Source organism: Antrostomus carolinensis, unplaced genomic scaffold (genome assembly GCF_000700745.2).
Source record: "Antrostomus carolinensis isolate BGI_N321 unplaced genomic scaffold, ASM70074v2 scaffold53005, whole genome shotgun sequence".
In the NCBI taxonomy this organism is placed as follows: domain Eukaryota; kingdom Metazoa; phylum Chordata; class Aves; order Caprimulgiformes; family Caprimulgidae; genus Antrostomus; species Antrostomus carolinensis.
The window spans coordinates 1-50,519 of NW_010318081.1; the positions used below are offsets into that span (position 1 = coordinate 1).

General features: G+C 39.8%; 1 protein-coding gene across 1 annotated transcript; it reads left to right on the forward strand.

Annotated features, from left to right (window-relative positions):
- Positions 1 to 16,322: 16,322 nt before the first annotated feature.
- Positions 16,323 to 21,801, forward strand: LOC104525578 (cytoplasmic dynein 1 intermediate chain 1-like; the record flags this gene model as incomplete). The annotated part of the gene is made up of 3 exons (XM_010168774.1): positions 16,323 to 16,430; positions 18,883 to 18,997; positions 21,711 to 21,801. Coding segments are annotated over exons 1-3 (314 nt in total), but the record flags the coding sequence as incomplete, so codon positions are not given.
- Positions 21,802 to 50,519: the final 28,718 nt, after the last annotated feature.

A 50,519-nucleotide genomic window follows, 5' to 3' on the forward strand; every position in this document is an offset into this window, starting at 1 on the left:
GGGGAGGGCTGCGGTGAGCCCCGCCGGCCTCAGCGGCACCTGCTTCGGTCCCTGAGGCTCCTCCCGGCACCGGCACCGGCACCGGCACGGCCCCTTCGCCGTCCTGCTCCGCCGCAGGGGGCGGCCGCGGGTCCCCGGCTCGTGTCTCTTCGCTTAAAGCGAAGGGGGTGGGAAAAAGTTTCCCTTTTTTAATTCTTTGCACAGCGTGAGCGGCAGCGGGTTTACCTAAGTCCGTGACGACAGCAGACGGAGAATTAGACCTTTTCCCGTTCCTAAGGTAATTCCCTAAAAGGCTGAGAGAAGGAGCGAGTCAGTGAGAGGCTCTTTTCACGAGTAGTCCATTGAAATGCATTTTCAAAAGGATGTTGTTACGGTCACATCGCCCCAGGAATCCCCCTGGGTCAGCAGAGATCATAAGGCCCCTAGATATTTCCTAGACAAAGCCCCTGTTTTACTGGCTGGAACAAAGTATGTTTTTCTGTCAATATTGGCATTGATGGAAACTACAAATTTCAACTGTGAATATGTATAAAATAAGGATTGTCAGCAGACCAAGCAATCTAACCTGCTATTATAGGAGGGGATGAGATGGAAGGACCTGACATGAAGTTGGCACGTGGCTTTGGCACTTGCACCTGGTAATTTATCCTGACATACAGGGTTTTGTCAGCTCTTCGCTTCTGCATGAGGACATTAAATTACCTCTGAAATGGCTCTAAATATCGTGAAGCACAGTACTACAAAACCTGTTTCAGAATGGAAATTCAGATCCCTGGGCTGTCTGTCTCCTGATAGAGGGTATTATCAGAGCCACCAAGGAATTTTATTTCTGTTACTACCAGTGTGCTATGTTGAAATGCCTCATTTGTTCTTGATAAGTTAATGGGAAGAAGTTATATGTTTTATTTTCTGATTCTCTTAAGTTCCTCTTTTTACTTTCTTCTCATTTGAGAGGACATCTCTAGTAACAGTATCTACACTTAGTGAAGGTGGATAAAATTCCTTCTATAATTTCTGTGTAGCATTTCTCAGCAAGAATGAGTTTCTTCAACACAAACCTGGGGGCTGCACCCCTGGGAGTGCTCACTCTGATAACCATCCTCTGCTTCATTTTGTTTTCCCCAAACCAGCCATTTATAGTCCATGAAAATACAAAATGTGTTGCACCTTCTGCACCTTCTTCTCTGTGCATAGAGTTTTTTGAGGACTGGGACTTGCTGTCTTCTTCCTTGAAAGACTTCTGCAGGCCAGGTATGTGGAGGTCCAAGGGATTGTTTAGAGTTGGAGTAGCTAGATTTCTCCTAGTTGTAAACACCTCTGCCTCAAATTAGGCTACCCTAAAAATGCATTAACTGCCGTGCTGCCTCATCCACAGTTTAAGAGAGGAATCTTTAAAGGAGCAGCAATAAACCACACCCTATGCATGCAGTGATTACTGAGAATTTAGAAAGTTCACTACTCAAAGAATAGTCAGGCAAATACTCGTTTGATCTTAAATTAAGAAACTGACCTTCCAGGTCTTTCTATAGGAGGAAGGGCAGTGAGCTGCCCTCCTTTGTGATGCCTTTCAGTGGCTGGTTTTGTTTTTTTTTTCATTATTGAAATGGATTTGTTTGTTTTCCAGTTTGTGTTTTTCCAGCTTCAGGTTCCTGGTTCCTGTTACGTCTTTTGTAGATAAAAGCCTTACTTTAGCAGCTGTCTTCAGTGTAGGTACTCTAAGTGATGTGGCAAGAACTTACCTGCATTATTTTCAAATAAATTAATAGATCAAGTCTCTCGGTCTCCTTTTCTTTTGTAAGACAGGTTTCAAGAGTCATTCCATGTCGCCATCAGTTTTCCAATCTGCAAGAAGACAGAGAGGAAATACTAGATAGAGCTGGACACAGTGGTTTGTGGTAGAGGTCTCATCATTGCAGGATACTGGACAGTGAGGTGAAATGGGTTGGGAGGGAAAAAGGTAAGGGAGCAAAATAGAAAACCATGAGAGTATAGAAAGGCACTGCTGTTTTTCAAAGGTTCACCAACTCCTGTGATATCTTGCAGCTCCTCAAACTTGACTTCTTCTCCCAGAGTTTTAAAATATGTTAATGGTCTTGAGACTACTCAAGCTTATTAACTAGTGCTATGCCTCAAGTGCCCTATTGAGCTCCTTTGGCTTGGTTTGATCAACAGCAGAAGTAGTGATTAGGGATCTTTCAGAGTCACTGATGCCTAGTGCCAAACGAAGCTGCTACTTGGAAGTGGTGATAGGATGTCAACAGAAGGATCCTCCCTGTCCTGCCCACGGGCTTTAATCTTCGAGGAAGTTAGAGCTGACGCTGAAATCCTCACTGAGGTACATGGGGAAATTAATATCTGCAAAAGTATGGTCTCAGGCTTTCTGCGGCTGTAGCCAGGCATCATGACCTCAGTGCCATACTCATCTGATATTTTCATATTTTTATTTTAAAAACATTAAATGAAACAAACTATAATGACTGTAGATGTAGTCTGCATGTAAAAGGAACATTTTCCGGCAGGAATACTGATGGAATATGCTGGCAAAGTGCCCTTAGTACAGATGCATCTTGTATTAGTAAAACTGTGCTTTTGCCAGTGCAGCTTATTTTAGTTCCTCTGAGCAACAGAAATTATACAGGTGAATATACATTTATGTGTCCATAAGGGGGCTTGCTTTTCAGATGAGGGATTGTATGGTCTTACACTCAGCTGACCTATATAAGGAGGCAGAAATGGTAATGCAGGAATGATACTGCTTTAAAAAAAACAGAAAATTTGGAAAATCTGAAAAAAAGAGTCTGAAAAGCTGCAGTTGCAGCCTGAGACCCTGGCTCAGTCTGAGTCTCGGATAGACACAATATGTCCCTTTTGCTCCTTGGTAATTCTCCATCTAAAACCGTGCTAGCTCTTTTTAGTCAGACATGACACTGGGAGCTGTTCACTTGGCCATCTGCAGGCACTCAAAATAAGGCAATGTACATGAGCTTGCTCCTCCAGTACTGTTCATTTTAGGTGGCATCATCTTGCCAACTCTTCTGGGAAATGGCTACTTCGAGGCAGATGGCAGAAGCTGCAGGAAGCTGTGAAGCAGACTGACATGGGAGCCGCTAGATCCCATCGACACAAGACACCTCTGGTCACCTGTGAGAGCTGTGGTGTCCTGACTCTTCCTGAGCTTAACACTATACCCCCTCTTTTTTTCCACTGTGCTTCTTCAGCACTTTTTTTTTTCCCCCCTTTTGAGGCAAAAGCATTCTGGTGAGCGTCTGGGAGTGCACTGCCACAGCAGAAGACACAGAGCAGGAATGACAGTTCTGTAAGTGTTTTGTGAGCAGCACACCATAACTCTGTGCTGAAGTTTAAAGGGCAGAGGACTCAGCCCTATCACTGCTGACAGTAAGAGGAATTTGTCTGTGATTTCTCTGGTGGTGAATCTAGCCTCTAGAGTGATGGCAGGAGTCACCTCTGTACATTGTTTGAAAGCCAAGAGACATCTCCAGACTGTTGAAGCCAATGAGAGTCCTTGCATTGACTTAACAGACTTTGGATGAGGTCCTGTGTAACTGCTGCTTTGACCTGTGTTACTTGATGAGTAATCACTGCTCAGATGACTCTTGTGATTCTTGGCTGTTAATCATAGCGTAAAAGTACGTTTTATCCTATTTTCATATTTAACACTTCTCCCATGCATGTGGATCAACTTGCCTGACCTGGAGAGACAGGTTACATCAACCTGAGGAGCAAACCTCCCTGGAGCAGTGCATTTCCACCCTCTGTATTCCTCAGGTGCTGGCTGACTGTCCCTGCTTGGCATAATCAATGAGTAATTCAGCAGAGGAAGGGGGCTCATTTACTGCCCCCAGAAAACAATCTTCCGGGGAATGACAGAGGGAATCTTTTAAGGACATAGTTTTTTGTTCCTAATTATATCTCCTCCTCTTCTCATTTCTTTTCCTTCTTGCTGTCATTCTCTGAGGCTTATCCTTTCCTCTGTTCCTCAGTACAAGTCTTAATGCCCTTTTCCCTCCTCACTGTCTTCCCTTCCCTTTTGTCTTCTGTCCCTGGGATGGAACTGGTTTTACTTCCTTGTTCTTTTCTCCTGTCTGCAGGGTGGTACAAGTAATTCCAAATCCTGCCCCTCAGTTACTCATTTTTCACTTCACTCCAGCTGAAAGACATGGTATGTTTTGTGTTCAAACAAAAGGGAGTTATAATAAGGCAAAGATACAAAACTGCCTAGTATGATTGCATATAAATAAGTATAATGGAGGATATATTGTTTATCTATCTGTATCAATATCTCCAAGCCTTTTCTAATGCTTGATTCTAATATTTTCAGGATGAATTTGACAGAAAAAGCTATTTTTCCCCAAACTATGCTATTTTAGTATTGGAAGTTTTCATATTGAAAATTAATCACCGTAGATCCTAGACTACATGCAGGGAAAATATGGATCTCTCTTGCTTTAAACTGTTCAGCCCTTCCATTCGATATCCATTAACACAGATCTTAGCTTTTAAAGTGCATAGACAGCAGTATTAAATCCATACTATTCAAGGCATGCCCTTGTTTCATGTTTTGCACATTAGGCCACCACTGTTAGGATCAGAGTGGTTATCAGGTCACTTGGTAACTGGGGCAAAGACGTTTCAAATGATTGCTATTGTATGTTTTCAGAAATTAAAATATTTAACAAAACAGGGTGACAGCAAAAAACAAAACAAAACAGACTGCTACCTAATATGGTTCCTTGTATTTAAACCTGTCTGTCCTGGTTTAAGGACTGTTCCACTGACTAAGCATTTAAAATAATTTCTTCTCTGATTCTCATAGCAAAGTGGCTATGCTTCATAATACATATTTGTCTTCTATTTAAGTCATATAAAAGAATCACCGTTTTCATTAATCACACTATTGAAAGTTGTATGACATTGGGTTTTTTGGTCAAGTTTTTTTCTAGTTACATTTTGAACAGTTGCCGAACCAGAAGGTGGTTTGTATCATAATCCTAAAGGATTTCAGATCTCAATTTGCCCCTAAATTAATTTTTACTTTCTTTGTCCTTTTTTAGCTCTGATTGCTCACAGAGTTTTGTTGCACACAAATAGCAGTTTGTTATAGACTGTCAACTTCTGCCAGTCTTCATTGCCTAGAAACACAAATTATTTCTGCAAAAAACAGAGAAAGGATAGTTCATGTTATATATATGTAGGGTTGTAAGCTGTGTGGAGCATTTTACAATGAATGGCTTAAAAATCTATAACCTTTTAGAATAAAACAAGAAATTTGGCCTAAATCTTAGCCCCTAGTGTGCACTTAGCTATTTGTGTACGTAATCTGCTGCATTTGGCAAAACCTGTGAATGTTGTATTCCTGCATTTCACTATCTCCATGGTAGTAATAATAACACAAAAAAATTGTGCTGATGTGCTAGGAGCGTATTGTACTGGAGACAAAAAAACCCAGTGATGCCTTTCTCTGTTTCTACTGAAAGAGCCTTTGGGAAAACTGTCCCATTATTTCCCACAATGTTTTATTTTTCACAGAAAGTTGATTAATAGCAACAAAACACAGGAACACCTAGTTTCTCAGTCTTTATGGGCCTCTTCAAATTATTAAAAATGCCCTGTGTAAATTCAAAACTATTTTTTTCTGATAATTATAAATTATAGAGCTTTAGGTTTTTTCTCATGTGTTTAAAGCATAGAACTCAAAAGGTGACAGTAAATTACATTCTCTGGAAGGGGCTAAGATTGAAAAAAAAGATGTTGCAACCTTACTACTAATGTTCACACCTTTTACAGCAGCTCTTCCTTTATGTACGTAACACTTACTGGTTTTTATTGTTTGCTTATCAATAAATCAGAAGACAGGGAAGTAAAAAACTATAGACAGCAACATTGACATGCAAACATGAGAGTCTTTTCAAACAAAATTATAATATAAGGCAATATTAATATTAGTCAATACCAGTATTGATTTTGAAGTCTTAAAATTAAGATCATGCCTCCTGTGTTGATTCAGTAAGCTTTTAATTAAAGTTCTTAAAGTTTAATTACAAGTTCTCAAGAAAGTTTCTGGTGTCACTAAACTAAGTGATGAATTATGCGTAAGTATAATTAAAGTCAGTGGCCTCCCATTTTTTGTATTGTTTTTCTTAAAAAACTGTATATATCTATAAAGCAATAAGACTGCTGTGCTTTCTCATATCACATAATGTCAATTTTTGCTTAAGGGCTAACTCCCACTTACTCCTCGATTCTACTTGGTTCTCTGTTACGATATTGCAATGATTTGTAGACTTTTTAAACTACATTCCCCTCTTGATCCTCAAGACTTATTTGAACAAAAAAGCCCATATATTTTACAGTTTAATGTGGCTGGAAACCAGACATGGACCATTTTGATTGCCTTGTGGACCACCAGTGGTCCTATATTTTGAGAACCACTAGTAAAAGTTGATTTATTTTTCCAAAAATATCTATAGCATTAGGTTCCTCATTTGAGAGACCTGGTGGCTTCTGACTGGTGTCCTGGTCTCAAATTCTGAAGCAGAGGTCCTGGCACAGTGAGTCATGCACTGAGGCGTACTTCTGGAGGAGTCCTGCAGTACACTCCAGAGATGCAATTGCCCCATCGTTTAGGCTGGGGACTTCTTTGCTTCTGCTCTCAGTCAGCCCATTTACCAAGTTTCTTCTCTGTGGAAGCCAGAGCACTTGAAAGGTACGTGTGTGCATGGGAGAGAAGAGTTCATGGGCAGTCAGCCTTGCCTTGCTAGGAGGCTGTGCTAAGGTGCAGAGCATGCCCGCATCTGAACCTGGGACAGGTACTTGAATTTCCCAAACTTGAAGTTCTTGTGGTGGCTGGGAAGCTCAGATAAATCTAGACTGACAAAATGTTGTAGAAACAGAAACCCAAATTGCAGTCCTCAAAAATCTCTGGTTGGCTGTCACCTAGCTCCTGAAGCACATGAAATCTCTAAAAACTTCCTTTTTCACTTCAGAGTTCTGCTTCTGGATGTGTTCTTACCCTTGAACCCCCAGACTCAACAGCCTGCGTGTCCGCTGTCTCTCTCTCCTAGGCTGCTTCATCTAGTTTGTGTTTCATGAGCCCATCTGTCAGACGGTGCTCCATGCCGAGCTGCAGCCGACGGCATGTGCTCCCTTTTATAGTACACCCTGGTTTTAAGGGGAGCCACCTAAGGTAAAGGAGTCTAGGGTAATTTTTGCCTTCGCTTAATGAGATTTTTGCCTTCATCTGTGCTCTTAACCAGCAAGCTATCCTGCGGTGGGCACCCTCCCAGTCTTTCCCATTGAAGCTGCCCCACATAAGTCTAAAGTATTAAAATTCTATGGGCACGACACAGCATGTGGGAAAAAGAGAAGGGACTCTTCAGCACCTTGCTTTGCGCACTCAGCCAGAAAGAGGAGTCCTGGACTCCAAATACTAAATACAGCATTGTATGTTAAACTAAACAGTCATTGCGTGTAATATAAACTAACCCTGAAACAAAGACTAGAACTCAGGGGCCTCAGTTAGGGACTAATGTTCGCTCTCTTGCATCTGCTTCTTCTGGTCCAGTGAATCTTTGCAGAGAATAAATTAATAGAAAATAGCTTCAATGACTAAGATGCCATCTCCAATCCTCTGGTCTTTCTCACGCATTAACCAGCAGTCACCCTAAGGAGGTGGGTTTCAGTCCTCTCAAGACAAAAAACCTCCAGAGCCCCCAAAATCAAAACCAAAACACACACAAACCCCCTCCCCCCACCCCAACATGTTTCTTTCATTTGGCTGGAATACTTCAAGCACAGAGAAGATAAATGGAAGGCAGAGACTTCTTGTTTCTCAGTCCTCTCTCATATTCAAGTTCTTTGCAGTTCTTTAGATGTCCTTTAAATTATGCTGTTACACATCTGCATTTATCATCTTGCATTTTTTCTTGGCATATCTTTTTCCACTTATGTGGATCAGCAGGGATGATTGGCTAAGGCTAGCTCTGATTGTTCAGGTTGCTTTGTCAGTACAGCCAAGGGAGCCTGGGAAGTACAAGGGGAATGATAGTGTGTTTCTTCCACTTTGCTTCCTTAAAATTAGGAGATCTCATATGAGAGACTCTGCATATTTCTTACAGCCAGGCTCTTTCTGGCTTTCTAAATTTTTAGGTGGCTTGATGTACAATGTGTAATATTTTTAGCCTAATTACATCCTTACAAACATCAGCTGCAAAGCAAACATTTTGTTTTTAAGAAAGAAATGATGTCTGGGTAAGTCTTCCAGCAAAACCTGTATGTTGGCAGCATAGCTTGTTCTTTGATGTCTGTCTGGCAGTTGTCATAACTGGGTTAAGAAGCAGATGCTAGAGCATGCATTTTTCATGTTTGGGGAAATGGCTTTAAGTGTTGGTTTGCTGGCCATATGCCACTAGGGTTATCTGAGGAGGGTAAAGGGTAGAAAAGTCAGAGGGGCTGTTTTACCCCCCCATAAGGATTGGAAGCATGTGTTTTAATGTCTGAAATGTTTGCAAGATGAAGAAAATTAGTCTTTGTTCCACTTCAGGATTGACTAGGAGACATCTTGAAGTGAAATTCTATGTTAGGTCTTAGTAAGTCATTAAGTATACTGCTGGGAGGCACTTTGGTACTGTTATGATGAACCAGATGCTTTGTATAGGTTTTGTAGAAATGGTGATATCAATGATAGCAGCAGATAGCATTGAAATCTGAGCTTTATATAAGAAGTACATACAAAAGAAATTGAAATCAGAAATATGAAATATAGAGCTCTTTTTTTTTTCTAGGTAAGTGACCTGCAGCTTGAGAATTAGATTCTGTTATCTCTCTCACATTATCCATCTCTAAAATCTTATCAACTCATAGCTTGCATTTGATTGTCTTTGAATGTCAGAAAACTCTTTTAAACTATCCTGCTGGGTCCTGATGAGTCCTCTCTGAAGCAAGGTGGGAAATTCACAGAATATAACATAGAGCAACTAGTAAGACTGGTTAATGTGTGGGGAACGTAGAGTCACAAAGATTCAGAACTGTGTTAAGTCCATTCCCAGCCGTATGCAGAGCCACACACGGAGCCCTATGTTGTACTGCAGCCAAACAGTAAAAGATAGCGGAAACAGAAGCTGATAGAGAGGGAACTGACCAAGAATACCTAGAAATCTTGTCTTCTACAAGACCAAAATGTTGTCAAGTGTGCAATTCGTTGTTTTGTTAAAAACATCCACTCTTCATAACTGTGGAATGATTGCTGAGTTAGATCCTGAGGAAATACAAATCAGTATTGGCTGCTTCATTGAGGATCATCTCCCAGCACCACATTGGAGACTGTGCAGTCAAAACTGTGCTCATTAATGCTTATTGAGGGAAAATACAAGATACTTGAAAAGAGCTATATAAAATCAGTTTTCTTTGAGGTGATACATGCAGGCAGTACTGTGAACCTCAATATAAAGGGAGGATATTTGGTGGGCAATGGGCAGCAGCTTTGCTAGAGAGACCTAATAGTATGTAGTATTTAAATTCATTCTAATCTTAGCTGGAATGTCATATGTTTCTTCCTTATCTCCAGCAAGTTGTTGCCAGCAGCTTGTTCTCTTCAACCTTGATGGTTCTTCCATGAACCTATGCTTGTTGGAATTGAAAAGGTCATGGTAAATTTAAGAGGATAAAGGAGCATGAGAGAATGGGATGATGAGAAGGTGATGCTTCATTGACTCTACGCCTGGTGCCAGAAGAATAGGCAATAGTAGAGCTTTGCTCATGCGCTGCTTTGTAGATACCCTGTAATTCTGCTGTAACTGAGTTCATTTTGTAGAAGGGCCATTATGGAAGAACAAGAGTGAAAAGATTAAATAGTAATAGATTGTAAGGGATGTATAATTGAGCAGTTGTGGGTACATATCTTACACCCTGTCGGCCTCAGAATAAATAGGCTAGAGCTGCACCAACCTGTTGCATAGCAACCAGGAGGAAGCACAGAACCAAATCTCTGGATGCTGTGATTTGTAAACCTTTACAGAACAAAGTACAAGACCTTTGCCCATCTGCTAGGAAAATATTCAGAAGCTGAAAGATAGAAATGGTGCATTCCTTGAAATCTAACACTTAACAACCATTTTTATTTATAGATAAACACACAGATGCAGTGTAAAAACCCTGGCTGCTTTGCCTCAAGGTTATGTGGAGAAAAATACTTAGTCTCTCCAATTTTATTTTATGTTTCCTTGAATTCATCACACAGGAGATTCCTTAAAATACTGCAAATGCTAAGTTTTTGCAGCTGCAAATATTTTCCTTTTGTTGTGATTTTGTAAACATTGTTATGCCTATTTCGGAGAAGTGTTTATGATATTCGACTGAAGTCAAGTACAAATTCTGATGCATGATGAAAGGAGGTACTCATATGTTTACTTAAAAATTGTTGTCAAGAAGATGGTTCTAGCCCCTCTTGCCCATTTGAAGTGTGTTTCAAACGTTATTTTCAAATGAATACCATGGATTAGAATGCATTTATGCTAGGGTAACAGCTCCCTCTGGTTTCTTGCACACAAAGATGTTTGTCTGCTTAGTACAATTTCGTACTTTGCATGCACACTTTACACTTGTAAAAGTCATAGGTAGATCCCATGGGAATTTTTTCTGTTGAAAATATGTGTAATATTCCTAACTGTAGGAAATGTGTTTATTTGTACAAAATAGAGACAAATACAGTACATAATTTTTTCCATTAGGAAAAAATATATAATAGTTTCCATATATAATAGTTTCAATAGTAATAGTACTCTCACTGTATAAACTCATTCTTTAAACCAAAAATCACTGAGTAATTTATTTTATTGTGCAATTTCCTTTGCCTTTCAAGCTAGAGACATTTTGCAGTTTTGGACTCAAGAGTAACTGCCTCTTTTTGAAGGCATATGAATAATACATGTACAGCATCTACAAGTACTAGATCCTGCCTATTTATTTTAGAAAAGTATATTAATGAATCAATTATTTATAATTAGTTGTATAGGATGACTAATGCCATATGTAACAGTATTTAATGAACCCCTTTGGTAATTGCAATGGAGATAATAATGAAAAAGACAACATAGGAAGTCACAAAACAGGAAAGACTGAGGCTCGTGAAGTGGTGAATATAGGTAGTTCTATTCTAGTGCAGCCTGCTGCATGTAAAAATCCCCCAAACACCAAAAAGCAGTAAAATCTGTAGACTTTTTTATCTCCTACCAGATTTGGAAACTTAGGTTTCTTTTTAGATGAGCTCAGTGATATCACACAGACAAGCTGCTATTCAAGGAGATATAAGGAACAGGGTTTAGGAGGAAGGCGATGTTCTATCTTATTTTCTTTTTCTGCTTATAGAAAGTGTGCACTGTCATCCTTTTCTTTGTCTTTGTTTTTATTTTATTCATTATACACTGGGCACTTCACGCTTATTTTTTCTCGTATTTAATCCAAGCTATGTACATGTGTTGCCACTCTTTGTACTTCTGTAACTCTTTGTACCTCTCTTTGTACCTCTGTAATGTGGTTTTATTACTCTAGCAACTATCAATTTATTGATTCTGCAATTGTAGTAAACCTTTTTAGATGCCCGTGACTATTTCTGCTGTTAAGTGCTCATATAAATAGCTAAAAGAAATCTGCTCAAATATTGTGATACTGATCATTGATAAAAATCATAGAATCATAGAAGACCTTGGAGAAGAATCATAAAGACCTTGTAGCTTGTTATAAAACTGTAATAAGTTTGTTGGCTTATACCTATAAAAGTTCTTGCATGGCTTTTAGTCCAGTCAAGGGTAAAACGTTGTTGTTTGCATCTTCCACGCTTATGTGCTTACCACTGCCACAAATTAAATGGCTGTGAGATGTCACTACTTGTGTGATAAGCTTAGTGGGGTAGTTCTGCATATGTTCTGTGTGGCAGAGAAGTTTGTGCAAACTCCATTATTATTTTAAGATTAATGTAAATGGTCTTTCAAAGATCTTGTTTCATATACTGACAAGCTGAAAGGAACTGCCAGGAGCATATTAAGGACAGGATTCTTCTCACACAGTCTGAGACATTTACAATGGAGATTTCTAGAACTTAACTTATCACCTGGGACCCTTTATCACCACTGGAGAGGAACTGGTGGCTTTGGGACACACCTAACTACTTTTAGACGTCTGCTTTAGGAAAAGTGGAATCACATCCTAGGGTACCCATACTCTTGATTTTACCTGCATTGATGGGGCAGCGAAGCTGGTGAAGGGGCTGGAGAACAAGCCTAATGAGGAGCAGCTGAGGGAACTGGGGTTGTTTAGCCAGGAGAAAAGGAGGCTGAGGGGAGACCTTATCACTGTCTACCACTATTTGAAAGGAGGTTGTAGCGAGGCAGGTGTAACTAGTGACAGAACAAGAGGAAATGGCCTCAAGTTGTGCCAAGGGAGGTTCAGACTGGATATCAGGAAAAATTTTTTTCACTGAAAGGGTTATCAGGTGCTTGAACGGGCTGCCTGGGGAAGTGGTTGAGTCACCATCCCTGGAGGTATTTAAAAGGGGTAGATGAGGTAATCAGAGATACGGTTTGGTAGTGGACAAGTACGGTTGGACTCAATGATCTCAAAGGTCTTTTCCAACCAAACGATTCTATGATTCTAAGGATAGCTCTCCATCTTCACTGTGAGCATCCAGATTTAGTGAGGTAAGCCCAGTAGATGGTGAAGTCCCAGGAAGCAGTCCTCAGAAGCCTCAGCACTGAATTTGTAGGTGCCTGTGTGACTGTCATTCTGGTGGGTCTGGTGACCCTTTGATGTTTAAGTGGAATTGGCTGTATTTCCAAGCCTAAAAGAGGACTCTGGGGCATATTTAATGCGTCTGGGGAAGACTGACATCTTGAAATACAGCAGTCTGTTTCATTATAAGTCATGTCAAGAGGAGCAGGCTCCTTTCTCCAGTAGCTCCAAGAAAGGAAAATTTCCTCAGAGTATTAGGGGTGTGAGTGAGTGCTGTCTGTGCAAGGTGGTTCACATCCACGTATCCTGCTACATCGCAATAACTAAGGTCTTCTGGAGTGGGAGGACTCTTTTTTCTTTTAGAACTGTGTCACTTGACAGTAAACTGGGCCAAACAGAATAAAAACTGATCTAAGATTATGCATCTCCCTTGAAGAGGAGAGGCCTAGGCTGCTGCCCTGCAGTGAGAACTATTTCTACATTTGATGCAGTGTTCAGTGTGTTTGTTCCTACGAATTCCTTCTCCCAGATAGGTGATTTAAATACAAGCTGTGCTCCTTACTGTTTCCCTCTGACCAATGCCTTCTCCCAGGCTGGAGAAGATTAGGTCATACATAAGCCTTGGGCTGTCATTCTGCACCACAGAGAACGTTAAAAGTAAATCATTTTTACTGTTTGCCTTTATCTCTCTTGGCGTGGCATGCCTTTTGGTACTCAGAATGGCAATTATTAGAGATTTGTTCTCAGTAGTGAAGAGGGAATGTTAACTCCATGGTTAATGCCAGGGAGAGTGATGTGCACGCTTGCCTCATTGCTCACTGCTGACTTGCTGACTATCTGAGAAAGGGTATGTGGTTACATACCCTTGGTGTTTGTGCTAAAATTGTCACTAACCAGTTTGAAGGTTGGTAAACTGTTTGGGGGGCTAAGGCATGATTTTATTATGTGCAGGATGAAAGTAACTCGAGATTAATTTCTTTCTATATCTCAGGTCTGGCAACATTCCTTGAAGGAAATTTAATACATCGTCTTTGTTGTATTTAAGATCTGTTTTTTAAAAATAGGGCAAAGTTATAATAGGATTTGATCGCCCTGACTGGAGCATTGTAAAGAAGGGGCCAGGCACTAAACCATGGATGCTCAAATCAGGGAAAAAGCTAGTTAGCTTCCTTGATATTAAGGGACTGAATTTTTATAAAGCTGTTCATTGATATCTGACAAACAGCTTGAAAGGGATGCCAAACCTTCAGGGTTTCTGTCATGAGCCTTAAAATGTATTTGCATATGTTTTGCATAGAAACAGGAGCTCACTCTCTGTTGCCAAACTGCAGAACTAAAAGGATGCACAAACCCTATCTAGTCCAAAGGGCTCTGAGGGGAAGCTTCATAATCAGAATTCAAATGTGTGCAACAGATTAGGAAAATGACTTCAAATGGGATTTCAGCCATATCTGAGAGAGACTCACAAATCCTGAGCAAATTAGTAGGCAAAATACAACCTTTGCTTCCATTAAAAAGCTTGTTTTCTTCTCCAGGCATTTCTCATATAAAAAATAGCTTGCTGACGTCAACTCATCACACAGATTAATGTTGTTTAAGGTGCCACTGCTTAGTTTTCTTGATATCACATGCAATTTTTCTGACGGTTTTGATTTCTCTTTCTCAAATAGAAAATGTTATCACCATGAATAGGACCAGTGTGATGGAGGAATAAAGAAAAGCATGTCCTCTGCATGCAGGCAGTGCACCCAGTGGTCCAGTTTGTTAGTCTAATGTCCTTCCTAGCTATACCATTTACTGTGAGTTGTTGTGGATTGAACTGGGAGTCCCTGGCCCTGAAAGGGTGGAAGGGTACCTTACCAGGTATGCAGAATCTGCGATGGTGTGAGGTGGACAGGCATAACTTCTGCTGGTGGGCTTCGGCTGGGAGTTTGACTGGGAAATGTTAGCTCTGTAGTGTGGTGCACACCCAGATACAGGTGTGCCGGCCTCTCTGGCATCCCTTATGCTCCTCTTAAGCCTGCCATTTGCATTGAATGGTTTCCTCTTATGATTCTGCATTTTATTATTTTCTTTCATTGAAGGAAGATGCTTGCAAAGACACTTGGGGACAAGGTTGCTTTTAACGTGCAGGTGACGTTTGTTGGCAATACCCTCCATATCATGGGCTAACTGTGCTTTTATCATTTTGAGGAGGAAGCTGACAACTGCAGAGTACTTTATGGTGGGTGAAAGTGCCATATAATTTTTAGCATATAGATTTACTCTCCAGACATCTATCCACCCAGGCAGTAAAATGGGTGGAGTTCTCATTACTGTTAATGGAGATTTGCCGTTTGAATTGCCCATGCATCAAGCAAGTAATAGGCTTCCTTTGCGTATACATGGCACTGCTATTGATCTGATTGATTCTGGGTGGCAGTGGTGGATGTGGTCAGTGATGTGTGAATTAATAGGAAAGGCACAGTTAACTCTTTTAAGGAATGTCTATATTAGTCAGGACTGTTTTTGAAGTAAATGCTAATAAGAAAATCAGTATTTCTGTAGTTAGATAACAGCCCATAATGATGTTGCTGTTAGAAAATGAATAATCTGTGATTGAAGTTACGGATTTGTGCAACACTGGTGGGGTTTTAAAACTGTAGAAAAAGATTGGTATCCTAAGTTCTTTAGAGATATGGCTCTGTTTCTATGTGATGTGACTTTATATCTCTTTACTCTTCATTTTCAAGGCTGGGGTAACAATAGCATAGGTTGAGAGAGGTTTGAAACACAAAGAGCATATGTGGCTTCATATCACTGTCCTACAGAGAATTATGTTTCAGACTAAGTGGCACGGGAGTCTTTTAGTAACTAAGAAGGAATACTTTTGCCAAGTTTGCTTGATTGGAGTGAAATCAGGAATATTAACCTCAGGAATATTCCTGCCTCTTTGAAAGATGATCTGAGTGCAAAACTGTCATCAGAGCAATGTGCTGCTTCTTTAAAGAGAAGCTCAGGTTTGCTGGGTTGCCTGGTTTTGTGTCTTGTTTGCAGGCTTTTTGGGTGAATAGCCCATCTTTCCCTGGAAAGGATGGAGGATATTCCTGTGCAGGAAAGCCCGTAGCTTGGTGAGGGTGCTCTCTGGAGGGGTGAATATGTGAAGGGTACTGCGATGGAGCTGGTGGTCTATGTGAGGTTGTACCAGTGGAATGGGAGGGGATCCTGGGATGGCAGTTTTCAAGGTATGTGCAGAAGCAAATGTTATCATGTTTCCAGTTTTTGCAAGTAGAATTGTTACTTGTCTAAGATATGTGGGTCTGTTTGGGGCAGATCTAGTTCTTGTACTTGAAAGCCATTTGAGGGTCTGGGTCCTATAGTCTGGCAGAGCTGCGGAAATAAAAATTGTGAAACAAATATCCTGCTTTCTGCATTGTTGGTGTAGTCCAAGGGCCAGTATTTATACAGATATATTTTTGTAGCAATTTTAGAAGCACTATTTTTGGTATAATTAAGTATCTCTTTTTTTTTCAGTAAAGAGGGAAAACATTTAATTCTGTTCTCACCTTGGTTTCCATAATTTTGTTTCCAGCAGAGTCAAAATGTCAGACAAAAGCGATTTAAAAGCAGAACTTGAGCGCAAAAAGCAGCGTTTGGCTCAGATAAGAGAAGAAAAGAAACGGAAGGAGGAAGAAAGGAAGAAGAAAGAGGTAAATATGCAAAAGCACCTTTTAGATAGCTCATGCTTTCAGAAGAGGCTCGCTTAGGTTTTGACATCTCACTATGATATACCCCAAGGTATCTGTCATGTGGAATGAGTTCCTCAAACCCACTTCAGTCTAACCTTAAAATCGAAATGCTTATTTTTAGTCAAGAAAGTTGGAGTGAGGGAAGTGCTTTTAAAACCGATGCACTGTCAGATGACAACGATTTAGACAATATGATATGTATGTGTGTATAGAAAGAAAAATTGATTTACCACAATGCTTTTTCCTGGGCGCTCCTTCAATGCAAAGGGTGTGGAGAGTGGGGAAGGACAGAAAGAGGGCTTACATTTTTTCAAAGCCATTACAATCTAAATGAGTATTTTTATACTCTGAAGACTAGCTTGATTACTGGCTAAGGTAACAGATTTACAATTATTATTCTCCAGTAAAGTAAAACGTAATTGCAATTGCATTTTCATCTTCTGGCATGGGTGCGTCTTTCAGTTCTGTTAAAGTTTGATTGACATATTAGTTTATTTGTCCTTGACAATATGCATTAGGTTTTTCATTAAGGGATTTGTACTTCTTTTTATTCAGTCACTTAGTGGAATAGAGGTGAGAATTGACAGGGAGTGGATATTCATTTTCATGCAAAGTCAGAGAAGCATTAAGTGATTATGTTTCCTTTCCTTCACATGTCAACACTTACTGTAGTTTAAAGCACCTGTTATCCTTTACTAATAACTGGTTTCCTTTTAAACTGACACTTTAATATTGTACATGAATTTCGTGGAATTACTGTGGAAATGTGATGTGATCCAAGAAATCAGCATTCCAGTTTTGACTGTCTTTTTAATCTTTTTTCATTTGAGCCATTTTTGTGCAATTACCAGTACACCCCCCAGTGAGGTTCCTGGAGTCACTAGGGGAGTCCTCTGTAAGCAGAACTTTAAATGTTAATGTTTTCAGTGTTCATTACTAGCCTGTTAATGAATTAGGGCGAAGGGAGCCAAGCTAATGGCTTGAGGAAGCTATTAATTCCTTTCCTTTGTCCCCTGCCTCTGATTTTATGCCTCGTGCAAATATTGTGGTGGTTGGAAATTTCCATTGGCCCTGATAGCCGGATCCAACTTGGGACACCCAGATGTATAGATTAGGCCATGGTGCCTAACCGTGGCACTGTAATGGGGTGCACTGTTATGCCTGGTGCCCTCCAGGAGTGAAGTCTAACATTCTCTTAGGTACACTGGTGCAGAAGAGTTGTCTACAACCCTGCATACTGTGAGATACTTCAGGCTAGCTCAGGGGAAGAGCTGAGCACAGGAATATGCCTGAACTTTGTTGTGGTCTGTAGAAGCAATGATCTTCTGCATCCTGGCCATATCCAAACTGAAGAACATGGCAATGCTCCTGAACTTCATAGTTTTCTGTTGTGCCTGCATCAACACCAACACCAGGCTGAGGCGCTGTGCGAGTCCCCTGTGCCACACACTCTGGTTTCAGCAATCTGTGTGGAGATTAGATAGGATCTGTCGATTTAGAAGCAAACTTAGGATCCGAAGTATAGAGGGAGATGCTACCAGACATTTTCTGTAAGAACTATGCTGGGATTGCTGTATTTAAGACATGATAAAATGATAGGCACGACCACTTGCATTTTGTTTTACTTGCATTACTGGTTACTGCAATAGACTACAAAGCGGGACATGGGTTCAGTTCCCTCATCGGCCTGGGAGAAGAAGACTGTCTTTCAAGGGAGTGCTCTGGCCACTAGGCTGGGGTATCAGCGTTTTCCTTCTGCCTTACTACATTGAGGAATGATGAGCCAAATGTAAGAGATTCTGGCTAATGCAGATGTTGCTCCTTCTGTTTCTAGGCCCCAGTAGACCAGAGCAGGAGGAGGCTAGTGTGTGCAAGCTCCAAGTAGATACGGTTATCTAAGCAAAGAGGGAGGGATCTTGTGGACCATTAGTTTTTGCTGTTAGTGCCCAGGGCTGCCAGAATCCTATTTTAGACACGTTAGGCCTTTCCTTTGCTCCTGTTACATGTTGACACTTATGAGAAAGTATTTTTATTGCCAACAAGTGCTTGGGACCAAATGTAAGGCCTTAAGCTACATCACTGAAGTAATGGTATCTGTTACTCTATGGTCAGCTTTTATGTCAGCTGAATAAGTTGTATCTGATGAGTGAGAGGCAGAAGATATCCATCAGTGTACTGTAAAAATCCTTGCAAATATACTTGCAAATATCAATTTTTCCATGCATTCAAGAAAATATATTGTTATTGATATATAGAGTATAAATTATTTGAAGTTATAAAATATCTAAACACATCTAAGTGAATTTCAAAGTGTACCTAAGCAGTGATGCATATAAATATTTTCTACACACTTAATTGCTAGAGCTGATTATATGTGGATTAAACTTTCCTGTTTTGTTTTGTTTTAACTCAGGCTGATCTACAGCAAAAGAAGGAGCCAGCTCAGGAGGATTCTGACCTAGACCGTAAAAGAAGAGAGACAGAAGCTTTGTTACAGAGCATCGGTATATCCCCAGAACCACCTCTAGGTATTTAAGAGAAGCACACTGTAAAGCATTCAGCTCTGCCACAATGAATGCAGTCTTTCTATTAAAGCATGCCTGGCTTTTTTGATTTTTGGCTGTATTAGTGAAGTGAACTCTTCTGTTTGAGTGCCTGCCATACCATTCACATATACCAGCTCATGACATTCTGAGTACTTGTCATTGCCAAAAACACCAGTTTCATTTCTTCAGTATTTTTTTATGAATGTAATGCAGGTTGGTTTTGCTTACAAGCAGTGATTTCTTTTCTGATGGACTGTTTTATCTTCTCTCACATCTATCTGATGACCCACAAAATAATATTATAAATGCTGTACTTCATTAGCCTCAAGTTTTGTTTCAAAAATTCAGATTAAATGTTTGCTAAGGAAAGAGGAACATAGTCATGTGGAAACTCCCGTTGATTTTCTTTTAAAATCAAGCAAAACTGGAAAGGGGAAATAAAAAGACAAATCACAACTAGCAAAAGGCTTATAATCAGATCATTATTGTAGATTTTAGATCTGGTTTCATGCACTCAACCTCTTTTTTGGTTTCAGTTCTAGAATCTGAAGTCCTCGGTTTAAAAATACATGTGGCAACGTTTATAATATCTGAATACTGGTTACCTTAATTAAGTTCTGTCTCACTTATTGGGTGTCTCTAAACTGAGAAATTTCCTTCCTTCCTTCCTTCCTGTACTTTATTCTCCCTTGAATCCAGAATAACTGTCACTATTTTAGCTGAAATATTGGCCCCTCTGGAGATACCAAGCCTTGTCATTAAATTCGTTTGGGCTGGATCTGTAATTTTATCCCTAGATATTTTTGCCTGTAATATTTAGGAAAAACTCCAAAGTTGACAAAATGCTGAAGCTCTGATTTAGGAAAGCCCCTTAACAGTTGCTTGGGGGCTTATGCAAGTAGATTGTGACATTCTGAATTGAGATTTCAATTCATAACTTGCATTAAAAAACATTTATTAAGAAAAGTTACTATTTTATAAGTTATGATATAGTGAATGAAACTTTTAAATAGCAATTCTCAGGAGAATTGTCTGACAGGTAATGGTTAGGTTATTTTTATGTATCATAAAATATGTTTTGTAAATTATATCATTATATTATAAAATCAGATACATTTTTAATGCTCTAGCATTTAAAATACTAATTTTTATCTACAAATAAGGAAATATTTCCTTATCATATTAATAACTAAATGCATATATTCATGTTGGAAATTATAAATTCTTATCTTAGTTAATTATTTTTTGTTTGATACTATCAAAAGAATATGAAAATTCACATGCAAGATGATTTGTTTTAGTTAAACAGTAGTATTTTGTCCTCTTTCATTCCCATTATATGCACTCACAATTAGGAGGCTTTACACTCACATTATATACACTCACAAAAGAGACTTTAATTGTACCTTCACATACGTATATGATACCCAGATCCCACTGTGAATCTGGAACACATAAACAGCCATGACATACCTGTAACCTGCCAAAGGGCTGTCATGAAAATGAATTTACTTTTCATGCTGCAGTCATTTCTGTGACAGTCTCTAGTGAGAATCTGCATGAAATGTTTGACCACATGGAAAATCCAAATCTCTTGACAAGTCTGTCATTATACATTATAGAGCATAACAAAATAGTTTAAAGTTTTACTCTGCTAAATCTATAAAAGGAAATGCACATGATTTAAACCAAATGGGAAACTTTGATATTGCGTTAAAACCCCTTTTTGTGTTTTTTTTTCAACGTGGCTGCTTTGAAGAATACTTGCATTAAATCTTGACTGGAGCCATCTCTGCATTTTAAATATTTTTGAGAAACCATTTTAAAAGAAATCAAGATATTTTTACCTTTTTTATTTATTATTTCCTTGCTGAAGAGCTTTAACTCGGGCTGACCTTGAGCTATGAACTTCCTTTCCTGTTTCAGGAAACAAAACTGCCTTTGCATGAAATATGCTTCAAAAGCACTGGCAAGCCAAAGCGAAAATCATTTCTACAACTTGGACAAATAGCATCTAAACCAAGGGAAAATTCTCCTTGAGTGTTGAAATCATATCCCACCCAAAATGGAAAAATTATATGATCTAAATTACTTAAGAAAACATGGTCACTGAGCAAACTAATATGTATTCTCACCATCTTTGGGAAATGATTTTAACTTAGCTGGGTTTCCTTATTTAGCTTCTATTTTTGATGCCATATCTACACTGTAGCCTTAGGCCATATCTGATGGATGCTAGCTTCTGATTTAAATTAAAAATTTTAAAAGTATGCTTGTTTTATTGCCTACTTGACTTTACCAGAAAAGTTCACTTAGTTTTTTGACAAGGCAAGCCGCTGATATTTCTTCATACTTTTAAAATCTTTTGCAAGTCAATTTAAACTATAGCCAAGAAAGCAAGTGCTGTTTTATTTCCATAGATATCTCCTCCATTAATTAGCTGTAGATTCCCATTGGGCTTTCAGTCCTGTCTAAATTCATGTCAGTTTTAACACTTCCGAAAGACTTAAAATTCACTTGACTCTCTTCCTTTTCTTTTTCTTTCCTTCCTTATTTGCTTTCACCATTTCAAACTCTCCTACTCATTCATCCACTATCATTTTGGTCCATTGGTTTTGATTTGTCTGACACTGCTGTTCATCAGTGCAGTCGCTGCATGTGTTAACATGGGATACCTGTTATTTTCATTATTTAGTCCCAACCCCTATGTCTCCCTCTTCGAAATCAGTGAGCACACCCAGTGATGCAGGCAGCCAGGACTCGGGAGATCTGGGACCCATAGGAAGGTAAGACACAGAGTGGATGGCCTTGAATAAATGTGTTATTTTCACTTTGCTCATACTTTCCCATTTTTACCTTTGCTTCTTTAAATGAGAACGTGCTGTATCTAACGTGTACTTTTGTTTCTGCGTTTTCCACTGTGTGTTAGCATCCAGTAAGACTGGTCTCAGATGTCAGGTAAATGAACGCATGCAGCAAGCGGATCTTAAACTATGAGCCCCCCACCTCATATTGGAAGCAAGAGCTGAATTTACACTTCTAAAATGGCCCTACAGAAAGCTGTTAATTCTATGTGGATATACACTAAAAACAAAGGGAAGTGCCCAGTGGTAGAACCTGTTACTCATGTGAGTTGTCTTTATTCACACAACCAGTCCCCTTCGAAGTCCTCCCAGTTATAATGCCAGGCTGCCTCAGTTCTCATGTGGCTGCTCTTCGCAGCGTGTACCACCAACAGTGGTGGGGAAGAGCTTGTCAAGGAACAGGCTGAAATACCGCGGGACTGACTGGCAATCCTGCCTTGAAAACTGCAAGAATCAGAGTTTCGGGCAGAATGGGAGGGAAACAGCTCTCCTCTTGTTGGAAAGTGTTGGTGAGGTGCGTGTGAGGGATGGGCACAAGAGCAACCTTCTCATCTTTGCTCATATGACTGAAATAGGAAATGAAGTGGAAATCCCAAAATAATTCCTGCTGTGGAGTAGAAAAGGAAGGAGGAAGCTGCTGGTAAAGGAGCATATGTTCAATTAAGAAGAGGTCCAACCAACTATACTGTATATTTTGAGAACTGTGAAACATGGGTCCTAATAGCTGTGTTTGTATCAAACTAATTCAACACAAAGCTGAGCTGCCAGCTAATCCAAGCCTGCGAGCCAAGACTCCACTAATGGCTTGAAAGCACAGTGATTGCTCTCTACAGTTAAGAGTTGTCAGGAGTAGACACCATACATCTACAGACATCAATACTAATGTCACAGAGCTTCAGGTCACCAGATTTCAAACCACACCAGCCTTCGGCTCAGAAAAATCACACTCCTATAGCCTGAAATTATATTGTGTTCCCCTTCAGCCAGATGCAGACACCACCCGTTGTGATGTGGAGGTTGCACAGCTGCTGGTGAAATCTGCTTAGCCCTTCTCCCAGGTCTACCCTCTAGAAGAAATGGAGGTTGTTAAGTAGGAAAGCCCTTGCCTGTGAGATATGGCAGTTCAAAACACAGAAAGCAGTATAATGCTACGTTCATAAATAGATGCAGTAGACTTCAGCAATTTGAAGTACTTTGAGCAGAACAAAAATGGTTTTTAAGCAAAGCATAGCCTGCTGTTCAGGATAAAGTTACTTCCCATAGTCCTACATGCAGCTATGACAGCATTGGCTGGAGATGTCTAATTTCCTGGTTTTCTTCTGAACCTTAATAATGTAACTTCTTTGGTGTTAAGGTAGTGAAATGCCCTTGGAAGAATTTATTTTACTCTGACCTATGTTAGCACTTCAAATCTCTGTCAGCAGCAAGTGACAAAAGCATGTGACCACATGTCCTTACAAAGAAGAATGGAGTTTGTCCTCTTCAAAGCTGACAACATACTGCATTGTGGGCTTTTGTTTTGGGTCCATTTTCTGGCTTGCTGTGGCCATACTAGGAATTCAGTGGGAATCCCAGGATCTTGTTTGTAGTCCACCAGTTTGCTTGCCATCCTCTCTGATAGTGAAAGGGCTGTACTGTGTGTGAGGAAGGCCACTTCCAGGTGTTTGCCTGGAGTGATTAATTTGTGGTAATGGAAATTCAATGATGTTTGGTCCAGGCCCTGGGGAATCTCTGTAATCTGTGGATAGTACGGGGTGGCAGTTAGTTTGTCAGTGGGTGAAGGTAGATGTGCTCGGTGTGTGGATGTGTGAACAAGTGCACTCAAGCATGCCTGTGTGATAGAGCAGTCAAACCTGGAGAGCAGAATGCTGATAGACCTGTTATCACAGCAGGTAAAAAGCATTAAATCACCTCCGCTGTTTTCTCTCTGAGGAATATCTAGACCGTAATTCTGGCTTATTTTGACTACTGCCTATATGAATGTCTGCTTATCTGTATAAGTAAGGTTACTCTGCTTCATTTTAATGTATCTTTCCATTTCACTGTCTATGATAGAGGGCACTTTTGCTGGATCCCCTGTCATGCCATCGTGCTTGTGACATCTTCCTCTTTTCCCCATTCTACTGCAACTTCGCTGTAAACCAGGAGACTGAACACAGGCATTAGAGGAGAACAGATTAGTACCAAAGCTGTAAATGGCCCAGTCTCCGAGATCATGGTTCGTCTGTCGTTGTTGCTGCTGATACTGCTGCAGAAATAAGGAGCTCACACAGGCTGACAGAAATCCTGCCTGCAGATTACTTCTTGCTGAAGTGTTCTCCAGAGGAAAATAAGAATATTAAAAAAAAAAAAAAAAAAAGCTGTGAAGTCATAGATTTTGGTTCACTACAGGAGAGAGGCCATGTTGAAAGCTTTAAAGAAAGCAGGAAATCTTTATATGTTCCCATTTGAGGCAGCAGTTTCTGGTGCAGAACTAGGCTGGGTTCAGTTGTCACTCACAGTAGTTGTCAGACTCAATCTATTGGTCCCAATGTCACCAAGTATATGAGACATGTTTTGACTGGGAAGCACCCGTGATTTCTTACAGAACGGTGTCCTGGTTTTGCTAAACATAGTTTAGCCTGAAACCTGTGTTTCTGACATCCCCCTTTCAGGAAGGATAATTGATACACTGGCGAGTTTGGACAGTGTTATTGTGGAACCACAAACCTCACTCAATCTTACTTCACAAGACAAAACAGGTGACTTTCGTTTAGGTTCCTGCTTTGGCAGGGGAACTGGACTAGATGATCTTTTGAGGTCCCTTCCAATCCCTAATATTCTGTGATTCTTTGATTCTGTGATTCTGTGACTTGCTCTCCAAGTGTAATAGTTGCATGGGGAGCAGAAGGGCTCTGGCAGGCAATGTGTAAGAGCAGCAAATTGTTTGTCATTGAAGTTGGACAAATATAAACCCAGAAAAACTTTGTCAAATTTTAATGGTGAGGCAAATTAATCACTAAAGCAATTTACCTAAAAAGTCTATTGGATCTTCTATCACTGGACATTGCTCATGCACGCTAATGTGCCTGCCCAACAGGCAGAAAATTGGTCAAACAATAATTCATTCAGAAAAGTCATGCAGCTTTTTTGTTGCACAGGAAGAAAAGCTGCATGGTCACAATGGTCCCTTTTGCCATACGATCTATAGACTAGTAGTGCTGTTATTCTACAGGACCATTGTCCATTATCCCCAGCACAATAGCTGTAGCAACGTTGCCTTTTCCCTGATGCCATTAAGCTTATTAGGAGAAGGTGTGGGGCAGACTGTGTAATAGCACTAAATTATGGAACCATTTCTGTCCCGTGCAGCCCAAGTTTCTACGGGGTTTTTTGCTGCTTGATCTTTAACACCACGCTGATATTTGTTGTAGCCTTTTCACTAGTGATAACACAAGGTTTCAGGAGCATTCCAGCTTCCCCCTGAGCCATGACAGCAACTGTAAGAATGAGCAGATGTTAGATGAATACTGGTGCTAGAAACTACTGACAGTTTTCTTTGAAAGATTTCAGTTGGACAGGAGAGCCAACTGTTAGGGGTTTTTTTGTGGTCTTGGGAATAAATTCTGGGTACGCAGAGGCATGTTATACTTTGATTCTGAAATATTTGACCATAAATGTGGGCTTAAGAAGTAGGTTTGGTACGTGCTGCTCTTAGTTACCAGGCTGCTCTGAACAATTCATTAGAGCCCTGTTGTTGCACAGCGAGCAATTTGCCTATCTCCACATTGCTTTGTACACCCCACTTCCCTTTTCTGATGGCTGTGTCGCTTGTGCTACACAGATAGGATAAGAAAATTACATCACAACCTGAACAGACACCTATCTCTGGATAGATGAGTTATTGGTTCACAGGGCTTTCAGTTATGATGTATTCAGAGATGACTCATTTTCCACAAGGCAATGTTGCAAGATCCCATTAAGATTCTCCTTGGAACACAGTATGCTTGGCTCTTTCAGGATAATTATTTTGTTTTGTTTAGTATTTTGTAAGCATTCTGTTGGTGCCCAGTGCCCTATTGCTGATGATCAGCCTATACAGACATGCACAACTGAAATGTAGATTTCAGTTAATGAGATTTCAGTAAATGTTGTGAAGAACAGAGTTGAGGTAAAGGCATTTGCTGACAGCTCCTGTGTTGTAGCATGGTGTGAAATACGAATTTGCCTCTTCAGGGCTATTAATATGGAGCTTCATTGTGATAAATATCTGCATCTCAACCCTCCCCAGCAGATACTCTGAACTTTTACTACCCTAGTGTGCCAGAGAGAATGGTAGCTGTTATAGTACATCTGTCATGAAACAGTGCCCATGGAGAAGCATTTTTACTATCTAACATACCTTAGACATTCATAAATCTCATCTTCTCAGCACTCACAGCCATGAAGTGCATGTTTGTGTCATCTGGAAGAGTACACAGGGACAGACCTTGTACAGTGCTTCGGAGTCAGGCAGTGCAATATCAGGTCTGGTGGGCTGAGCCAACTCTCTGGAAAAGCCCCAGTGTGCTGTCACAGGAAGAGCCAGAGCACTAGGGTTGGTCTACACTTTGTATGCTGGCTCAACATAAGGTAGCAGAAATGTATCAGTGCTGGAAGGATGTGCTCCTGTGGCTGAGTAGCTTTCATGTGCTAATACCAGTCTGCATTGGTATGTATTCTTGTATTAGCTGCAGGGTGTCCGTGTGTTCACCCTGGTGTATTGCACGCTTAGAGGAGTTGCATTTGTGGACCAAAGTGTGATTTATCTGTGTGGCCCGTTTTTGCCCTGTATTCTTCACGGCTTCTGTATGTTCCCAGCTACCCTACAATGGTAGGTTTGCACGGTAGCATCCCGTTTATTGGTGAGCTGGGGAGTGTGTTTGTGCAGTGAAGTGGCATGCATGTGGCACTTCCCGTGTGCATTTTGTACTGGAACATGAGAGTCCCATTAGGCTGTGTATAAGGTTTCCCACCTTCCATCTGCTCAGTAAACTGCACTAGGTTCAGGTGTCTTGGATGTGTGAAGGTTAATGGTTACTGTTCTTTCTGCAACAGCTTCATCTGTGCTCTTTTACTTTCTAACTTGCATCTTTTGCTGCCCATACATTTAGATACCTGATTATTTTAAGGGCTTCTGTAAAGACAATAATGATGGGAAGCATTCTTCATCTTTTGGTAGTTTGTTTCAGAGAATGGTTTCTTCAATGTGGTGTTTTATCTGTTGCAAAATAATGCAAGGTGGATTATCTCTTGCTATTTCTCTCACAGTCTATTGGTTCTGATGGGTTTGTCTGGCTACAGCTACTCGTTCTATAATTATTGTTCTTACTTGGATTAAGGCACTACATAATACTTAGCTTAAGTGGTTCTTACCTGAATTATGTTGTCGTTCTATTGATATTGCAGTTTTTGAGATGTTTGATGCACTGAAATTGGTTAGATTCCTTCAGTGTGTGAAGTATACTTGCAGTAAAGCAGGGTTAGTCCTTATTTAGATGAAGCTGTAAATATTTAATGAAAGTTCCAGTGAGAATGAGTTTGAGCATAGCATTAGCAAAGAAAAGAAAAAATAAAGAGAAATTGGATTCCTCAAAGAGACTTTGTAGCAGTAATATGCCATTTTTGTAGCAGTAATATGCTGTAGAAGCTAGACCACTCTGGAATCCTGATTGCCTCATAGTCACCACAGTTTTTTATTTCTAGATAAAATACAGTACATGAGCAACCCTAGAAATAGAACAGCTGTCTGTAATAGCAGAGGACTTTTCTCTGAGGAGCAATATCACCTTTGACTTTGGCTATTTGCATGATTTTTTGCTCCACTGTGTCAGCCCATCTTGCAGTTACTGTGACCTCTGAATGTGTTCCTAGTTGTATTCCAGAGAACATAGTAGCAGCTGTCACATTAGATTGGATTAGTGGTAGAGAGTCAAGAGCATATCTTCTCTCTCATTCCTTTCTGAAGGTAGCTGAAAATATTAGTCTGCATTCACATATGTTTTCATCAGATATGATTCTGAGTTTCTTCCATCTACCATGGCCACTTTGAGCCATTTATATGAAGGAATATATAAAGTATAAAAAAGAAATACATTAGGATGTTTTCTTTCACTGTGTTGATGTTGACCCTCAGTTTGTATTACAGGGAGAAACAGGTGTAATTCCAGTCCTTTTTCTCTGTAGCATTTTATTTACTCATTTTTATATAGTTATTAGGTGTTCTGCTTTATAATGCAATACCTAAACACACACAGGAGATTTGTGTTAATCCTGCATTGCTTCATGTTTGACTCTCAACCACAAACATTTCTTGTTTCTCAAATATATAATCAAAAGGAAAGAAGTAGCTCTGGAGCATCTGGGCACTGAGGGAGACAAAGCATGTCATTATTGTATTTACCCTTTTACAGTTTTGTATTTAATCTTGCTCACTGTCAGTCAAGTCAAAAAAGAAGGCATCTCTAGTTAAGAAGTGAGTTCTTACCACATAATATTTGAAATCAGAAGGATTGTTTGCTGATATCTTATGTGTGTATCTAAATGTCACCAAAGTCATTAGGTTCTGAGCTTTTTAGGCTTTTTGCCTGCAAAATCAGACTTAACAACTCAGCTTTTATTTTCGCTGTTTTATTCTTAAGCTCCTTACCTAGTGCAGTAATATAACACATTGACAAGCTGAAGAAAGGGTATCAGAATGCCATTCTCCCTTTTAAATGTCTGCTTTGCTTTTTAATTAGATGGATAAAAAAGGCAAAGGAAGAAGGTGGATCCTGATCTCTATTTAATTTATACGGAAAGGTTGAATTATTGTAGTAGATCGTATTTTACAGTCCATGCAATGTATTTCTTATCTTCTCTTTAGCTACAAAAAACATCTCTCGTAGACATTAACAAACCTATGTTTCTGTAAGATCTTCTAAAACCACTGCTAACATAACTGTATTGCCTAGGGCTTAGATACTTTATCATTAAGCAAATGCATTTGACAGGTTCTGTGCAATGATGCCGTTTCATCACTGCCACTCAACTTTGCATTACGAGCATTTCATTGTGTTACTGTGTTCACAAATGATAAAGATCCTTCTTTGAATGCGATCAGTACAAGTGGGACTGTGTTGTGTTGCCTCAGGAGCAGTAGCCCGAACTGTTATTAGTAGCAGATTTTTTTAATGGAGATTTTTTTAAGATCAGTTTATATGTACAAAATGGCTTTTAAATGGCTGCTTTAGTGACATATGTATTTCATGAATGGGCTGAGCCAAAGGGAACCACAGAACAACACAGAGACTCTAAAGGAGCTACAGGAAAGACCAAGGGAAAGTAATTATGGCGACCTTCACTTGAATGGTGTTTTATTCAGAAGAAGAAGGATCATAACACTACGGACCATTGTGTAGTGCAGACACAAGTCTTTCACAGTTGAGAATCAAGAGAAGCATTTGCTTGGTGGCTAGAGGCAAACGGGATAATCTGTGGGATCCTGGCATTGCCTCTTTGTTTTGGTGGGTTTGGGCTTGGTAATGGGATGTTTGCCACTGCATGGTTAGGCAGAATTACAGACCCCAGCTGTTAAATTTTTTCCTATATAATTTACCATGACATCATCATCAGGATCTCTTGGCACACGTACTTTATCTTACAGTTTCCAACAGGGCTAGAGGTCAAACTGTACCTTAAGCCTTCCTGACCTGAATTGTGCTGGTATCTGTGAAGGAGTGACAGCGTTGGCCTCCTCCCCTTGCCTGGGGGAACCCTGGCTGCCTCTGCTATCCTTGCTCTAGGAACTCTCCTGCTTTTTAAACCAATGCTGCAAACCTCTCATGCTTCCCACCCCCAGCCCATTTACAGGACCGTAACAGGGCTCCCTGGTCCTTCTTCCACAGAGCATGGGCTGCATTGAGCTGCTTGCACACATCACGGCTTGCCCTGCATAGGTTAGTGTATGAAGCTGGAGGAAGGCAGGTTTCTTGCATTCTGTTCCCTCCTTTTGTGCCTGCACAAAAAGAACCACAATCCTTCTCCTTTATAGTCAATGTATATTTAGGCTGAGATATCCGAAGCCTCTCCCTGCCAATTTTTTTATTTTTTTTTAGCCTATAAACATAAGCAGACACCTTAGAGACTAATATTTGGCAGTTGCTTTCAAGTGTCTGTATCTGTGACCTAGAAAGTAAGGAGTGTTTTTCAGTGTGTGCCAGTTACAAAGTCAGAATGGTCCATATTAATTAGAATCATCTGCAATCCTTTTAGCATGTGAGCCCGTGGCATCATTAAGGATTTTCATGCTTTCATTCCTAGAAGATGGATAGAGTTCAGTCCTCCAGATCTTTGATTATTTTTCTCATTAGCAAGCATCTCCATGCTATAAATTAAAGGCGAAGGAAAGATTGCCGTTCCCAGGGTGCTTCATAAAATGCCTTGGAAACCTGAGCCCCAGCTGCATCCAGAAGAAAATGATATTAATGTATAAAGCCCCACTTAAGTTATTTCCACGCATGTCATGCATATATTTAGTCAGACAATCAGATGATTTTTAAAGACTAAAACACTAATCTTCTTAAAACAAAACAACTTGCTAAGGCCAGCTCAGCTTAAACAGTTCTATTGTGCAGAATTTCATCTTGCTTTAATTAAATTGTGTGAGATCACCTCCTATGTTAAACTGTTTAACATAGTTAACCTGGTACAGTTTGTGCATGTAGATGTTTTCTCCTTCACTAGCCTATTGAAAAGCCTCTCAGAAAATCCCCATTCACAATTTAATGTTTGATCTGAAAAAAATTAAAAGAGGCTCCGAGTAGCTATTTCGGTAACTAATTTTTTAGGAATTTTCGTCAAGTCCATAAAATGGGACTTGCTGCCACTGGAAAGATATTGGTAAATCTCCTGATATTTTTTTTTTCTTTTTTCAAGAAGTTTTGGAACAGTCTAAACATCCCATATTAGGTTCTTAATAAGCAAAACATTTTGGTTTTCCATTTAAAGCTTATTTTGATTCAGAAATTTTAGTTGTACTTTCATAACTCAAAATCAGAAGAAAATTTATGAGCAGGTCTATTAAATGTCAGATAATTGGATCATGAAAACTTTTGACATTTTGACTGTTGATGTTACAATTTTTGACATTTTGATAACTCTTACACCATGAGCTCTTGTTTCAACCTAGTTGTATCAAAAATCGCATCCCCTTCTGGAATGGCCTTGCTGTTTCTGTTCATACACATGGATATGTGTATTAGCACAAAATAAATTGTATGAAGGAAGGAAACCACCAACTCTCCTTCTAGCTAGTAGTTACTGGATTTTAACACTGAAGCTGAAGTGAAAATTTGCTGAAATCTTTCACCACCTTCTTCAGCTGAATAATACCAAACCTAACAACTGTAGGTTCCAGCCCTCCTATCACTTCTTTGACTCCTCTGAAAGGCTATGGATTGTCCTTCCTAGATTGGACTAATAAATTTAACTTTGTCTTTTGTGTAACTGTATCCAAAGACCCTTGAAATTTATGAGAAAACTTCTCTTATATGCCTGTCCACAGACACTGGATCAAGGTGTCCTAATGTGAGTACTGCAGCCCCTTCAGAGCATCTACAGGAGCTGATAACGTGTAAAACTTCTCCCACCAAATTATTTCCTTACATTTGTGATCGTTGGAGTTCTATTTTGTCACGTAGACTTACTCTTGGTATAAAAACAAGATGAAAATATCGTTTTAATAAAGAATTTTCAGGGTTTGCTACAAGAACAAAATAACTTGTGCCTTGTGCCTCCTGAACATGTTTTTTATTAATGCACTTTCAAAATGATTGTTCATGCTATCCAGCACTTACAGTAAATCTGTGTCAGTGCACAGGCTCAGCAGAAGCTTCTAACTATTTGACTTTCTGTCCTCGCAGATCCAGCCTGCTGCCTGCAGTGACCCCCCTGATAAACCAGCATAAATTTGCAGACTAAGATTTCTGTAGCTATAGCATATAAATTGTGAGAATGACAAGGTTCATTACATTGACGGGACACTATATTCTGTAACGTAGACCTGAATCAAAGGATAGGCTTTCAATATATCTGATAAATTCAGCAGATTGGATGAATTTAACTGATTTAATTAGTGGAATTCTATGAAAAGACAATCAACAAGGTGCTGGTCCTGTGATATGTCCTTACAATTAAAGGCATGCCAGAATTGTTCATTCTGATTTAAAAGTCAAGTGGATTTTGCAACTTATTTAATACATTCAGCAGCATAGCCTTGATTTAAAAAGAATTTTGATTATTTTTATAAATATACCTTATAAAAAGAAAAAAAGAAGAAAAGATAAGAGTATTTTAAACTCATGTCCTTCTGAGAAGAACTGTTATGGTTGCCAGGCAGCTGAAAGATAGTGCTCGGCTCCCAGGGAGGTCGTAGTTGCTCTTTTTCTTGGGGAAGACTGGAAGTCAGAGATGTCAGCCTGCTTGAAAGTGTAAATGCAAACTTAAGTAGCTGGCTGTGCTACATCAGTGGTGCCAAACTCCTTGCTCGCTGAACGTATTATGGCATTTCAATTTATGATTAGCAGCCCAGTTCTGAACACAAGAACCCGCAGTGAAGTGAGAGCATTCTGCTCTACAAGCACAAGTGAGCGTCTTGTTGAGAGGCACAAATCCTCCCTAACTGCTGATAGCCATCTTGCTCATAATGTGCTTCAGAAAACAAGTAGCACAAGGAAGGTATTTTTCTTCTTGCCAGTCCTTTCAGAGTGGAACAGATCCACAAAACAGAGCACAGATGGCAGCAGACTAATGGCTTAAATGCAAAACATCAATTGAGGCAAGTAGTACTTTTCCAACTCTGAGTGGCAGCTTTGAATCTTCTTTTTATTGATATGTTTTATTTTGGAGACACAATTTAAATGTATGACAAATATCAGAAAGTGAAAATTATAGTGGTAAAAATTAAGACTATAAAAATCTAGAATGAAAGGAATAAAATGAAACGGCTTATCTATATCCATATATATTTTTAAACATCTGCAGCAATTCCTCACCAACAGTTTTCTAGTTCAGATTTTCTAATTAATAAACACTAAAGTAGGAGCTTTGGAGAAACTGGCATAAAAAATTAGGTAGAACTCTTTAAAGTTGTATAGCTAAGTAATTATGCAGCCTTAAATTCATTCTGGCAATATTCAAACATTCAAAAAAAAAAAAAAAGTCTAGATACATGATATATTATGTTACATATTGAACTTGCAAATAATACAGGATTGTAATTTGGTGACAGTATTTGGTATCATATTGAAAAAAAGCATTTAAGCACGTGTTAAGCATTGTATTCTGCTAGTGTTTTTAAAATAGGTCTCATATCTCACAGTTGTTGCATCCAATATTTTTAAGAATATGAGAGCTGCATGGAACTTGTTTTTCAGTATATTGTTCATGTGCAGGTGCACAGTTCTTAATAGAAGCAATTATCAATCTTTTGGAAATTGTAATCCAGACCTGCATTTTAAGCGTGGGACTCTTCTTTGCATCAAAGTGAAAAACAAGAATACTGTTATTCGTTGTAATTTTAGGCTTTTTGGTGCGCTCTTATTTTCCTAATTCACTTCCTATAATTATATTTGAAGTTAAAAGAAAAGAAAGCAAGAAGCAGACTGAATCTTGCAAGCTCTCAAGTAGCTCTCCTGACAATGCAGATAGCCCCTTGGCTCTGCATTGGGTACTAGTAGGGAGGTGAAAGGGGGAGCACAGAATCACACAATCGAGTGGCTGAGGTGGGAAGGCACCTCTGCAGATCATCTAGGTGCACCACCAACTCAGAGCAGGGTCACCTAGAGCAGGTTGCTTAGCTGGTGTCCAGTTGCGTTTTGAGTCTCAAACTCTACAAACTCCCTGGCCCACCTGTTCGTGTTGAACTACCCTCACAGTAAAGTTTTTTCTTATGTTCAAGTGGAATTTCCTTTTCTCAGTTTGTGTCCATTGCCTCTTGTCCTGTCACTGGGCACCACCAAGAAGAGTCTGGCTCCATCTTCTTTACTCAGCCTTCCAGGTCACCCACCCAAGTTAGTTGGGCTGTCCCCCCAAGATTCTTTGTGGACAGCCACCTCTAAAACATCCTTATAGTTGGAGTCTTAAGTTGAGTGCTCAGAACTGCTGCATGGAGCAATCTTCTGTCTTTCTGTTTGCATGCAGAGAGCCTATGGTAACATGTTTCATTGCTGGAGCACTTAATTTAGGTGCCTGAAGATAGTATAAGTACCCACTGTAATGTCAAGATCCCCTACTACCCCAGATGGGGGAAAATGAGACTAGTCACATTCATATCATTTTAGAAGCATTCCTCTTGTAGGTAAAGTTGCTTTAAGACTTCGTATGCTTTGGTTGACTCCATATGCTGTGGGTGAGTCCCTTCTTAATTTCTGGTCTCTCAGTTCAGTAACAATCTGTTCTCTGCTTAATGGGATTGGCCTTTGATCTCTGGAAACCTCAGCACAGCTTAATTTGTGGAGTCATGGCTCGTTCCTTCACTGTATTTTAAGGTAAGGAGGGCAAAGCTATTTCCCACACAAAGAGTCATTTTAGGATGTTGCTGTTTTTGCAAGAGAAGATACTGAGTTTGGGACCTGCCAGGTCTAATGGTGTTTCACTGGGGACACATATGGAGATATCAGTTCAGCAGATACCTTGGGACTCCGTACACAGTCAGTGCAGCCTTCTCCTGGTCTGGAAAGCACAACAGCTCTTGATGACAGGACATGCCAGAATATGGTGTTTGCTTTACTTCAGTTCTGCTTGGAGGTGTGATTTGCAATGCTGCAAAGAAATTTCTACCCTGCAAGAGGCCCCTTGGGAAAGCAGGGCTTGCTGTTATTTCTGCATGTAGCCTTTTTCAAAAGCATGGATTTTTGGGTTGCTTTTGACCAGGGAATGGAGAGGGAGGGTAAGAAAATAAGTCATGCAGAACACGTGTTCTGCATCATCAGCAACAGATGAGGGAGGTTTTGATTTTACCTTCAGGGAAGCAGAGCGAGAATTAAGCTGCCAGCATGCTACACACTGGTTGGATTGGGGCACTTACCACAGCCAAGTTGTACTCCAATCTGACCATGATTCCAGATATTAAATATAATTTTATGATGGTGATTTAATACATATATGTGTTGGTGCTGATGCTTTACCTGTTTTGTATACTATCACTGAGGCCAGACCCAAAGTTGCTTAAATCAGCTAGAGAAGTTCTCATGGATTCCAGGTGGTTTTAGATGACAGACTCCATGCTCCATTGATGCATTTTGAGGTTGTGAACTTTCCAACAGAGTTCAGATATTTTATTTTACTTTTAGTTTATATATTTTAGTCTTTTCCACATTTTTAATCTATGTAATTGACATTATACAACCAGAATAAAATCTTCTGGAATAAGGTTCACAAGGCATTTTAACAGATGACGGAGTGTCTGGTTTTCCATGGTAATAATAATATAGAAAAGGGAATGCTTCTGTTTGAATTCCTTTCACCTCCCACCTTCACCTTAAATTTTACCATGGTCTCTGTCCTCTTAAAACTGTGTTCTGAATATCTCCCTAATGCTTTGGACGTGAATTCGGAATAGCAAAATGTAACAAGTTGCTTTACCATCCAATTCTTTAATAAATGTATGATGTCTGAGTCTCTTCCTCCTGTTGGTTTCTTTCTGCATGTTATTCTCCTACCGCCTGGGGAAAAAGAAGATGCGTTATATCAAAATTATCTGGTACTTTTTCAGTACTAAGAGCTGAAACAGCACCAGCATTAATGCTGTCCTAAATTTGAGAAAAAAAATAGATTATTGAGATCATAATTCAGAGCAAATAGAGAATACTAAAATATACCTATCTAAAGGAAGAGAGTGAAAGCAGGTCGGTTTGAAGAGAGGTAACAAGTTGTACCATGTCAGCTTAGTGCAAGATCTAAAAGTTTTCATTCCCTTCTTGCTGCTTAAGAACAATCTGTTAGTTGATAATAGATACAGCTTTTTATCCTATGATCAGCCAAAGGCAGCCATTGTGCACCAAACATGTAAAAGGAAGATTGATAGCAAAGCTATTGTTTGTCACTATGTGGGAGATTTACATATCAACCAGCTTTGAAACAATGTTGGGTAGTTCTGATTAAAATAGTGTCTGTGCTGTCTGGGTGGTGGGAATGGCCTGACCTGGCTTAGTCCTGATCGTGCTGCTCACACTTGGTGAGTCTCCAGGGACACTTCCCATGCCGTGTGCGCTCACAGGAGGAGGCTCAGCTCAACTGGTTTGGAGGAGATTTGTGGAAGGACTGGAATGTGCAAGGGAGCACTACTTTTCCCTACTAAGTCTAATGCTGAAGTCTCTTTTACCCATTGAAATGTTAAGGTAAAATGTTTTATTTGTCTTCTACATAGACCTGTGCCAAAATCCACTGAATCCATTTAGGGAGACTCTCACCAATTTGTGCTCTCTGAAAGAGTCCAGAGTGGGAACACCGGTGCTGGAGTGCTGACGTGGTCAAGCAGTTCTCCTGGGCCATGCACTCGTCTTTGGGCTCTGTAATGTTACTCCCTCTGCCCCATCTTTGGGTCACTGAAAGTCCCAAAGGTAATTTCAGTTTTCTTCAGAAGAAGAAAGAAGAGAGGAACAGCATCTAATCCTTTTCTTCATGAAGAAGCCTCTGGAGAAAGAACTCATACACTAGATTTGAAAAAGACTGGCATTGCGTTTTCACTGAGATCCAGTGCCATTTCACAATCCCCACTGAGAACTGTCCACAGGAGAATAAACATAATTGTGGTGCTCATCCAAACGATGAAGGAATGTCATATGCTCTGTCTACTCATCACAAACAGATTAGCTTTAATTTCCTAGTCTGGATGACAGCACAGGCTATTCAACATCATCTTTGGGCTGCTAATCCTCAAAGAATCTATTTATTTCTTTTTCCTTGTTATTGCCATGGAAACTGGCTACATTGCAGGTCCAGATTACATCTTTACTGTTCACTCACTTGCATTTTGATCTGCAGATGTTCTTCAGGTTTCCAGAAACGGGAAAAGGACCAATCAGTATTGTTTCTTGAAACATCTAGTCACTCCCTGTGCTCTCCAGCCTCCACTATGTGAGTGTAGCCACTTGCATTCTTTGTCTTCTAGGGCAAGAGACTTCAAACCTGAAGATCTGCTACCTGCAGCCTTGTTTTCGGCAGTAGCATTGCCCAGCCAAGTTTGAGAGGACAACACAGCAGATTGCTTCCTTATCTATTTTTCAGTCCTTTGCAAGTGATAACACAGTGATGCAGAGAGAACAATTATCATTTGGAGCACAGATCTAGGAACTAGTTTGCAGGTGCACTAAATCTGTTGAAAACAGGTATAATCAGGAGTCAAGGAGAATTGCTACTAAAAGTATACGTATCAATGTCAAGAGTCTGTATGTCAGAATCCAGACAATGAAGTACTTAAGGGAAGAACATGTCTCCACTACATGTTTGATCTGCATGTGACAAATGATGGCCAGAACCATAGGTGTTGCTATTCTCATATTTTGGGGATTTGAATGCTGTCCTGAGTGTCTGAGACCTCTACATTTATTTTGTTTAGGTATTCAGCTGAGTACAAGGTAAATGTACCCGCTCTTGTAACTTGGTCTGGATTCTTAGAGGTGGAATGTAGGGGCTGTGCCTCTTCAGAGACCTGTTGCAAGCTCTTGTTTTAATCAGATGATAATGGAGTTTTCTGATGGAATAGTCTTTATCCCTTGGGAAACTTTGTAGGTTTGAAAGTGGATGGAAGCAAGGGGGGAAAACTGAAATGAGTTATTTATGTTTTCTTTTAAGTGTTTGGAAAATCCGGGTATGCATGTATACGTAGCCCCTAGGCAGCTATAAGATTAGAAACTGGCATTTACATAGCAAGTCCTAATATATGCTGCTGACCTTGGTGACATTACAAGAGTCATTTTCACACAGATAGCATTTTTAATGGGTTATCTATAATGCATTAGTCACTGATGCCTTTGCCTTACATCAGGCATGCAGATCCTTATGTCCGCTTTCCTTTCCACTGTACTTGAGCTGCAGTCAAGTTACAAGGAAAAAATCTGTTCTTTATTACTGTATTGTTTTGTCTCTGACCCTTTTGTAATACAGTTTCATTTTGGAGAATTCTTTCTGTATCGCTGTGAAGTCTCTTGCCAATACACATCACTATGGATCATAAGAAGTTGAGGAGAATAAGTGCCCTTACATTGCATGGGAAAGCACCTTCGCATTACAATTTTTCATTCTTTTTGTACGTACAGGGTGTTGAGATTGATTCTCTTTCACTCTGACATGACAGAGTGCAGCACGTGCCCTTGTCTGTCTCTCCAAAGAGTGAGTTAACATTGGTAATAGAATGGTTAAGTTTACTAAGTACAGGAGGTAGCATAATTATATGGCTTTAAGAGATCTATTTCTAACCTAATTCAGTGACTTGTTAGTTTGTATGAGTGATTAATTGGCAGAGGTTGCTATTGTTGCAGAAATGCTTGTGTAAATTGAGTATGGTGGGATGGCTGTTTTTGGTGGGATGGCTGTTTTTGGCTGAACCTGGTAATATTATGTTCTCTGTATCCTTAAAATTTGTATTCAGAAGAAATGAGAGCAGTTTTTAAGTTTGAGGACTATCATTATCCAGCGTGTCTGCATGACTTGCTTGCTTTAGTGAAGGAGTGCTTTCCTAGTGAAAGCAATGCATAATCTCGTATTCATACTACAGGAAAAGGTGCTCAGAAGAAAAAAATATATTCCTGATTCTGTCATGGATTCTGGTAGCTTTCTTGCATATGAGATGTGGCTTACCAAGGGAGGAAAAATAAAGTAAAACCAAGAGATGGGGAACAAGCATTGGCCTCAATATGTCAATTTTTGTATTTCTAAATTGGGGGATTCTAAGTATTTCACAGGACTCCAGAAAGGTTTTGTGAGTGTTTGCAAAGTGGTTTAGAGATGGTAGCATGACAAGTTGCACTGCAGTGCAAGAAACAATGTCTTTGCTTCAGACCACACCTCTGGACCATTCGTACAATTGGTGACAGTCCCATATGACAGCAGTTCATTAAGAGACTGTCATAGATCCGATTTCCCCAGACATATAAATCCCCTCTTCCTCAGCAATTTTATCTGGAGGAAAATAAGAATAATTTGTTTATTTGTCCCTGATGCCCCCAGAATATGTCAGAGCTGGTGTCAGTGTGCCGTTTGTTGGCATACACACTATGCAATGTTCGTGCCCAGAGCACTGTTTTACAGGACGGCTTACCATCAGTCTCAGGAGTGTATGAAGGGCGAGACTCCTCAGTGGAGTTCATAGCTAATGCTCAGTCCACCTTACCATAAAAACACGATTACAATAAATGATGCCTGCAGATTTTACGGATTGTTGTGAATGCATCAACCATAGTTAAAAGAGTTAGAAATCTTTCAGAAAAAATAAAAAACATATTTAATTAACCAGTATCTGAAAGGGAACCCAGCTTCTTTCCTTTTCTTACCAATAATATGTAATTTCAGTAAGTTGCCTGCCTCATCAGTTTGACATACAAACCTTGTTTGACATACTGTGGCTGTCCTTTGCACTTGGGGGTTGAACGTACTACATAGAGCATGTAACTAATGAGATGGGGATTTGCTCATCCTTTCAGTTAATTCTGTGTGTTCTTTTTTTCCCCGCTCCGTGTGCTGCACGGCTGATTACCACCCTAGGACCTTGCAATGGGACACAGACCCCTCAGTGCTGCAGCTCCAGTCTGACTCTGAACTTGGGTATATGTCAGCTCTTTTTGTTATTTGTTTATAATTTCTTTGCAACTATGTTGAAAATGCTTCCCAGTTGAGCTGGTTTTATGTGATTTTCATTTGCTTTGTTGACTTAAAAAGACCATAATTTAAGTTTCCTTTTTTTAGTTTAATCAACAAGAAGCTTCAACAAGACCATCTTTGAGGGAAAAAAGAACCATTTAAAGAAGCTTGTGAAAAGATAAGCTGCTATTTCTGTTGTCTGAAGCACAATACAAATAACTATTTCATTACAGATGAAATGTTATTATTGTGGCACTTTAATGTGCATGTACAGTTACGTTGGTCTTGTTTGTACCGTTGATTCAGACTTTTCTCTCTGAATCATTTGCAAGGTATGTTTTCCCCTCCTTCCTGTCTTTGCCATAGTTATGCTGTTTCCACATGCAGTAACAATTTCCCCTTTTTCCTTAGGAGCTGTATATGTGCTTATAACTGTGCAATTAAGTATGCTTATAGTCCAAGAGTAATTGCCATCTTCATAGAATTCAGGCCAATCAAGCATTTTTTAAATTTTAAGAGCTAAAATTAATATTTTCTAGTTTGAGATGGAACTTCTCTACCCGAAGCATCTGAAAAAAATAGTTAATTTAAATAGCTTAGAAATGCCTACCTGCAGAGATATTTAGGATAAACTATTCCTCTAAAAAGAATGTGTAGCTGTCCCCCAAGTTCTTCAGATCTTGAGTCATAGGCAAAACCAAATCTCTATTTCGAAGAAATTGCTCTACCTACCTTATGGGCTTGCCTGTCTGAGTCTCCAGGCAAGCATCTTATGTTTTTACTAGTTCATGTGAACTTCATTCACCATTCTATAAAAAACCTCCGTAATTTCCCTTTAATTACTGATTGACAGCACTCCCAGTTGCAGTTAGGGCTATTCACCACGAAAGATGACCAGAAGGAGCTGAAAGCATCCAGAGAACTTTGTATAAATGGTTTCTCCACATCCAGAAATGTTAGGAGAGTTTGTAATTTCCACCAGAGTGTGGCTTCAAATAGATCCAGCTTCTACTACTTTACCTGGACCAAAAAGGCAGAGTTTCTTGAGCTAGTTTAATATATAGAAACTTCAATCTTTTATGGACAGTCAGTGCAAAGACAGAAGAGAAGCCAAAGAGTAAATCTACAGGTATGCTCCATAACAGATATATCCTACCCCTTTTGAAAGAAAACTGCCTTCAAAACCAAGGTGGAGTTAGGAACAAGAAGACTTTCCTCTGATGTCATGAGACTAAGTAAAAAACTTAAAAAAAAACCCCAACAATGCAAAAGAAATGCTGCAGTTAGCGTGCAAATGATGTGTGTAGTTAAACACTTCTAGCAGATACATCTTTCTTCTGACTCCTGCAGACAGAGGAATCAATTTTAATGCATGGACTTTAACTACTGTCCTCCTACTGACATCCCATAGGTAGTTTTGAAAGGAATCTTTCAAAGCTTATGCGCTCTCTAAGATGAATAATCAGCAAACTGTACATTTTAAGAATTATGAGTACCTCAGATGAAAAATGGGGACGGGAAAGCAATAGATAATTTAATGCTACCCTAAAAAGAACTGGGGACTAGAACATTACAGTCCATATTGGATAGAGTCCAGATACTGAAAGGATACTCCAGTTGTCTCTGGGTGCTTGGGACCAAGGGCTAGCCCAACTTTCAGTTATGCAAGAACCATCACAAGTTGCTTAACAGGGGTGAAAAGGAACTAAGACACCACATTCCTTCAGATGAAGAAAGACCTCCCTGTCTTCACCAGTAATTACCAGGATATGAGCGTCATTAGACATTTGTACAGGCACCAGCAACTCTCAAACTAGAAATGTTGTAGGTGAAAAATTCCACACATTCTGTCAGCACAGTGCTCTGAGATGTAGCTCACTTCTTGGTTAGCTGTCTACAAAGAGGCTGATGCAACTAGCAGTTAAATCCAGCTCTTCATTACAGTCGATGTTCCCCATTCTTAGGCAGCTGAGGAGATATGGAGTGACCTCATGTGAAACTGTTGTTAGAATTAAGTGAGTTTCTAATTAGGCCTAGATTAGAGACACATAATTAATTAGAGATTATCCTTAACCAAGACCACTGTCAATAAGCTCTTTCAATGCAGAAGGCTTAAGAATCTCAGTAAATGGAACCAGCAGCCTGGGGCAGCAGAGGACTGGTTATGTAAAAAGTCTAACTGACCAAATAGGCAACAGAGATTTCACATCTGGTGCTGAAGGAAGGAAAAGCACATGAGATTTTGCTGGGGTGGGCTGTTTATTAAAGCTCAAATTCACACAAACCCTTAGTTAAAGCAGCTACAAAAATGTAATGCTACTAAAAGTTTCATTAGCTGAAGTGTATCACAAGCTGTAGAAGTTTATCTGCCCCCACATAGGGTTTTCAGACAATTGTAGGTTTTGTTCATGTTGGGAAAGTCACAGATGGTTGTAAGGACAGAGACTTGTTAATTTTTCCTGTTGGAAAAGAAGAAAGACTCAGAGCTTTTTCATCAGCCATTTCTGCTCTAGTGGTTTGTTACATGATATGGCTGATTCGTACTGATTACCTGCTGAATCTAATTGCATTCAGCTTAGTAACAACTCAGCCAGTAAGACAAATTAGAAAAATTCATAGCTGATGAAGCATTAACCATCTGAAGAGTTCAGTAGGTGTCATCCAATGATGACAATTTCCTTTTGAGACACCCATTTCCTTTCAGGTCAGTCTTAATAGAATACCTAAACTGCTGTAAATGAATTAGATCAAAAAACCCTTTTACTTCTGTTCTTCTGATAGTCTGGAATACAGAGAGGATATGGATAATGTGTATGAATTTTCTGCTTTTCCAAATTGCTCTGTCTAATGACACGGCAGTTTAGAAACATCACGACCATTAATTTATTTCCCATAAATGTTTAAGAGTTCTTGCACTTGTTGATCTATGCAACTGGGATTATTTAGTTGATTTGTTTATTATGTGCATATTCTTTTCTCTGCTGTAAGCTGGCATTTTTTCTAGTAAAACATTTGCAAGTAAATGTTTGTTTATTCTTCCTTTCCTACAGACAGTCAAATAATATTCAGGAAATAAAATTATTTTTTCAGCCCCACTGTTGAATGAACTGTGTATGACTAAAAGTGTTCTTGTTCAGCTGTTTTTCTTCTTTTTCCCTTGCTTACTTACAGTTAGTTGGCTTTACTAATTTATTTCATATGGTTTATTTAAAGTTAGGGAAGTAGTAGAAAAAGAAGGCTATACTTGCCCTGTTACAGCTGTGTCTTGGACCTCCCCTCCAACCCTTGCATTAGGACTCTAGTAATGATAAACCTACATCAATTCTGCTACTAATGACTCCTGGGGAAGGGAGAATCTTCTTCTTTATGGAAATTACCCACCTTGCCAGTTAAAGGCTCTGTTACTGCTCTCAGGTGATCATCTGACAGTCTTAATCCAGCCTGGTTTACACCCACTTTCCCCTTTCTATTATTGTGTATTTCAGGCTGAGGATTAACTGGTTTTGAGTGAGCAGAACATTGTAGTAACGATGGTATGAAAGAGAATTTTGTTGTATGTTATGAGGGGCACATGCAGGTAATTTCTCTCTCCCACTTACAGTCCCTCTCAGCAGCATGATCTAGAGGTTTGTTAACTGTGCCTTATGATGGCAAATGGTTCCCAGGTTAATTTTCTTTGCTGCAATTAGGTACTTCTCATGCATAGTGTATTGTGTTTCATTTTAGCAAACACTGAAGTATTTTTTTTCTCCTGTTCATAAAAGCCAAGCACTCTTGTTCCTGCTGTTGATTTACATTTAACACGGCTAACCTTTTGATGTCATGTATTCCATCTTAGACGAAGACTGCACAAGCTAGGTGTGTCAAAGATTACCCAGGTTGATTTCTTACCTCGGGAAGTGGTATCATACTCCAAGGAGACACAGACACCTCTTGCCACACATCAATCTGAAGGTAAGATTTTTTTTTATTTTTTTTTCAAAAAAACCTTCATAGAAAATAAATATTCAAGTAAGAGTTAAAGAATGTAAGAAAAATAATAGTAAATCATAATATAGCTACTTATCACATATTTTCTGCAAGCCAAGTATTGTTTAAGTGATTAATGGCTGTTCTGGTGAGAGTAATTATAATAATGACTTTAAATTCAGCTGGAACCAAACTACATCTGCCTTACAATGGGTTGTGCTTAGATAACAGTATAATGAGAACGTATTTTCAAATAAATCATTATGAATGTAATTAAAATAGTGCTTTATTCCATTTTTCTTGCTTTCTCAAGGAAGTTATTCATTCTGTACTTTGTAAAGAGGCTGTGATGGAAAGTTGCCATCAGATATTTGGTCAGTATAATTGCATCCCCCTCCTGTAGATGAATCTTAGAAGTTACAGTTCAGCTCCACGTTCTGAAAAAAGAGGCTTACATACTTTGATGTGGACAGTCCTGCTTTCACTCTGCTGACAGATATATTATCTGTACTCATGGAGCTGTTAGCTGCTTGGCTTTCCTGTAGTTAAGCAAATACATGGAGTAGTTAGCAGGGGAGTGCTGATCTATCTGTTCCTTAGACTATGCACTTGCCAGTGTTGTACTGCAGAACACTGATTGCGAGTCCATTGAAACAGTTTAAACTGAATGTAAAACTGTACATTAGCCTGATGTAATTTACACACTATTACAAAGCAGTCAGAAGAAGAAAAACTGAAGACAGTCTTGACTGTAATTTTTGCTGTTAATAATGAAGGATCAAGAAAAGTTCAACAATGAGGTGCTTTCCTGCACCAGATAGTGTAGAACTTCACCAGGCTCCATAAAGGAGAAGAAGATTCAAATAGATTGCAAAAGGTGTGTGAGTAAATCTGTCTAAGTGTAAGTTACTGTCAGGGAGGATGCGATGATAAACATAGCCAGCTTCTTTTATGCAACTGGGTTACTAGGTCTGCCTGTAAGAAACCAGAAATGAAGACTGCTGAGGTAGATACTCAGATTCTACTTTCCCAGACCATAAGTTTATCCTAATCGTCTGTTGTCTGAAACAGTGACTTCAAGCATGGACAACCCTGTTGCTTGGATGCTGCTTGTTGAGCAGCATGTCCTGACAGCTTTGCCTTCTCGGAGGGAGAGGCTGCCTTAGAAGCCTCCCTAGTTCAGTCCAGCTCATCTCTGCTCATCAATTCCAAGGGCTGCTGAAGCCTGGAGAAGATGGGGTTTGCCTCTGAGGCCTGCCTTCCTGGCTTGAGGCCAGTAGGTGCTCAGCCCTGGGGCGTTATCATGGAGTCATTGTTAGGTAAGATGGAGAGGATGCCCTTCCTCCCTGCCCCAGGGCCTTTGTCCACTGCAGGAGCCTGTGGATACGGGATGCTGAAGGCATGGTTTTGATGTGTTTACCTCTCTCAGGTCTGTGACTCCAGCACTCATTAGCTGACGGGCCTTTCTGAACAGGCTCTCTTGAGGAAGGAACTTATTCCAAGAATTTCTTCTTGCTTTTTTCCAAGGAGCTCATCAACTATTATGAAAAACTTTTTTTTTTTGGGGTAGACAAGAGGACAACCTCCTGCCCTTCAAGGAAAACAAAAACCCATCAGTGTGCTGCTGTGGAGCCTGGCAGTCAGGACAGCAAGCACAGAGGGCAACGTGTCCTGTCTTGGTTCTCCTAGCAAGGAGGAAGCTCTTGTGAAAGAAGATAAATGCAAGCATAAAAAGTGATGGACTTTAAACGGCCTAGGCCAAACCAGTGACAGGAAAGGTCAAATGGTGAAACATGGTTTTGGTGACTTGATTTATCTTTCATATTCTCTGTGTCATCACAGTCAAGGAAAAAAACATCAAGAAAGTGAAGTTTTAATATTTAAACACAGAGAAATTATCACCCAATCACTTCCCTCAGATGCATAGGGGAGAAAAAGTTTAACTCATATTTCCCCTGCACATAACTTGGACATGAATGTGGACCTGCGTCAGTAAAGGAGTCAGGAAAGTTTGATTATTCCTTTGAAATGGCATTTAATTGGAAACTCCAGGGGGTAAATAAGCTCTGTGAATTTGATCTCCCAGGTCTGATAGAAATTACTTCTGAGGTTTTCAATCTCCCAAGCCTCTTTATGAATGCTGAGGCTTCACACTGTCACTCTAAACATGAAGAGCAAACAGAGGGGAATTCCTCAGGAGAGCAGTTTTGAAGAGAAATCTCTATACTGCTCCTATGCATTCATGTGATAAAATATGGCCATTATCTTTTCAAGACAAATTGTTCCGCCATTACTATGGTTATGTGCTTAGTTATTCAGCATCTGAAGCCTTAGAGTTTGAGAGAATTAAAAAAGAAAATCCTTATTTACTTAGATGAGTCTGACTTCAGCTTTCACAGTTCATTCTCTCACTGCCTGCCTTGGACGCTGGAAATGTCAAAATGCAGAATTTTAGCATGAGATTGTTACATGCTTGCTTCTGGTTTGGAAGACAACTAATGAAGGGTACAGCCAGGTGGAAAGGTCTTTCCTGTATGATTAAGTCACTGAAAGAGGACTTTGAGTCCCTTCAAAGTTCTGCAGCTTTTTTGAAATGTCAGTATCAGGTTTTCTGCACATTGCTTCTCTAGAAAGAAAGAGACTATGAGGTAACTTAGGCCTACTGTTGTTCTGGGGCTCAGTGGATGTAGGTCTTTGTGGTAATGGCTATTCCCCACCAAACCTTATAAAACTGGTAAAGGATATCTTCATTGTGGTAGGTACAGTGTGGTGCCAGAGAGCCAGATACTGTGAACACTGAAGTCTCAGCTTGTCAACTGCCAATTTTAAATGAAATAATGTGGCATTATTCTTCACTGTATAAAAACAGGTTAACTTCTCTTTTCAGAGCAGGTAATGCGCTTTATTTCAGAGGAATAATGACATGTCATTTCCCCCACCCACTCTATTATTTGGGGAGATGTGTATATGCATCATTCAACCCTTTGATCACAAGTACCTAATTCTTTTGCTTTATTTAGGTCACAGTAAGCTTCAGCCTTTTCTTTTCTTCTTTGTAGGGTGACTTCAGAAACACCCAGATCTTGGCTCTGGAGCCTGAGGAAAAAAAAAAAGCTCTTTACTTTTCCCCTCCTCCTATAATTGGACTTTAATTTAGGTATTTATAGGCATTGAGAGACGTTTAACTTGTGCTGTTTTTTCCATTCTGGAGTTGATTAAGACCCTAGCCTATGCCAAATGTTTTCTGAGGGGTCTATGGGACACATTCCTTCACTGGATGGAGACTCTCACATCGCCCCAGAATGGCAACCCCATGTAGCCTTCAGTGGTTGGACCCTCCAAAGCACTGCAGAACTGCCCTTTGCTGAAGGCACACCTAGGAGAAAGCAGCAACAGAAAAGCCATGACCTGATCTCTGCCCAGGATGAGTCCCTCACTGCCGTACTGCAGTGGAAGGAGGTCTGTATGTCTGCCTGCAAGCTGCCCTTTCAGATAGGAGAACAGCCGGCACATTCAAGCTCTGCTAGGTGCCTGCCTCAGCTCCAGCTTACTCTTCTCCTGCTCTCTAATGGGCCAGGAGGTAAAATCACAGTGAGGAAAACATCACATTGTACCTGCACTGAGAAAGGAGATACTCCCCTGATCTGGCTCCCTCAAAACCAGGGGGACAGCAAGAAGGTGAAGGTCTGTGAGCTCTCTGGCTTTGCTGGCTGGTGTCAGGAATATTGTTATTCCTCTTTCATGAGGTAGAAACTACTTCATTGATACAATGAGGTGTTCTCACTGTTCTGGCTTGCCAGACTGTCACTGCAAATAGGTTATCTATCTGAAGTACATTTCTTAAAAAAGTAGATCCTGTATTCAGGGGAAAAAGATCTGGCTTTCTAGAACAATGGAGGTCCTATGTACTTCACCCGTTTGTCATCTTCAACAGATGGTTGTTCATGTGGGGAAAACAAATGTGTTACCGTACTCACCTCCTGAGCAGGATAACCTCATCCTACATCACAAATGTTTGCCCAGTTCTGGCAAAGAACTCAATTCAGGCCTGTGCTCCATCTGTTTATCAGCTGTATTCAAATAATGAGGATATTTTGACTATTAGAGAAAAATAAGCTCTCTACTCCATTTGGAAGTAGACTGCAATGAAATGGCAAAATGGAGGTGAAACTCCAGAGGCTAGGTTGGGTTCTGCATCTTTCTGACTCTGTAATTCTTTAAACTAATGTTCCTGAAAGTTATCCTTTTTAAAGCACTGAGGGTTGAAAAGGGAATTCTGCTTGCAGTCTAAGGCTCATGAGACCAAGACACATGAGTTTAGATATCTGTGTGTGACAGCAGATGTGACTACTGTAGGGCGAACCAAAACTCTCTCTAGGTGCCATTGACTGCATTGACTAGTTCTGTACTGACTAGCTTGATAGCAGAGTGCTTCACGTAGGCATATTAATATAGGTTTCTCATTACTGAGTAAACTGCATGTGACTAAAAGTGTCATACACTGACACCATGTGAGGGCTGTCCTACTTTGAATTTTGATAATTGGATCAGGAGTTACCTGTGGCTAGGACTGACAAGCCCCAATGCTGTGAAAACAAGCCAGGCTTGTTTCTGATCTTTCCCATGACAAATCTCTCTAGAGCTCATGGGTCAGAAACTGAGGGTTAGGTTAAAGGGCTTACTTTGGCTTTTCCCTTCCAGGGAATCTTAGAGCTCAGCTCCAGTCTGGAGAGGACATGAAAATCTGGACCCAAGAATAGCTTTGAATCCATAATTGAATGGGAAATGTAGATGCACATTTGTGCATCACCATGCATACAATGTATGTATATTGGGATACATGAAAATTTGTGTGTTGGAAAGGCATTGGATGTAACTGGGGGGAAAGCAGAGACTCTCTGTTGTTTCCAAAAGGTGATGCTGGAAAGCAGAGCAGAACTGGGCTAGAAATCATTACTAAAAAAAGGCTAAAGATGAATCAGTGTAAAAGCAGAAGTTCTGTTTTTAAAGAGATAGAGCCTTAGTATTAGTACTAATGGACACTAATTTTGTAATAAATATTATGATCTATCCTAGGCAGTATCATGTATCACTGAGTGTTTCTAGTTAGCTATAAAAATCTAGTTTGCCTTTTTTTCTCAAGCCTCAGTCCATCAGACTCATACTGTGGATCTCAATAGCTGGCATAAACACCCTAATTCAAGACTGCTTTGTTTGATTAAATCAACAAAGCTTATTTTGTACTGTTGTACCAGACTGTACAAGATTGGATGAGACTTGAACGAAGATTTGAGGCATTGCACGGTATAAAGATCTTTCAATAATTCCCCTTTTTGCCTGTCACAACTGCATCCTCTTTTCTAAATAACAAGATTTCAAAGGTGGATTTTTAAAATTTGTTTTTAGTTTAAATTGGACGTAGAAATCTTTCACAGGCATTCAGGCGGCTCCCTCTGGTGGTGCAGCGATGAAGAGACTCGCCGTGCCTAAGGGCTGTTGGAGGTGAGGGGGGATGCTGGTGCAACCTGCAGAAAAATACCCTCCTCATCTTTGTCTGAGGCAAGAATTATACTTAATAGAAGATGAGTTATATCACTGAAAAGCTCTATGAGTGCAAGTGCTGAAGAAAGAAGTGTGAGATGACACCAAGCTATTAGATAAAATGTTGAGGGGGAAAAAAAGAAATTTTCTACTAATGTAAAAAAGAAGCCTTAAAAATTCAGTTATAGGTATGATGACAAAAATCTTGGGGAATAATACGCTAGTGAAATAATCTACATTCCTTTGTTCTTGAAGTACAGTTAGTAAAGTACAGTTTGTTAAAATACATATTCTCCAAGACAACCACATCAGGCATGTACCAGGTGTAGTGTGTTTGTGTTCCACTCCTAGCAAGCTACAGACATTAAGTGTATGCTGCTAAAGGCTTTCTTTTACCAACCAACTCATGATAATTTTATGTAGTACAGAATTAGGATAAAGGCGTGGCTTTGGAAAATGTGTTTTCTGTTGTGCAGAATAATGTATTTGACACTGACAAGGGTTTCTTCTGGGAGGGAGAATGAACAGGCCATAGTTTGTAGTTATGCACAGTTTGGTGTTTGAGGGTAGGAGAGGACATCAAATGTCTAATCTCCTGAAATAAGTAGCACTACATTTCTAAAAGGTCACCTGTTACATCCACAGTCTACCAGAATATTTATCAGTGATCATTGCTGCAGTATTTACTCCCATTCACTGCCTCTCCTCCCAGGTCCTCTTTATAGACTTCTGGAGAAGGATTTTTCTTATACTCAAGATGGTTTTCAGATAGTTTTCAGGGGAGAGCCCTCTTAATGCTAAACTGTTTTGAGCAGACAAATCTGAAAATTTATTAAGCAACAGTAATTCTCTGGGAATTATCTACTAAGAACTGAGAGAAGATTGGCTCTGGTCACACAGTGGGAGGTCTGAGGAAGGAAAACTCTTTAGGCATCTTAGACTTTGTTCCTGATCATTTCATTACACAGGGACAGAGTAATTTGACTCTTTGCAGCTCTTCCACAATCTTAACAAAATCCTGTGAAGGACTCCTGAAAAACAGGCCCACATGCATAGGAGTTTCCTGCTCCAAAGTGGCCCAGGCCTTCTGCAGACCCTGGTTTCTCTTACACAAGGTACATCTGTATTAAATGCAAGCCCAGGAAACATAATTCTTTACAAGGCTGGAAGGAGTACAACAGACTTGTCATAGCTGCACCTACACCTTCTCTAAACCATTCAGGCTCCAGATGATGACGAACAAACCAGAATCACAGAATCACAGAATGTTAGGG